Here is a 72089-nt window from a genome sequence, read left to right as displayed (position 1 = left end):
ATCTTGGACAACTATTTTCAGAAAAATGATACTGCCACATTTAGAATATACCCTTGACACTGGAAGTTAATTTGTTAGAGGTAACTGTATTGTCATGCTCTGTTAGTTTCAGGGAAAGACTTTGGGCTGGAAAAAGTCTAGTCCTTGGTCTGCCTTTTTGGAGGGGAAGGGGGAGAATTCCACTGTGATTGTTGTCTCCTTGAACTTTAGCCCTTGCCTTTGTCTTCAATGCTGTTGTCTTAATACCAACCTTTATTATTGCTCATCTATTCTAATGCAATTTTAAGTGCTCTAGGCATTGCAATCCCTCTGTTGCTATCTGTAAATCAAAATCAGTATAATGTCAAACTATGCAACCCAAAGCTTATACATATGCTGATATTAAAAGAATTTTATATTCACTGCTTGCAAAATTCTGGATAAATCATACAGCTGATGCAGGCTCATTCACCCCTGTATTATTAGTGCCTTAAGCAGGAGCTTAACCCACCTACTGAGGAATTCATTATTTCTCCTGGCTGGCCTCTCTTCAGTTCATCCTCTTCCAGACAGATCTTGCAACACAGATGTGATCTTTTCACATGAAATCCTTCATTGGCTCCCATGACCTATTGGACAAAGTTTTTTCTCCTAGCTTGGCTTACAAGGTTTTTGGTTTAATGACCCCTGGAAACTCCCTGGTCTCATTCATTGCCACAGTACACAGGTGCTCCAGACATTATGGGTCATTTGTAGGTCCTTGAACACCTCTTGGGATCTCATGGATGACTTGTCCAAGGTCCCTCAAATATTAAGATATAGTGCAGGAATTGAAGTCAAACTACCTATCAGTGGAATACTGTGTGAGAATAAGGAGTGAACTTCATTAATCTCTGTTCCCAAGTATTTGCACTAGGTTTAGAAGGAGAAGTTGGTGTCTGTTGTATGAATAAAATGAATGAATCAGTTTACTTTATTATGATCTATTCCTGTTAGGAAAATTAGATTATGTACATTTTTATCTTTTCTATAATATTCTAATGATAACATTAGAATTAGAAAGGAGTCTAGCATAAATCAGAAGGTTGGAAGCACTAGAAGGCTTTCCATGTGGACAAGAAATTAGATTTGTTCAGTCCCACGTTAAGAGTTTGAATCAGAGCCAAGAGAAGAAAGCATGAGGAAAATAGTTTTTACTCACTGGGAATTAAAACATTTTCACTTCCAGAGTTGTGTAAAGATAGAATGGGTTGCCCAGGAAGGTGATGGAGTCCCCATTCTCCAGGGTACAAGCAGAGACTAAAGGACCATCTGTTGAGGTGTTGCAGAGGAATTTCAATGATCTCATGAGGCATTTTACTAGATGACCTTGAAGGTCTTTTCCATCCAGAAATCTTCTGAGTCTGTGAAATAGAAGAAGGGGAGATGATATATTTTCATTTTGCTGCTGATATAACTGAATGTCTAAATTTCTGGAAGAACAGTATTTATTGGAATTTCCCTATCAAATCAAAGAGAACAGGAAGATCAAAACAAGCTAATTGAAAGAATTTATTGTGGAGACTTTGCTCCAGTGGATCCATTCTGTTGTGCTCCTGCCATCACCCTTGAGTTTCCTCATTTCTGCTAAACCCACCTTGGTGGTGACTTTTCTATAAGCAATGATGTTTCATAAAATGTGAACACAGGGAGTTAGAGATGGGCATTGCTTCCAATGGGCCAGTTTTGAGGGTAGAAGAGGCAAGCCAAGGAAATCTTCTTAGCACTGGGAGAAATGAAGGAAAATCTCACACTAGGTGATGGAGCAAAACATTGTGATCAAATTTCTGTGAAGGCAGCAGAGTTAAGGATGATGGCTCCTACCCCTGAGGCAGGGATGTGCACCTCTATCTATTTCTATCACCTCAGGCTTTCCTGGGCCTGTGGGAGAAAAAAGGAGAAAAGAATAAGGAGAGACCAAAAATGGAGAAATAGCATCTGGTGAGACCAGTGCAGTGCTGCTTATTGCAGAAGCTAAGCCTGGAAGTTGAGACAAAGACTATGGGAAAGGAAGGCAATATCAGAGGATGCTGGAGTGCCCAGCAGCAGTGCCTAGGCCTCAGCATCAGGAAAGATGAGTCTGGTATAAACGGGTTCATCAAAGGGAGTTTGGGAGGCCTTCTAATACCAGAGAGCAGTAGGAGCTGGGGGATAGAAGCTGACATTGTAGTAATTTGACTGGTGTGGTTGAGCCAGGAATTCTTTCTTGTTACTGTCTCCTTCCTGGAACTATAATTTATTAACAATCCCTTTGGGTTTTACTTAAGCAACTTGAGAAAAATCCTACTTTGTTAGTCCCTGAGATACTAAGGACTAAATAAATCTATCTTAAATTACTGAATGAACGAGTGAATGAGTGAATGAAAAGCAATCCCTAATTTTGTATGAGGGACTCTATTAGACATTAGATGGAGTCAGAGATGGAATCTACAAATGAGGAAGACAGCATCCACATTCTGAAAAAGGTCTAGTGGGGATGTTGGATGTACACATGGTTAATGCAGTGGAGTAAAGGGTGATGTACAAGAAAGAAGTATTAAGTTTAGACTGAGTCTAGAAGATATTTGCCTCAAATTTGACATGAGCACACTGATATTTTGATACTAGGATGATCTTTCTTTCTTTCTTTCTTTCTTTCTTTCTTTCTTTCTTTCTTTCTTTCTTTCAACTTCTCTTGATTGTTGTTGTAATAGACCAGCACTTGGAATAATTTAGAAAACATTAAAATACAGGACAAACATAAGCTTACCACTCAGCAGCAATCTACAAGTACTATTTTGGCATATCACTTTTCACAGTTTATCTTAGCATTTTTTTCTTCAAAACTGAGGGCATATTGCACCTACGATGTTATGTTATTCTTTTCCTTCCCCCATTTACCCTGTTGTTAAAATATTCTTTTTAAGCAGGATGTTTGACTTCCTGGTAGTCTATTGTATGTCTGTACCACAGATTGTTTAATAATTCTCTTTCTATTGGACACATGAGTTCTTAAGATTTTTGATATTATAAAAATTAGACTTGACTTCTATAAACATAATTCCTAGTCACAGGGGGGGAATTATTTTTGACTCCTCTTTCCACACTGCCCTCATCATAGTCTACTTGGGCTGCGTAACACATTACCATAGACTGAGTAGCTTACAAATGACAGAAATTTATTTCTCACAGTTCTGGAAGCTGAGAAGTCCAAAATAAAAGTGCCAGCAGGTTTGGTTGTCTGGAGAGAGCCCGCTTTTTGTCTCGTTGGTGGCTGTCTTTCCTCACATAGCAGAATGAGGCAAGGGAACTCTTTGGGACCTCTTGTATAAGGTCACTAATACTATGCATGAGGGCTCTACCCTCATTCCCTAATTACCTTCAAAGTTCCCACTTCCAAATACTATCACATAGGAAATTAGGTTTCATATGAACTTGGGGGTAGGTAGTATGGGGGAGCAAGCATTCAGTGTATAGCAACCCTCAGACATGGTTGATCCAACTTAAACTCTGCTGGCTCTCTGTGAGTGTCTGCCTTACCATATAAAGGGACGTTTTAAAACTTTGACCTGGGAGGATAAATGGTGATGGGAGGAGACTCAACTTGGATGAACACACAATACAATATGTAGATAATATACTACAGAATTGTACACCTAAAACATATAACTTTATTAACCAATTCACCCTAATAAATTAAAAAATGCAAACAACAACAACAACAACAACAAATTTTTTGTTCTGGCATTGGGTTGATGTCACAGAGTCCTTCCCAGTTCTCTGGCCAAGAGAGAAATTAGATTAAAAAGCTATATTTAAATTTATACCACTTTCTAAATTTACCCAAATATTAATATAATGATTAATTGGCACTGACAGGAATTGAGATGATGACTCTTACACTATGGATGAGAAGATAAAATTCAATAATACTTTCAGAAAATAATTCAGGAATACGTTTTTAACAAACATCAATGAGCATGGAATTTCATACCTGTAAATACTTCCCAAAGAACCAATCCAAAGAAAAAAAAGCTATTTTCATTAAAGGGATTAAATGCAAAAAAAAAAATGTTAATTTCTTGGTAGATATTCAATATATAGGGGAATGTTTAAATAAACTATGGCATATCTTCTCAATGAACATGTGATACATGCATTTTAAAATATCATGAACTCTTTGTGGGAATATGAGAAAACAATACAATTTTATGTAGATTGAATTATAATTGTGTAAGTGTATCAATATATAGACAAAATAGAACATGGTCAAAAAATAGAAAAGTTGCCTTTGTTGATGACTATAGGTACTACATTTATAACATAATGTTTTTTAAATTGCATGTAACCTTTATTGAACACTTACCATATTTCAGGTATTCTCTCTGCCATATGCAAAACACCACACGTACACTATTTAGACTATTTCCCTTGACATCTCTATTATATGTTACTATCACTATGTATATTTACAAATGGATGCAATTGAGGCTCAGAAAGGTAAAGTGCTTTGTCTAAGGTCACCTAGCTAGTAAAAAGCAAAACATGAACTTAAATTCAATCCTCTCTAACATAAGTACTGATGCTCTTAACCACCATACTCTGATGCTTGAATTTCCTTTTTTAAAGCTGATAATTATTAGTTATTTATTTTTATTGCAGTAAGAACATTTGACATGAGATCTATCCCCTTAACAAATTTTAGATGTACAATGCAGTGTTATTAGTGAAATTTTTCTTAAGTTTGTTTATTTTTACTTGTTCTCTCTTTATATTCAGCTCTATAAGGCAGCCATTTGCCTTTTCTTCCTAAAACAAAAGGGTGTATAAATGGCCCCTTAACTAAAAGGGATGTAGTAGATGATTTCAGGGTGAGATCAAGGTCACAAGTAATATGAGATCTTTACATATGACCTCAACCTGGGAGAGCCAAGGAAATCATACAGCAGTTAGTTTTCCAAGTTTCAGGGGAAAAAAAACCCACCACTTTAATCAGTTGAAGGAGGATTCCTACAGGCCTGGAGAAACTTCACAAAGATTGGAAAGAATGTGTTTGGCAAGAGCATCCTGGCCTGAGCATTGATTTTTAGGGAGAGGGAAGAAAATCCCAGATGAAATTGCAAAAGCAGATGTCACTGAGGACAATAGGTCGGAAAAAAAGAAGCAAGATGGTGTGAAGTATCAGAGGCGCTCTCAGACAAAAAAATATGTTCAGAAATAAGGCTATAGCCACCTTGTGTACATGCCAACACATTTGGGGCAGAGATCAATAAAGAGAAGGAAGAAAGCACAAAATGGCAAAGTAAACTTTCATAGATATCTGTGCAACTTGACAGAGTAGGGATCAAGAATGAAAAATTGAAAGGTAAGTATATTTAAAAGAAATAGAGATATAGAAAAATATAACAGGAAATGAAGGAACAGATCACCGTATATCCAGTAAGTATTATGTTGTATAATAATTTTGAACCTGGTGTGGGATGAAATGAAACACAAAAGCAGAGGAGAACTAAAGCACCTACCACTTGATCAGAAGGAGGAAATTGATGGTGCTCTCCTGCAAAGGGTGGGAAGATGGCCTTGGATTTTGGAAAGTGAGGGATTCCACATTTCTTAAGTCTTCTGAGAGTCTCTATTTTAATAAAAGCAGAGCGTTATACTTATTTGTAACAACACCACCTCCAAAAGATCAAGGGAATAACAAAGAATATATGAATGTCAGACTTAATTTGAAGCAAGAAGGAAAACAGTATAAAAGTGGATTTGATAAAGAATTGGAAGAGGTGACTGTGTAATAGATATAGATATAGGACACTAGATGTAGTTCTATCTCCTAGGCTCAAAAATGGAAAAAGTGAAACTTGCCATCTGAGAAATGGAAGAGTCAAAAATGAAATTTGGTCCTACAGATTAAAATGGAAACTGGCTATCAGTCTTGTCCAAACCTGTCCCAAATTTCTACTAAAAATCCACGAAAATGTAGTAGATGAAAAACTCATAACAAACAAAATAAAAATGCCAATAAAATATATTTCTAGAATCTGGTAGAGACTTTATTCATAAAACAGATTTTGCATCTGGATTAGGAGAGGAAAACGGTGGGCTATCCATGTATAACCTCACAGAGAGGGAGAACAAAAGTAGGAAGACACATTTTATCTATTGCACAGCTTCCTTTTGGCCCAGAGATGTGGAAATTATGTAGAAGTTAAAGCTTGGACTCAGGGACAAATGAACATGACATTGAACCCCATGCTGTCATCCTACTATTTGGTCAAGTCATTAACTTCCCAAAGTCTTGTTTTCATCATCTGAAAAATGGGATTCATTTAATACTATCATTAAAGAGTAGCATTGAAATTAAATTAGAAGAATTAATTCATGCAAAGCACTAAGGACAGTACCCAAGACACAGTAAACATTCAATACATAGTTATTATTTGTACTCCATCCTTTTGGAAACTTGATCTCTCAGAGAACAGGAAGTTTCCCAAGGTGGTGAAAAGGAAGTAAAAGAAGGAAGGGCAATCTCAGATAATATCCTAGGATATGAATTTCCTTCCAACATTGTAAAGAGAGGAGGAAAGAGGAAAAGCAGGGCTTCCGGAGCATTGCAGCACTTGCAGAAAACCAATATGCAAAAGAGGAAAAGAGCTCTTCTCAGTAGATCTGTGCCAGATAAAAATTTGCTGCACAGAAAGAATTGGGCTGGGTTTGATGCTTGTCAGCCTAATCAAGTGTTTTCAGACAAGAAAAAATTAGAATATTAGATTTGCAATTACTTTACCATAAGTATATCCCATACAATATCTGGAACATTTATACACTAAAAAATTCATTGTTTATCTGAAATTCAGATTTAACTGGGCATCTTGTATTTTTCTTTGCTAAATCTGGCAGGCCTAATTTACCTTCTGGCTGCAAAGAAATGGAGAGTGAATGAAGCCACAAGAAATGCACTCATTTCAGCTTTCAGGACGCATACACATTGAAAGTGAAGAGACAGAGAAAGATATTCCATGCAAATGGAAACCAAAAGAAAGCAGAGGTAGCTATAGTTACATCAGACAAAATAGACTTTAAGCCAGAAATTGTAATAAGAGACAAAGAAGGTTATTACATAATAATAAAGAGGTCAATTCACAAAGAGGATAAAACAATTGTAAATATTTATACACCCAACATTGGAGCACATAAATATATAAAGCAAATATTAACAGAAATGAAGGGAGAATACACAATAATACAATCATAGTAGAGGACTTCAACACCACACTTTCATTCACGGACAGATCATCCAGACAGAAAATCAATAGGGAAACATTGGACTTAAACTACATGATAGACCAGATGGACCTAACAGAAAATTTCATCCAAAAGCAGCAAAATACGTATTCTTCTGAGGCACACATGGAACATTCTCCAGGATAGATCATATGTTAGACCACAAAACAAATCTTAATAAATTTAAACTGCTTGAAATCATATCAAACATCTTTCCAACCACAATAGTATGAACTAGAAATCAATTACAAAAGGATATTGGAAAATTTACAAATACGTAAAGATGAAACAGCATGTTTCTGCACAACCAATGTGCAAAAGAAAAAAATCAAAAATATCTTGAAACAAATTAAAATGAAACACAGCATATCAAAACTAATGAACTGCAGCAAAAGCAGTTCTAAGAAGGAAGTTGATAATGATAAACACCTACATTAAGAAAAAAGAAAGATCTCAATCACAACCTATATTTATACCTCCAGGAACTGGAGAAAGAACAAACTGATTGCCCAAAGTTAGTAAAAGGAAGAAAATAAAGATCAAAGTAGAAATAAAAGAAATAGAGACTAGAATGGCAATACAAAAGATCGATGAAACTAAGAGCTAGTCTCTTGAAAAGATAAACAAAATTGACAAACCTTTAGCTAAACAAAACTAAGAAAAAAGAGAGATGACTCAAAAAAGCACAGATGAAAGTATAGACATTATAGCTGAAAACACAGAAATACCAAGGATCATAAGGAACTACTACAAACAATTAACTGTATGACAACAAGTTAGATAACCTATGAGAAGTGGATAATTTCCTAGAAACATACAACTTACCAACACTGAATCAGGAAGATATAGAAAATTTGAACAGACCAATAATGAGTAAGAGATTGAATTAGTCAAAAAGAAAAAAGGGAGAGAGAGAGAGAAAAGCACAAAGAAGAAGATGGCTTCATTGGTGAACTCTATAAAGCATTAGAAAAATTAATACTAACCTTTCTCAAACTCTTTTAAAAAAAGAGAAGAGGAGAGAGCACTTCCAAACTTGTTTTATGAGGCCAGCCTCACCCTGATACCAAACCCAGACAAGGACACTACAAATAATTATAGGCCAATATCCCTGATTAACACGGATGCAAAATTCTTCAAATAAATATTAGCAAACCAAATTTAACAGTATATTAAAAGAATCATACATTATGATCAGGTGGAATTTATTTCTGGGATTCAAGAATGATTCAATATATGTAAACCAATCATTGTGATACACCACATTAATAAAACAATGGGTAAAAATCATAGGGTTATAACAATAGGACAGAAAAAGCTTTCAAAAATTAAACATCTTTTTATTATTAAAAACTCTAAACAAATTAGGAATAGATGAAAGGTATCTCAATATAGTAAATTCTATATATGACAACTCATAGCTATCATCCTACTCAATTGTGAAAAGTTGAAAGATTTTTCTCTAAGATCAGAAACAAGAAAACAATGCCCACAACTTTTATTCAGCATAGTACTAAAAATTCAAGCCAGAGCAATCAGACAAGAATAAGAAATAAAAGGCATCCAAATGAGAAAGAACAAAATAAAATTGTCTCTATTTGCAAATGACATATTATATATAACCCTAAAGACTCTAGCCCCCCAAAATGTTAGAATTAATAAATTCAGTGAAGTTTCAGGATATAAAAATCAACATACAAAAATCTGTTGCATTTCTGTGCAATTTCAACTGCATCAAAGGGAATACAATATTCAGAAAAAAAATTTAACCAGGGAGGTAAAAGATCTATATACTGAAAGCTACAAAAACTTGATGAAAGAAATTGAGGGACATTGCAAATAAATAGAAAGATACTCTGTGTTCAAGAATTGAAAAAATTAATATCGTTTAAATGTCTGTATTACTTAAAACAATCTATGGTTTCAATCCTTATCAAAATTCAGAAATAGAAATTAAAAAATTGTCAAATTTATCACAGCAACCAAAGACTCTAAATAGCCAAATCAATCTTTAGAAAGAAGAACAGGCTATAAACATCATACTTCCTGACCTCAATTGTATTATAAAACTTTGGGAATCAAACCAGTAAGCTATTGGCAATAAACACAGACACATAAATCAATGAAATAAAATGGAGAAACTAGAAATAAACCTATGCATATGAGGTCTGGCCAGAAGGTATCCGGCAATGTAATATGAAAAATAGAGACATTTATTGAAGAAGATACAAGATACAAGAAACATTGTACATAGGACAATGACCCCTCAATCCTTTTCAAAGTAGGCCTTGAGACCTCACACATTTCTCCCAATCGCCATCAGGTACCCTGTCATATTTTCCTGAATCTCATCACCAGTCTGAAATCTCTTCCCTTTCAAAAAGGTGATTTTAGTGCGGGGAAAAGCCAGAAGTCACAGGGTGCCAAATCTGGGGTGTACAGGGTCTGAGTCACCTGGGTGATTTCCTCCCCCCAAATTCTGCATGAGATGTGATGCATGAGTGAGCCTGTTGTTGTGATGAAACTGCTAATCACCAGTTGTCCATAGCTGTGGACTTCTGAATCATCTAAATAGTTTCTGTGGAGGAATGTTCAAGGTTAACACAAAGTTTGATGCAAATTAGTTGCCCTACTCAGTCATTTTGAATGTGATGGCCACATAGTACACATGCTCACTCAATGATGTCTACTGCCCCCACTGACTAGTACAGTGGAGTCATCGTTGTTCACACATGCACATTCCAGTCCACCCTCCTTGGCTGCCAGGTTACATCCATACCGGACAAAACATTCTCATTATATTAACAATGGCTGGACTTTTTCCAGACAGACTGGTATATGGTCAATTAATTCTGACAAGGAGCTAAGAATATACAATTAGGAAAGGACAGTTTCTTCAACAAATGGTTGGAAAAACTGGATATCCACATTCAAAAGTATAAAACTGGACCCTTTATACTATACCCAGTCAATTCAAAATTGTATAAAAATTTGAATATAAGACCTGAAACCTTAAAGCTCCTAGAAGAAAACAAAGGGAAAAGTCTCCTTGATATGATAGAACTTGGAAATGACTTTTTGGGTTTGACTTCAAAACCATAGGCAACAAAAACAGAAGTAAACAAGTGGGACTACATTAATTAAAAAGCTTCTTCACAGCTAAGGAAACCATCAACGCAGTAAAAAGGCTACCTATGGAATGAGAGTAAATACTTGCAACCCACGTATTTTATAAAGGGTTAATATCCAAAATATATTATTTTGCTTATATATATAAGCTTATAAACTATTTGCTTATAAACTATTTGCTTATTTTACATATATATATAAAATAAGCAAAATAAGTAAATAAATAAAAATAGCACAATCTTAAAAATGGGCAAAGGACCTATAGATTTTTCCCCCCAAAGAAGACATACAAATAACCAACAGGTACATGAAAAGGCATTCCACATCACTAATCATTAGAGAACTGCTAATGAAGACCAGCCTCAGATATCACCTCGTATATGTTAGAGTGGCTGTTACAAAAAAGACAAGAAATAACTCATGCCAGTGAGGATGAGGAGAAAAGGGAACACTTGTGCACTCTTGGTGGGAGTGTAAACTGGTACAGCCACTATGGAGCATGGTATGGAGTTTCCTCAAGAAATTTAGAAAAAAAGAACTATTATATGATTGAGCAGCCCCATTCCTAAGTATATATCTAAAGGAAATGAACTCACTATCCCAAAGAGATATCTACTCCCATGTTCCTTGTAGTAGTGTTCACAATAGAAATAACCTAAGTGTCTTGTCAATCGGTTAATGAATAAACAAATGTGACATATGTAAATATATATGTATATGTTGAAATATCATTCAGCCTTAACTAAACCTGTTACAGTGCCGTTAACCTAAAAATAAAAGGCCAGAGTGAGAGGCTACAAACATTTATCTGAGATCCACACGAATAGCTATTCAGGAAGCACCAATTGAGGCAGAAGCCCAAACAGTGTTTTGATTAGAGGCAAAGTAAAAAAGCATTTATGAGGAAGGGAAGGGGAACAATTACCTCCACAAAAGGAAGGCACTTCTCTTGGGCGGACAAGCTAATATTTTTGCTGTTTTGAAAGACTTTGATTTTATTTTGTTATGTGCCAAACTGCCTATTCTCAGTGCAGGTGACCCCCTTCTCCTAAGAAACAAGAATGGAAAAGCGGTTCCTTTTGTGACGTCTCAGCCTCCAGAAGGCCCCAGGGAAACCCCAAACAGTTCTGAGTTGGCAAAGACCAGGGTGGGTGGGAAGCAGTGACAAGAGGCCTGATGGTCATCAGTCAGGAAGCTAGTGGTTGGAGAACCCTGCCATGTGCGTTGTGGAGATGGGGGAGAGAGACTTCCCCTGACGTTGAAGGACCCTTTGGCTGGGCATGGCTTTGATTCCACTCAGGGTTCAGGTGAGATACAGGCATAAAGCTGTTGTGGGCTGGCTGCTTCATAAGGCGCTGCTGCTGGTGCCCTGGAGCCCGACACCATGGACGAATGCTCCAGCAGGCCCCCAATGGCACCAGAGGGACTGGAGACTGCCGCCCGAAGCCCCACTGTGCTGCTGTATGCGGCCAAGAAGGGTGAGCGCGCCTCCCGCAGCTGAGTCTCCCGTTCACTCAGGGCTGCAGGCCTGGCTTTGGGCACCTCCAGGGGGCTTCTACCTATCCTGGAAAAGATGTCAGAATGGTTCGAGGAGGAGGAGCTGGAAGACTTGGCTTCCTTGTTCCAGTGTAGCCACTGATGGGAAGGCAGGCGGTCCCTCCAAGGGCTGTGGCAGGTTCCAGAGCACACTCTGTGGAGAGGATGAGTGGCTTTTCCTCCAAGCTGCTTGAGTCTGTGCTCCTGCAGTGACCAGCTCCACAGCCTCATAGATGAAGCTCCCAGTGGCTCCTGGAGAGCTCTCCATGACCAGAGAGAAGTCGCTGCCCAGGCTGGTGGTGCTGCCACGGTCCTTTTGCCTCAGCATGCAGGTATCTTCCAGGGCCTGCATCCCGGACTGACAAACTCTTCTTCCTCTGTGTGGGAGATATCTGTGGCAACAACCTGCTTCCGAAAACTTCATTCAGTGCAAAATAAAAAGTAAAACTGGAGACTTTGGTATTTCATTGTAAAATGGGTAGACATGATTTGCAGAAATCATCTTTCTGAATTTGGCTAGATGCCCAAAGAACCTATGCATATTTTAGAGAAAAAAAATACTCATTTCAGTTGCAATTAGAATAAATAGTCAACTCTGGTTTAATAGACATGAAGATATGAAATAAACAACTTCCTAAATATATAAAAAAGGAGAGTAAGATATCTACTCCCATGTTCCTTGTAGCAGTGTTCACAATAGCCAAGGTATAGAAATAACCTGAGTGTCTTATCAATTGGTTAGTGAGTAAACAAATGTGACATATATAAATATATATGTATATGTTGAAATATCACTCAGCCTTAAAAAAATACTGCCATTTGTGACAACACGGATGGACCTGGAGGACAGCACACTAAGTGAAATAAGCCAGACAGAGAAAGAGAAAACTGCATGGTATCACTTACATGTAGAGTCTTAAAAAAAAAAAAAGGTCGAACTCAGAAACAGTAGAATGGTGGTTACCCAGGGCTTAAAGGATGGGGAAAGGGGGAGAGATTGATAAAAGTGTGCAAACTTTCACTTATAGGCTAAATAAGTTCTGAATATCTATTGTATAACATGGCAACTGTTACCAATAATATTGTATTGTGTAATTAAAATTTGCTAAGAGAATAGAATTTCTCTTGGCAAATGGTCTTGCCAAAAAAAAAGGTAAATATGTGTGGTGGTGAATGTGTTAATTTGATATGGGAATTCTTTCATACATACAAATCGTGATATTGTATACTTTAAATATAATGGACAATTTTATTTGTCCACTACACCTTAAAAAAAATCTCTAAACCCAGGCACATAGTAGAGATCAATAATGAAGGGGAAAAAAACAAACTAACATTTCCTGCCTGTGCCAAAATACTGGAAATTTCAAATGTTTTATATATAATATATAATCTCATTTAATTCTCACAGATTCCTTGTGAATTTATATAACCATGTTAAGCAAAACTTTTGGTATTATTAGTTATGGCAGCAGAATTAGTTAAATATTTATATTTTTGTTACAGTTTTCAGCTCAAAATTTTTTAAAAGCTAGTAAGTCAATAAGCTTTTTTAAATGACTAAGAAAACCTTCTGAAGCTAAAAAAGAAAAAGAAAAAAAGATAGTGGCCTTCTACATACTTTACCTGTGTTAACTTTTTTTACTTGAGAATAGTAAACAATAGAAACAATAGAAAATTGTCTCTAGAGGCTAAAAGTTCAAAGTCAAGGTGCCATTAGACCATCTTCTCTCTGAAGCCTCTAGCACAGGATCCTCTGTTGTTTTTCCCTAGCGTCTGGGACATGCCAGCAATCCTGTCTCCACCCTTGATCACCACCCTCCTGGCTTGTACATGTGTCACTCCAGTCTCTGCCTCTGTCTTCACAAGGCCTCGTTCCCTGTTTGTGTGTCTGTGTCTCTCCTCCTCTTTTTTTAAGGACATCATTGGGATTTAGGGCTTATGCTACCCTCACAACTACCCTATGTGGCAGATACTATGTCAGCCTCATTTTACAAACTGAAACAGAAGTTATTTGTCTTTGGCTTTCTTTTTAAAATTTTGTTCAAGGTCATAGTCCTGGTAAAAAAAAAAAAAAAAAAAAAAAAAAAAAAGCCAGGACTTGAACCCAGCTATCTCCTTTAAGTGAATGCTCTCAACGCTAAGGCTGTGGGCCATCTACAAAAAGCACCCCCTTAAAATTTGCATATGCAAATTTTATGACTTCACTTGATTTTATCAAGGCAAAAATCAATGAAAAGTTTTCCAAAGATTTTCCTGGAAATATTGGAATATTTGAATGTCAAATATTTGAATAGACAGAAAAGTATTTTATAAGCATCTAAGCTAAAAACAAAACAGAACAAAAGAAGTTACAGAGGAACAATGATTAGGCCAAACTGACACTTTTTCTCTGTAATGCTGAGTGCCAAAAGACAAGGAAATAATCTTACAGTTTTAAGAAACACTGATTATGGGCCAATAATTTTATAACTTAGCCAGGTTGTTGCTCATATGTGAAGTCAACAGTTTTAAGAATTTCATGATAGGAGCAGGTTTGGAAAATATGCCAACCACACACTCTTCTTGAAAGAATTAGTTGAAGATGCGTACCTGTTCTTAAAGACCAGAAGATTAAGCAAAGTTAAAAGCTTGAGTAGGAGATTTATGGGCAAAGGGATCTAACAATGAGTTGGAATCCAGCTGAACAATGAGTCATGGAGTCTAACCTAAAATGATTGTTGAAAATATATTGTTTCACCACTGAGTATATATGTCAATTAAAATTCTTGACATGGAAGATATATGATACACAAAAGACTAATTTAATAAACACAGTCTGGTGCACCACATCCAAAATTATATTTTAAGACAGAGAAGTGTTAAGCGGGAAGAAAACTCTCACTTGATTCCTCATCTAAACTGCTTGGCTGTGGAGGAATCAGAATGTCTAGTTTCATTTCCAGTTTTGAGATTTAAAGAGACAGGAGTTGACCAATGCTGATCAAACTCCTACAAACCTTGCCTGACACCATCTTGCTAGCTCTCTAGGCTTCAGCTGCAGCGTATTTTTCTTAAGTTGCAATTGATTTGTTTTTAGAATTCTTGAAGGCGTCTCTCCACTTCAGGTCCTTTTCAACGACTATTTCTGAGGGACAGAATGTCTCCACCCTCGATCACCACCCTCCCAGTTCATGAGTCACTCCGACTTATTCTTCACGTTTCATGTCATACTTAATTTCTTGAGGAATTTTATAGAACTGTCATGTCTCTTTGTCACATGCTTTCACAGAACTGCATTCCTTTATTTTGGAGGATTTATCAGTGTATAATGATGTACAGTGCAATCATCTGCAACAATTAATTAATGTAATAATTTTATCTATTGATATTTTCCCACTAGTGTGTTGCTTCACCCCAGCAAGGACTGGAACTGTTTTATTTCCCTTTATTTTATACCTAAAGCCTGGCAAAATGCCTGCCACCCAGGAGGCAGTTCATGTTTGTTCAGTAAATTAATAGAAAATACAAAACAAATAAAAAATAGTCCAGACAATATGAGACATAAAATAAACCTCAAAGAAGCACAAAAAAAAAGCATGAATGTAGATGGTCAGAGAACAAGTATATAGTTCAGTCATGACATGCTACGTGTGTGGGTGAAGCTCTCTCATTTAAAGTCACAGACACCTAAAGTAAAACTATATATTGAACGACATGCTGCTGCATTCAAGGGACAACTTAAAATGTATGGAAATAAGAATGAAATAATCGGGTGGTGAAGACATAGCAGGGAAATGGAAAGAAAACAAAATCACAGCCAGTGATAATTCCAGACAAAATAGAATTCAAATTTTTGTAGAGAATCTTATATACAAAAGAAGAGAAATGGAATTATTTGATCATTTTAGGATACTGTAACCCATCTTCCTCAGTCATAGATATATCCTGGAGGGGGGAAAAAAGAATGATCAGACTTATTAAAATTAATTATATGTATGTACCTATGTATATAGTCAACTGACATATTGTACATACGTCAATACAATTGGCATATGTAAAGACAATTATGCATGCATACATACATATATTGAGGTTGTGCTTAGCAAGAGAAAATATACTTTGCTTTGTTTGCCTAATGGAACAATTGGAAGCTTGATTATTAACTAGGCTATAAACACATGCATAAAAATAAATATGCCAATAGTCACATATTACAGAGGCCACATCTTCTGTCCATAATGCCAAATCACTAGAAATGTTTTTACAAGACGAATTTTAACTAATCCTCAAGATCAGATATTTTAACATTGTTCTAAATTACTACAGGACAAATATAAAGTTGACAAACTTTAAATGTAAACTATTTGAAAAGTATTTAAAATGAGAATATCCGCGAAAACGTTAAGACATGCAGTGGAAGCTGTTCTCAAAAGGAAATGTAAAGCACTAAATTTTTTTCCATAAATATTAAGCAACATTAAGGAGGACTGAAGGAAATAACAATCAAATAGAAAACATTAATTTTATAAAATATTTTAAATTATACATAAATCAAAGCCCTATTTTACAAAATTAAAATGGAGAACTCTTGAAAAATCTAAACAGAGAATAGTGAAAAGTAAATAATTAATATTAAAAATAAGAAGAGCCTATAAAAATCCCCCTGATAGAGATTGTGGTTTTATAAAGAAAGTATATGAATACATTCTACTCTCATAAAATTTTAGATCTCAGTGAAATGGAAGAATTTGGGGAAAAAGAAGAAAAGGGGTGAATTATAAATAGCCATGGTAGAGATTAAAAATTTTATTAAAACAGAATAGTTTGCACAACTAAAAGATTTTTATTAATTCTCTGATTCTTTCACAGATGATAACTCTCATTCAAGGCAATTTTTTCTAAAACAAAGAGTAAATTTAATAATAAAGAGAACAATTTGCCTTCTCCAAATACAGTTGATCTAAAATTTGGTTATTCTTTAACATAATAGCTATATTAAAATTGCATCTTTTATATGAAAAAGTGAAACAAACAAAATCTAGGCCCCAATCCATCCTCTCCTTAGGGGTCATAAACATGGATGGACATTAGCAATGAATGTAATGAGCAAAAGAGAAAAGGTGAAGAGCAGGATATGGAAGGGGCATTAACTGTTTAAGTTCTTCTCAGAGAACCTGGGAAGCTGGATGTACAAAAAAGAAGGTAACATTTCAGTGTCTACTCTGTGACAGGAATTAAGCCACAAGATTTATATAGATTGTCTTGGAAATCTTCCAAAACCACTACAAAGTAGATCCTTTCATCTTCCTTTGCCCAGACGAGAAATTAGACTTAGAGACTTTAGGTTACTTGCTCAAAGATCACAAAGGTAGTAAATAGTGGAGCTGATTTTTGAAGACAGGACCGCCTACCCCCAAAAGCTTTTCAAAAGGTCACCAAGACATCAAAGTTGGGCAAAGGACAGATTGAGAAGAGAGGTCACTAGTGCAGAAGCACTATTTTGTGAGGGAAAAGACAAAATGACATCTCTGGAGAGACATATTCATGGGAACATCAGTCTTTGCATGTGGGCATCTTTGAAGTTTCACACTCTCTCTTCCAAGGCTAAGTCTGCTTCCTGTTAAGGCTGTCAAGTTGTTTTGTTTAAATAGCTAATGCCTGGTACCCAACTGACTCCCTGTGATAGTGCTATGTCAATGCCAGCAGTAGAAGATAAAGGTTTAATTTTGGGTCCATACAAAAGCTGTGCAAAGCCTACATTCTCCATTTCCCCAGGCCAGGAATCAATTCCCACAGTATAGTCACTTGGAGTTTCACAGAGATGACAAGGTTCTTTAAATGGTACCTAAGTTTGAGAAAGCTAACAATCCTGTATTCCATCTTGTCTCCAGACACCACAGGGAAGGTTGCAGGTGAGATGAACTGACAAATGTCACTTTGGGGTAGATGCTTTATGAGATAAACTACACACTCTTTCTTTCTATATTGGCAGTATGGTAACATATGTCAAGATAGACCCTCCGCCAGACTGGATTCCCAAGTGACTATGATGTTCGGGGCTCCCATACTGATTTCCCATGGTCAGGTAGTAGGAGCAAAAAATAAACCTTACTTACTTAAAACCTGTGACAGATTGTTCTAAAGATGACAACATTGATATAGTCCATTGCACATTGTTTTACCTTGTGGCACTGACACTCTTCCATTAAGAGGTGGGGTCTCTGTTCCCTTTGAGTGTGAGTCAGCCCTGTGACTGTGGAAGAAGTGGCACTATATGACTTCTGAGTCTGAGATAAATTGCAATACAGCTTTCGTCTGTTTTTCTTGAGGTACTCACCTAGGCAATCCAGACTTCATGCTGCAAGGAAACCAAGCACTCAAGTGTTGTAGCCATTCCAACCACATTCCCAACTAAGGTTCCTACCAACTGCCAGCAAGAACCACCAAGCACAAGTCCTTGAGCCTTCATATGATCCAGTTCCCAGTCTCCCACCCTCCCCAGCTAACACTGACTGGAGCAGAGAAAAGGTGTTCCCACCAAATTCTGCCTAAGGTACAGATTTGTGGGCAACATAAGTAGTCATTTGGCCACTAAGTTTTGCTTCATCACAAAACAATAGGCAGCTAGAACAATTCCACTAACATTTTGGACTTGGTATAGCAGAATAAGTTACATATCCTGGTGGCTATAGTGAAAGTCTTATTGTTTTTGCCACTTTGCAAGTGGGAAACAAAAGTGCATTGAGGTAGAATAACTGACTCAAAGCTCATAACCTAGGACAGATTGGCAGGATAGGAGAGACAGGGAAAGGGAAGTAGCACCGGACACTTATCATATGGACAAAGAACACTATACTCCTTTCAATAGTATCCCATTAATTCTCAAAACAAACAACTATAAAGAGAGGGTGGTATTTCTGTCCATTTTACAGCTCCTTGAGGATTGAGACTATATTTTTTCATACTTTCTTTTTTCTCTCTAGTATTATGTACAATATTTCAGTGCACTCAAGAGCCTCAATTAATGTTTGATTTATTAAGCAACTGAGTAGAGTGAAGGCCAAGAGGGGCCTGGAGGAAGCCAGGGTTTGACGGCTGCTGAGTGTTCCACTCACAGTTAAACTTAGATCCTACTCACTGCAAAGCCTGTCTTTCCTTTTTATCACTGTGGTGTAATAAATGAATAGACATCTTCTGCCAGGGGTATTGTTAAGGTCCTAGAACTGTGCCCTGTGGGTGAGACAGACCCATTTTGAAGTCATGGCAGCACAGACAATGACCTTAGGGTAGAATAAGCAGAATTCTGGTTACCTCTCATCAGCTCTTGGTTCTTCATAGGCCCCTGGTTCAACATTCAGCCAATCTCAACAGAGCAGACTTTGAAGAATAAAGCTTCATTTCACTAAGAACCTATAAGATGACAGTCACAGGTTCTGGGGTTTAGGACTTCAACATATATTTTTGAGGGATGTAAATTAACCAAATAACACTAATTATATGGGATAATATCTGCTATAATAATTGATCTTTTGGGTATCTCTTTTTTGGAGGACCCATTTCAAACCCCGAGTTATTTTAAAAATTGGATTGTTTCTCTCTTTTCTTACTGATTTGTGAGATCTCTTTATATTTCTGGATACAAATCTATTGCTTATCGTGAAATTGTACTGAATTTTATAAAATGCTTTTTCTGAGTCTCTTGAGTTGATTTTTTCTTATTTTTTAAATTAATGTAGTGCATTACCTTAGACTATTAGTGGTAAACCAGTCTTGAATTCCTGATATAAATTCAGGTGGATTACAATGTATTACCCTTTTCATATATCATTGAAATCATTTTGCAAATATCTTTGTTAAGAAGTTTGTTATGCTCATAAAAGAAACTGACCAATAAATTTATTTTATAGTAATGTCCTTGTCAGGTTTTTGGTATCAAGAATATACCATATTTTGCCATCTATAATGCAGACCCATGTTTTTGGCCCAAACTTTCAGGAAAAAAATCTTTCATTTTAATGTTTTAATTCAATTTGTTATTTATTTATATTTAGAGACTTGTTTTTATGTTATAAAGAAATTTTAGCATTTATTTTGAACATATTGTGGTACAAGAAATTTTATGTAACAAATAATTTCAAAACACAAGAACAGAAACAAAGAATTTCAGGTACTGCCCATGTATAATGTGGGTCCTTACCTTTCCCTCAAAATTTGGGCAAAATGTAGTACCGAGATAATAAATGTTTGTCTTTTCTGTTCTCTGAAAGATTTTGTAATTTTGTATTATTTTTTGCTTTATGGATTAACAGAATTAATGAGTAAAGCTATATAGACCTAGAGGTTTTTTCCTTCTCTATTTTTCTATTTTTTCTGATTAGTTACTAAGAGGTATGTAGGTGATCACTTTATTTCTTTGACTTTATGTCTTTAGATGCATATAAGTTTGGGATTATTATATTTTTTCTTTGGATCAATTTTTAGTGAAATATTTTATATTATTTCTAGTAATATTTCTTGCTTCCAGAATTACTTTTTGCTGTTAGTAGAGGTATACTAATTTTCTGTGTCTTTATATTTAAGGCTGTGTTATAAAACTGTGAATATAGTTGATTTTATTTTCTCTAAGTATGACTAACTTAGATGTTTAATTCTAATATTTAGTAATTGCATTTAATAGAAACTCTTGATATATTTAAGTTTAAATATACTACTTGTATTTGTTTCTTTTTTAAATTTTCTTTAGTTATTTTTTTCAAGTACAGTTTTCTGTTTATTTCTCCCATCCCAGCCCACCCCACCCCATGCACCCCACCTCCCTCCCATTTCCACCCCCCCTTAGTTTTTGTCCATGTGTCCTTTATACTTGTTTCTCTAAATCCCTCCCATTTTCCCCTTAAATTCCCTCCCCTCTCCCTTCTGCTCACTGTCCCCTTGTTCTCTATTTCAGTGTCTTTGTTTTTATTTTGCTTGCTTGTCTGTTTTGTTGTTTAGCTTCCTGTTAAAGGTGAGATCATATGGTATTTGTCTTTCACCGCCTGGCTTATTTCACTCAGCATAATGCTTTCCAGTTCCATCCATGTTGTTGCAAAGGGTAGGAGCTCCTTCTTTCTCTCTGCTGCATAGAATCCCATTGTGTATATGTACCACAATTTTTTGATCCATTCATTTACTGATGGGCACCTAGTATTTGTTTCTTTTGAAATGTGTTTCTTTAATTTTTTATCTTTCTTATGTACTAATTATTTTATTTTTTCTCTTTTTAAATTGTTTTTCATTGTTGTTCAAGTATAGTTGCCTTTATTTCCCCACCACCACCCCTCCTGATCTCAGCCAAACCCACCTCCCATCCTCAATCCTACCCTTCTTTGGCTTTGTCCATGGGTTCTTTATGCATGTTCCTTAATGGCCCTTCCCATTTTTACCCCCATTATTCTCTCCTACCTTCCCTCTGGTTACTGTCAGTTTGTTTTTAATTTCAATGTCTCTGGTTATATTTTGCTTGCTTGTTTGTTTTGTTGATTAGGTTCTACTTATATAATTATTTTTTAAATCATTGTATTTCCCTTCACTTTGAATACATATGTGTATGTGTGTACTTTCTTTTATTAATTTTACTGGTCATTTTTCAGATTTCAATATGTATCATTGACTTATTAGTGTCTCCTTTATATTGAACTTTTATCACATCCTTAAGAATACAAAGATTGTACAAAACTCTAGCTCTACTTTTTTCCCTTCTGATCCTGTGCTATTGCCATATATTTTACTCAATTTTTTTTCTTGAATTTTGCTTCTAACTGGTATAGGATGGTTGATGATAAAGTCTTCCAATTCTTTTTCAGAAAATGTGTTTATTTCACCTTAACTTTAAAGAAATTTTTTAATTTCACATATAATTTTAGGTTGGTAGTTATATTTCAATTCATTAAAGATTTTGTTCTAGAATAACAATAAAAAGTAAAGAAAAATATTTTGTTCTATTGTCTTCTGCCTTCCATAATTTCTATTGAAAAGTCATCTGTACATCTTATTATTGCTTCTTTGAAAATATGCCCCCCCAGTGCTGTTTATTTTTTATTTGTCTCTGATTTCTAGAACTTTTTGTATAATGTGACTAGGTATGTTTTCTTTGTGTTTATCATGCTTCAGGTTATAAAGCTTTTGAATCTGTGACTTGCTATCACTTACCATTTTTGGAAAATTCTCAGCTGCTATCCCTTCAAATGTTATTTCTGCTCCTTTTCTCTTTTCTTTCCTTTTTGGCCCCCCACTTGCATGCATTTTAAATCTTTTGAACATTCCCTGTATATCTCTTATGCTATTCCTGCATTTTCTGTTTACCTGTTCATCAATCTGTGTAGTTGTATATTTTATGCTTCAATCTGTATATTTTGTACTAGCCTATGCACAGGTTTAGTAATTTCTTTTTTGCTGTATCTTATGTTCTGTTAAAGAAATCTTATTTTATTTCCATCAGTGAATTTTCATTTGATAATCTTTGTAAATTATAGTCTTTTATTTATTTTCATGTATGATAAGCATACTTATTTTAAAATCCATGTTTAATTACTCTGATAGCTAGATAAACTTTAGGTTTCTTATTACTGTATATTTTTTCCTTCGGATCATTTGGTCCTGTTTCCTGGCACACCTCGAAGTTTTAGATTGAATACTGTTCAGTTTGTTGAAATACTGTAGAGGCATTGGATTACTTCATTTTCTTTCAGAAATTTCTTTCTTCTTTGACCATTGACAGATGACCTCAGTTCAATCAGGGAGTAAGATTACTTGAGCTTTGGGATGGCCTACCAGGATCCCTTGTCCTTGAAGTTAATTTTTATTTCAGCCCCTTGAAACTGATGAAATCTCTGTTTAGCTTTCTGGCTCCTTAGAAGATGTTTTTAATTTATATATGCTACTTTGACATTAGCAAATTCCCCTAAAAGAAATTGTGATCAGAATATTTGATTCAGTTTCCTCATTAATGCCATATTTACTCTTCTATTTTTCCCTTAGTATATAGAAACTGATTTATTTATTGTACTCTTTTTATTTTGATTGAGATATCATTGACATATAGCATTGTATTAGTTTAAGGTATACAACAATGATTTCATATATGGATATATTGTAAAATAATCAGCACAATAACTTAACACTTATCACTACACACATACATTTTTTTCTTCTAATGAGAACTTTTAAGATTTACTCTATTAGCAATTTTCAAATATACAATACATATTTTTCACTATAGTCACCATGCTCATATTCTTTTTTAGTACTAGTTTCTCACTGCAAGTTTGAAAATGAACTAAGAGGAAAGTAGTAACAAATTTGCATACAATGCACCTGAACTATTTTTCTTTCTCTCTGGCTTCTTGGTCTCTGCAGTCTGGAATGCTTTGGTTGCTCCCCTTTGAACAGCTGTATTTTGTATGTTATATTGCTTTTCTAGCTGTTTATTGTGGGAGCATTAGTCTGATACAAGTTTCTTCTTCATAGCCAGAAGTACAAGTCTTGCATTTAATTTAAAATATACACTTTCCACCAAATGATATATTGGGAGCATTTTTCTATGTTATTGAAAAAATTTTAAATGTAACCTTCAGGGGCTACATAATATGCCACTGTAATGAATGTATCACACTTGACTATACCAATTCCCTGATATTGAGAGCCTTCGGGCTACTTCCAATTTTTCACTTTTTCAGGTTATTACAGGGAGACTTTTGATGCTTCCCTAGACATGTTGTTTATATTTTATATGTACAGGATTGCTTTTTTTGTATGATATAATATGTGTATACTTGAGCAAGTACTAAAAATTGTGTGCCAATTAAATAAATGGGAAGGTTATGTGAGATAAGCAAATTCTACAGGATCTCATTTGAGATATTAATCTTTTATTCAGAAGAAATTTGGAATTCACTAGGGGTAAAACAGTTATGGTTTTAAATCTGATTTTTATCACTTTATTGGTTATATGTCCCTGATCAAATTATGAGCTTGCTGAGTCTGCTTTCTCATTTCTTGAAGACAGATAATAATATCTACCTGAAAGAGTTATTGTGATTTTTAAAAGAAATAATTAGCTATTTATGTGTCTGTACACACCAGGAACGCCCCAATAAAAAGCTACATTCATTTATTTATTCACTCTTCAAAATATTTATTGAGCATTTATGGCAAGGGGCAGTGGGGATACAGCTCTAAAGAAGTCAACTAAGTTCATACTGATATTAAGTTTACATTATGAAGTAGTTGAGATGGACAATAAGTAAATACATAAAAATTTTAGGTAGTTATTAGTGCTGTGAAGAAAAGTAAATAAGGATAAAAGTTAGAAAGCTGTGGTGGTGATGTTGCTAATTTTAAATGATTGTCAGGGAAATTCTCTGAGGAGATAACTTTGAACTAAAATGTGTAGACTGTGAAAGCCAGCCATACAGAAATGTGAGAAAGAGATTTCTAGGTAGAGGGAACAGTCAGTGCCGGTGTCTGGAGTAGAGGCACTCAGTGGGTTCATGAAACAGGTAGGAAGTTAGAGTGTCGGAAATGGAATGAATGAGGACACTACCAGGAGGTGAGGGCACAGAGGTAAGCAGGGGCCAGTTCAAGTAGGGGCACATTGGCCATTACTAATGGAACACCACTTAAGAGCTTGATTGGGAGACATGTGGTTGTATTTTCTCATTCAGACATTCACTTGGGCTGCTATATGGAGAATAGCCCATAGGGACCAACATGAAAATGGATGCTATTTCAGTCTTCTTTATCTTAAATTCTCTATATAGACCTACTTCATTTTATTGTGCTTCACTTCAATTTAAGATAAGATCCTCCACTACCAATAAGATTACACCCCACTAAAGGCTCAGATGACAATTAGCATGTTTTAGCAGTGAAGTATTTTTAATTAAAATGTGTATGTGGTTTTTTAAAGACATAATGCTATTGTACACTTAATAGACTACAGTATAGTGTAAATGCAACTTTTATATGCACTGGGAAAACAAAAAAATTAGTGTGGCTTGCTTTATTATGGTAGTTTGGAACTGATTCTGCAATATCTCAAAAGTATACCTATCCTCAACATGATTTTGGGTGCACAAATTGTGAAATATTAATTGTGATTTATATGTATACATATATAAGTGAATATATATATATATATATATATATATATATATATATATATGAAAGGAGCATTTGGGATAGGGAATTTACAATGGTCTCAAATGTCTGCTTTTGAGTTACAAGTTCACTGGTGAGCATAGTACAAGCAGACAGTGATTATAGCACAAACAGACAGTCAAATTACTTTGGCAGTTAATCGAGGTTCACTCAACAGCATTTTGAAGTCACAGGCAGACAGTGCAGTGTCAGGATTTCCAAATGATTTCAAAATGAACATCAATCAATATTCATTCATTATGGCCTTAAAATTGACTGCTTGGTGAACCAACTGCAATGCATAGCAACACATTCGACACCCTTGTGTTAAAGCAGGAAGACTAGGGTTGGTAGTAAAACCCTGATCCAGATTTCTAGCTATGAAAAGATGTTAGAACATTCTTATTTTGAATTTTCAGACTCTCATAATCTTTTTAAAAGTAGCTGTGTGAAGTAAAACAAAGAAGCTTTTTCATTTAATCCAGAAAACAGGAGAGATATCAAACTTGAGAGTCTCCTTTAAGTCGTGACATGTCTGGGACACTGAATATTGAATATTTTTGTTATCTAGAGGGATTAAGTCGCATACCATAGGTGGGTGTTCTTAAGCAGCTTCTGTGAAATGACAGAGGGTTGAGAAACAGGTATTCAGGTGTTTCAAGGAATAAATAACCTATACTCAGAGGTACTAGAAATAACTCCCCAATAGACTTGATCATTCTCATCAATGAAATGATTTTTGGCTTCTCTAGTATCTCCCAAAGCATTAGTGCATGATCAATAGTGGCTGAATAAAATCCTGACCAAGTAATAGAGCAGAAGTCACCAGGATCTACAGAACATTTATTTATTTGTTCACCAAAAAATGCTGTCAAATGTTATCAGCATATTTGTCACTATGATAGATAACAAGATGAGAAAAAGTAATGTAGTGAAACAACCAGCCACTTAAAAAATACTTGCGAAAACAATGGGCTAGGTGCTGGAATGAAAGATTTCATTATAATGGAGAAGGTGCTGATACAATTAAACGTAAGTTATGGAATTGGTCTTGGGTACTTATTAAGCTGGATCAGTAGCATTGAGCACTGAATGGGGGTGGAGGGGGGTACTGTTGTGTAAAGAGAGAGCCTTATCAGGTCCTACCCCCGTCTAAATTTACCCTGGCCCACAGATTGAACCCTCACCTTTCCTTACCTACCAGCTATTTATTCTCACACATATTCTTAAAGATAAACTTTTGAGTGATTTCACCAACTTCCAAAAGTAAATTCTATTGTAAATTTCTATTGACATATTTTTAGCCCTGTGCACTAATTGGATGAATTTGGTTTTAAAATACTTAGCTTCCTCATAGAGAAACACAATCTGCCTCCCCATTTATTCAAATCTTAATTTGTATTTCTCAGTAGAGTATTATAGGTTTTCTTAATTTGTATCTTAAACATTTCTCATTCAGATTATTCTCAGGATTTTATTTTATTTTTTGGCTTAGGATGAATTGAGTATTTTTTGTATTTATATTTCTAATTGATACTGTTTTGGTATATAAAGAAGCTATTGCATTTTTAAAACCTGTCATGCATTCAGCACATTTTGTTCAAGGAGGAGATACAATTTTGCCTTAATGTTCCTCAGAGCTGAACCCACAGCAAAGTACTAAGACCCTTTTCTTTTCTGTTATTGACCTTGACCTGCCTTACTGCTCTTTCACAATTGAGAATGACTGGACCATCAACTATGGAAGGTCTTCTGTATCCTGGGACAATGGCTGCCACACCGACCTTCAAGTTCTACTCAAGTGCTCTTCCCTGTACTCCCTTTCTCCTAAACTTCTAAGTCTAAAAGATGTTTTACCCAGCTCCTGTCACTGTAATAAGCTAACTCCTAAGGCTTGAGAGATGTTTGATCCTGCCTTAAAGATACTAACAGCTAACAACAGAAAATATTTCTTTTATGGGCTTTGTATGGCATGCCCATTCAATCCCCTGATGAACATCTTTTGGATTTCTCACAAAAATATCTAACTTAATATGCCTAAAACATATGTCTTTTTAAAATTTTTATTTATTTATTTTTAGAGAAAAGAGAAGGGAAGGAGAAAGAGAGGGCAGGGAAACATCAATGTGTGGATGCCTCTCGTGCACCCCCTACTGGGTACCTGGCCCACAACCCAGGAATGTGCCCTGACTGGGAATTGAACCAGCAATCCTTTGGTTCGCAGTCTGGCACTCAATCCACTGACCCACACCAGCCAAGGCTACATCTTGATGCTATCATCAAACCCACTATGTAGTTTAACCAATGCCACCACCTTTCACTATGCTGTTTAAGCAAGAAACCTGGAGATTGTTTTTTATTCCTTTTTTATCACATTTTCATCCCTTTCTTCTGCAAGTACTATTGACTTTATATCCAACATGCTTTTAAAATCTCTTACCTCTCTTTATATGGTTACCATGTTGGTTCCTGTCAGCATCCTCTCCTTCTTGGATTACTATAACAGCCCCCTAAAGGGTTATTTCACTTCCATACCTGCTCAGCCTGATTCCATCATCCAAAAAAAGCTAAAGAAATTTTCCTAAAACTTATATTGCAATATATCATTCCACTGCTTGAAACACTTACAAGGACATGGTGATTTCACTAGAATAAAATATAAACTCTTTACTATGGTCTCCAGGTTCTTTGTGACCTTGACCTGGCCTCTCTCTCTAAATGCACTTCACATCACTTTGTCCTCTCTATTGTTTCATTATTGTTAAAAAATTTTTATTTTATTTATTTCTAGAGAGAAGGAAAGGGAGGGAGGAAGAGAGAGAGAGATAGAAACATCAATGTGTGGTTGCCTCTCAGACACCCCCATCTGGGGACACCTGTCCCACAACCCAGGCATGTGCCCTGACCAGGAATTGAACGATGATCCTTTGATTCACAAGCCAGCATTCAATTTGCTGAGCCACACCAGCCAGGTCCTCTCTACTGTTTACATTCCAGCTACACCAGCTTTTCTTCTGTTCTCCCAAAAGGACTTTGCAGATACTATTCCATCTGCCTGGATTGTTTATTTCCCTACTTGTCACATGGCTAGTTGCTTCTCATTCCTTATTTCTGTGGCCTTCAAATGTTTTTGAGTATTGTGGGGGGAAAACATTGAAGCTAAATTTTCAATATAGATATATTTATTCAATTATAAACTATATGTAAGTACTACTTTGCCAATGTCTTATACACATGAAATAAATGCAGATATGAAGCTGTAAAGAAAATATTAAAGATAATGATGTTTTAAGAAATAATCATGTCACTTTACTAATAGTACCCTTTTTTCTTTTCCCCCCAGCTTCATTGAGATATAATTGACATATAATATTATGTAAGTTTAAGGTGTACGATGTGCTAATTTGATGCATTAATATATTACAAAATGATTACCACTGTAGCATTAGCTAACACCTCCATCGCATCACATAATTACCACCTCTTTATTGTGGTGAGAACATTTATTCTCTTAGCAACATTCAAGTATATAATACAGTATTATTAGCTATCATCACCAGGCTGAACAACAACAGATCCCCAGAAGTTGTTCATCTCGTCCCTGGAAGTTTGTGTGCTCTGACCTGTGTCCTCACTGTCTGCATCTCCCAAGCCCTGAATAGTACATTTGAAGTGATAGCTGATGTAAATCCATATTTTAAGTTATCTTAATCATTTCAATTTTGTGGAGAATTTTTGGTTATATCTGTTTTCCATTGTAAACATACTTAACTCCATGTGAAGCAAGCAAAGATTTGACACAAGGAATTGATGTATCCGTTGCTGTCTTCTTAATGTTGCTTGCATTTATCTTACTGCTATTATGTTCTATCCATGGTTTCTTTGGAGGAATCCTTGAAAGCCACTTGTCAGCTTTGTCAGTGTTCATTTATTTAAAACTAGGTAATATCATGAAAATCCACGTGACCAGGTACTCATGAACTCTACCGTGTTACTACACACAGGAAAGGCAAGAACAAGTGAGGGGCCACTGACTGCCCCTTGATGTCGTGGAATTTCATTTTCCCTCTCTGGAGATTGAGCCTACTCTGTGTGGCACATGGTCAGCTAACACATGGACAGAGAAGGAGAGGGGGAGAAAAAAGAGAGGGATCACTGACAGATACAACTAGCACAGAACTTTTTCATTTTAGATGCTAAAGTCATCAGTACAGGTTCATATTTTTGTTTATACCAGTAGACCTCTGGCCTGGCACTTCGTGGGGCTTTCCAGGCAGAGGACTCTGTGCATTTTTTTTTCCACCAGGACAGAAACCATTGTCCATCCTTTTTTGACATTTATCCCAGCTACCTAGACAGTCCTGGGCTCTTTATGAGAGTTCAGGAATTCTCAACTTCATTTTGATGATACACTGATGTGATGTGAAAAATTGTAAGGTGAGTGGCAAGTCCTTTGTTATTAATAAAATTAAAATAAATATCACTTGTATACAGCTTTCAATTTACATTAAGGGGAACAAAATGTTCCCAGTAATAATATTAGTTTGGGTGGCATTTCTTTATAATTCTTCTAGTAGAGAAAGATATGTGAAACTTCACTTGGTGTCAGGAGAATTGTGCATAATTCACCACCTATCTTGTGCATGTCACATCTCATCCTCACTCATCAACATGAACTTCATCTTTCCTGCACTGCAGGTTAAGAACTGGTTACCTGCTGAGGGAGAAGCATATAAAGATGTACAGCATGGCGCATATTTTGACAGAGGGATGGACCGAGAACTATGGGTGAGACAGAAGTGTGCCCTGCTTGCTATTTGGGTCAATAAGTCTCAGTGGAGGGAAACACCTCAGAAATAGACAGAACTTAATTCTAGTCTTACGTCTATAAAATTTACTAATGGTATGGTCGTGCACATAGCATTTACACTAGGAATCTTAATTCCCTCATCTTTAAAAATGATGATAATACCCCAGGTCCTACTGATTGCAGAGGATTGTTGAGAATTAAATCAGGCAACTGATGAAAAAGCTTTTGGTTAAACTTAAAATACTGTATAAAAATGTTTTAATCAAAACCACTCTCCTCTCACTTGCTCCACTGAGCAAAATTCAGTTCAATTTAATAAATGTTTTATGAGCACTTATTATAGTTCAGACAACATGCAACGAATCTGGGATACAGAGTGGAGGGCAGAGCCTGCCCTCAGGTTCCTCACCATCTGACAGGAAAGACAGACACAGGTGCAGGCCAGTATTTAGGATGTGGTCCCTGCAATGGTGGACATGTGTTCTTATAGGCCAGAGAACACAGCAGTGAGACTGTTGTGTTGAGGGAGGGTGATGTTTGTGAGGGAATGAAGCCTCAAGGGAAGCTCATACCGGATGAAGACCAGGCAGTGTTTTGAAGGCATTTGGGAACAGGAGAGGGTTTTCCCTGCATAGGAAATAGCATGTGTGAAGTAAGAGCCTCTGCAGCTCCAGAGTAGAATCTTCTCTCTCCCTCTGTGTATGCTTGTGTGTGTATCCCTGTGTATGTGGACAGGAGAATCATGGAGAAGGTGGCAGAAGACCTTAAGAAGTTCTTTGTGGTTCAAGAATAAGATAGGCACAAGAGAGGCAGTAGATGAGGCAGGAGGGGTAAGGGAGTTTGGGAAAAATATTACTAACGTATACATAATGAGTATTGAATGTGTAATAGGCTTTTCCATGCATGTATTGTCTCACAAAATTAGATCCCTTTTATTAGCAACTCCATTTTAAGATGAGGAAGCTGATTGAGGTTCAGTGACTAGCCCAAGATCCCATCATTAAGAAGCTGAGGAGTGTGGATTCAAAGCTGACTCCAGGATTGCAGATGCTGACTCTCCAGAGAGGACTGGGTTAAACCAGGACCCTGCTTTGTCTGTGGTGAAAGTCACATGACCCACCGAGATCTGTAAATAAAGCAGCAGAGTTCATTTTCGCCTCCACCATGCGAACTTCTGGAAGTATTTTTCTACCTGATCCCTGCTCATTGGCCTCTTACCCCTGCATTACAAGGTTGTGTTTCTTCATGTTCTTCCAAGTAGAGCTGGAGCCTTTCAGCCAAAGAGGAGACACCAGGTTTCTTTCATGCAACAACAAGCCCACAGGCCAACTTGCCAAGAGCTCCTTTCTCCTTCCCATTACAAAATTTCACTGGCCAGGGACATTCAGTGGAGACTGAGTTTATAAACCTCACTTCCTGTAACATTCCCCACCCCACCCCCATTCCCTTCAGGCATCAGCCTGGAGCTCGGAGCCCCCTCCCCTTGGAATCCAGGCAGTGGGAGCTACAGAGACCTACAGGGCTCCTTCTGAATCTGGTCTGTGCACAATAGCAACCTCATTGGTTTGCAGTCCTGCCTGCAAAGGTCACCATGAGATGAACCCATGATTAACCTCATTCTCCGATCAGAATTCTGATCTAATCTCTGGAACAGCATGGTTAACACACATGGTCTTTTTGTTTCTGTAGAACTGGAGACCTGAAATGTGACAGCCTCAGCTATGCCAAGCACCAGAGGAAACCACAGAGTTCATATTACATATGTTAGGCTTTTCTTTTCTTTTCTTTTTTCTGAGCTGCAATTCTCAACAGACTCAAGCAGACCTTGGGTGGTGGAACAGCTTCCTCCAAAGGACACTCTCCTTCTGTGGACTTGCCATGCAGAGGACACTGACACAGCAGTGTGTATTTTGCTTGGCTCTAACGTGGTGCAATCACATTTTGTAGGCAGGCTGGAAGTGGCCACCCCAGAGCTGAGAGCTGAGGAGAACATTCATTTTTGCCACCGCAGACAGCTCAGCCAAGACATGGATGATAAAAGGGAAATTGGCATTGACCTTGCTGCTTTGCAAGGAGCAGATGGGACTTGGAATCTGGGCTGCAAAGAAAAATGAACCAAGCCTCCTCCCCATCGGTCTCTTCCTCACTGTTTTTTGTGTGTTTGCTTGCATGCACAGGAGAGATGGAACCACCCTTGTTTGTGCTGAAGCTCCCTACTGCACATTTGACTGACATGTAAAATTCCTAGGGACCTCAATGGTACAGTGCCTCAGAATGCATGAGATTTCTGCTGTTGATAAGAAAAAGAGGAGAATGGTATGGAGGGTATTTCCTAATCCCCCCAGAAGTCCTATTTCAGAGGAAGAGGGTCTCTCTTAAGAGAGTGATGCAAGAAGTAAAGAACAAAACTGATTTTGCCAAGTATACAATACACAGCCATCCCAGATCATCCGAACGTGTTTTGGTTTGTTCCTGTTGGTTTCCCTGCTAGAAGTGTTTTTTACCTTTCCATTTCTCACCGTCTCATCTCCCAAACCCCAGCTGGACTTCCGCTTCCTTCACAAAGCCTTCTCTGACTTTTCCCTACTCAATACAAATCATTCCTTCCTTTTACCTGTACACTCTTTGAGGAAAGAGAGGCTATGCCCAACACTTACATACCAGCTGCTCAGTGGTGAGACACTCGTACCTGGAAGCAGTGGGGCCTGAGTTTAAACGAGGCTCCCCCACGCTGGAGCTGTGAGACTTTGGGAACAGCCTTCCAAGCCTCAGTCTCCTCATCCATAAATGTGGATGGTGATAACCCCTTCGTGGGTTTAGTGGACGTATTTAATAATATAATATACGCAAAGAGAGCACATAATAGGTAATTCAGAACATATGGTTTCCTTTGCTCATGTACTGAGTCTGATTCCTCTTTGTATTGTATTTTGTAAATTCTCTACACATTTTAGGTATGAAATGAATCTTGATTAATTAAATATTTTTCTACTTAAGCATTCCAAGCCATTGAAATTAAATAATAATATTAGTACCAAGGAAAATAGTAGCAAACACTAGTGCATAGAGATTTTATCTTTGCCTGTAGTATCTTATTTAATTTTTACGAAGAACTGTGGAGGTAGATATAATGATCACCGTTTGCAGGCGGGGAAATTGAGACCACGTAACTGGCAGTTATACAATTAGATTTAAAACATGACCTGAGTGCTTAAGTGTCACTTAGACTGTGACTCTCGGCCATGACTGCACAAGATTACCACCAGGGGAGCTTTAAACATTTCAATGCCTGAACCCCACCCTCAGATTTAGACTCAATTAGCCTGAAATGGGGCCCAGGGATTGTTTTTAAAAGTCCCAGGCGATTCCATGTGCAATCACGGGTGAGAACTCCTGACTTCAGGAAACACTACAGTGCAGGTGGAGGTTGGGATCTTAACGTGGTTGACGGAACGCCGGCTTTACCCTGCCCAGCGTAACTAAATAGCCACCTGACATCCAGTCTGGAGACAGAACTTCCCAACTTCACGAAACTGCTCTGATGAGAATTCTGTCAACACTCTGTAGCCAGTCTGGGTTCCTGAATTGGATATGTCTGATGTACCATTTACTTCCAAGGTGACTCCTCAGTGGCCCAGATGCTATGTAGAGAAGGGAAGACACAGGGACAGTGAACTGCACATGTGTGGGCCACAAAACTGTAGCCTTCCTGCAGCCCCAAGGGTCTAGGGCAGTAATACAGTCTTCTGGTGCTGAACCCCTGGATGATGTATGGACTCCTGGGGTGATGTATGGACCACTTACTTTTGACAGCTCTAAGCTTTCTCACACATTTTCTGGCCATTGGTGGCTTAAATGAGATAGAATGGTCTGTGTACTGCCTGGCTGCCTGAGTAGCTATGTTGGTCTAATTGGAAAAGTAACATTGTGTTATGATGTGAGTTTGGTGACTCTCCAGGTAATAACAGAGTGGCAATGGGCCACTAGGATTTAAACCACTGAACTTGCAGTTGAGTTCTAATTCTATTGCATTAGTTATGGGCCTGTGGGCAAGTCATGTAACTGCCCTAAGTCTCACTTGTCTTGACTATAAAATAGAGTAATAAATACCTTCAGTATAATTTACAAAGCCAGTGTGCTGGAAAGGGCTGTTTGAGAACTATACCAATGTGACGACTTCTAATGCAGACTCTCAAGACACTCAGTCTGGGTTAGAATCCTGACCTGGGTTGGGAAAGTTTCTTAATGCCACTATACTTCATTTCTTTAAATCTGTAAAATGAGGAAAATGATGCCCACTCACAGGTATAGAATTGAAACCTTTGGATTAGAATATGATTAGGAAAGTAGAATTTTTGAAATTTAAAAAGATAATAAAGTTATACATGTGTATGCTGTCTAGTACATAAAGCCCTCAGAAGGTTCTTGGACACTTGGACAACCCTCTATAATAAAAAAACATTAGGGTGTTGTTTTTTTTCAGTGAAGTTTGACTGTTCATCAGCGGAAAAAATAAAGACCATTGAAAGTTTCATGTTGGATCAGATAAGGTTTTGCTACCAAAGGAGTTTGGCATACCAAATATACCAAAATATTTGGTATATTCCAATTTTCAGAGCTTTTTGGACTCTAGAATTGTAGGTAAGGGATTTTGACTTGCAGCACCTACCATTTAGAGTAGTCATGAGGATGAAATAAATTAATATGTATAAAGGGCTTAGACCAATGTCCTATATATAGTAAGTACTACACAAATATTAGCTATTATTACATTTACTACTTTAAAGCAGCAATTTTCAACCTTTTTCATCTCTTGGCACACATAAGCTAGTTACCAAAATTCTGTGGCACACCAAAAAATATATTACAATTTTTGCCAATCTGACAAAAAATAGTTACAATTTTAATATATTCATACCAACCGCTATTGGTATGTTGGCTGTTGGCATGTCTATCGACAATTGATGGAAAAAAAGGTCAGTGCCCTCTAAATAGTCAGCAACTGCATGTTTTAAAAAGTCTTATGGCACCCAGGTTGAAAATTCCTGCTTTAAAGAGGAAAACCAAGAGAGAATGGGGCTTCACAGCCCCTCACCGACACTTCTCAGATTTTTATTAATTAATGAATTAATAGATTTGCCAGGAACTAATCTCCTACCCTTTCACCTGCTGAGAAAATATATTTCTTGGTCTGAGCTGTGCTCGGCACTTAAAGGGACAGTATTGTACTCTGAGGACACAGGAGTGCATGTACAAGCCAGAGGGAGAGAAAGACTTTAGGCCCAGCAAAATGCTACCAGGTTGCAAACATGAAGTATTTTCATTTTCTTTTTTACCACTTGCATGCATTTTCTAGATTCTATCTTTTGATCTTAAACTACTTTTAAAATGAGAAGAAAATGCGTTCCCTTTTAAGGCCTGTTCTGTCTCCTCCTCCTTAGGGAGCTGGTCCCCAGGCTCGGGCTCCCATCTACAGACCACCATCGGGCCACTGACTTTCTTCTGGTTTCCAACTGCACGGCAGACATGACAGGAAGTGCTGAGAAATAAAAGAAAAACCTATGCATGCTATTTGAAGTTTTTCCAGCAAAATCACTCTGCATAGCAATTTATAGTTCACACCATGCTCCACTGTAAATTCTTTTCATTGTTCCCTCTGTGTATAGGAGAGAAAGGATATATTTCAGTCAACGTTTTGTGAATGAAGAAACTTGCCTAAGGTCACTCAGCCGTTAGTGATGAGGTTGGGCCTAAAGGTCTCAATCAGGTGAATGGCATAAGAGGATGAAAGCAAGCTTTTGAAAAACTTGGAAATCAGTGACATGTCAAAAAGGCAATTTTTATGAAATGAGGTTGTAAATGATTGTGACCAACTTTACATCAACTGTCACAGCTTCACTTTGGCAACACATGGGAATGGAGGCTAAAGAGATTTGAAGGCACCCAATAATATCCTTAAAGAGTGTTCTCAGAATAGTCCAATTTTTGAAAGCTAGGCATTATCAAATCTAAGAAAAAAAGCTTCAACCCAAGACAGATGTTTGGAAGAGAGAACAGGAAAAGGAAAGAAGGAAAGAGGATATGGTCTCTATATATTCAACATAATTCTCTTCCCAGCGATTCAGGGTGTGGGCTGATCTGCTGCTAACAACAACCTGAACTGATTGAAAATGTTTGTCTGGAGGTTGTCCTTTTTTTTTTTCTTGGCTTTTGTGAGAAACGTGGTCCCTGAAGTGGCTGATTGATATTAACTCCATGACCCAAGACAAATCTGGGAACCCAGAAAGTAAACAACAGACCCTATTCAAACAAGGTCCTATTAGCTTAGACCCTGTCCAAACACCCTGCCCACCTTCTAGATGACATGGCGACTTCTCCGTGTTCTAACCACCCAGAATCCAAATCAATGGCTCCATCTGTTTCTTCTAATCACAGACAGCTTTTTCTGGGTAAAAGGGGCTGGGACTGCCTGCCCTTGTTAAAAGGAAGGGAATCATTCAACATTTTGTTCTGCATTCTTCTACCCTAGATAACCCTCTCTAATTTGAGGTTGGCTGGAAATCTGGAAATCCTTATTCTTATCAGGAGAATTTCCATTGCTGAAGGGGAGGGCGCACTAGGCCACATCCTGTGTTCTGGGAGAGGCTCAAGAGTCAATTGCAATGCTCTGGACTCAAACAAAGTCAGGGACTTTCTTAAGTGCATTCAAAAAACAAGCCGGGACAACAGGCTCACTGTAATTTTTCTTGTTCCTTCCTCCTTCGCTTGCAGAAGTCCCATTGCCCCAGGCAGCACAGTAGACACATTTTCCACTTGTAGAGTTCTTCCTGTGGACTAGCAAAACTCATTGCCTGGCTCCTGACTTGAAAGTCTTTGGAGCCTCAGGTGATCAAACTAACACTTGATAGGCCTGGAGTCCTCGGTGTCTACAGAGAGCAGCCATGGGGGCCTAGGACATGCTTGCATGTGTTTTGGAATGTGTAGAGGTAGGCTGTACTCAGGGGATTTGTTCATTTTAGCAAACTTGGCAGAACTTCTGTGCGTGACCTAAATAGAATATCTTCCTCTACGTAAAGCATGCATCAGGGTATTTCCTGATTTATTCATGAAAGGTTTGCTTTACAAAGGCCTCAGGAACTGTGCAGTCTCAAAATGCATGATACACAGGTGGATACTAGAGCGGCATTTGCACAAATTGCTGTGATAGATGGGCTATGCAGTATGGTAGCAGAGTTGACTCAATTTAAATACTCACTGTAGGGGGTGGCTGTTTCAGAGGAGACAGTGAGACCCACCCTGCAGATTGTTAGCAATAGCAGGGAAAAGTGTTCCCTCTCTGCAATGAGTAATTGACCAAGGAATAGGAAAAGAAGTGAGTAAAATTCATGGGCACTAACGGAGGATATAGAACTTTTATCTGCTAATCATTCGTTGGTTCATTCATTCATTCCTAACTAGAAAATCAACCTGTCAGCCACTGATAGACTGAGTTCCATTGAGGGTGCATAGTAATAGATATATATGAGCTCATAAGGACAATAGAATGCAGTATTTGAAGCCTGATCGGTCTTGGGAATTTGGTTTCTATTGTTACCATGGTGGTGGATGGTAATCAATCTCTCACCTATGAGAGAAAGAAAGAGCGCTTTCTCCCAGTCAAAGGCAGACATTTTCAGGTGAGTCCACCGTAATATCTCTGATCATGGATTTATCTAATGCTTCAGTATTTTCATGCTGGGGTATTTTTAACAGTGCAGCAGATGGGCCTTGGTTCTTTGCAAAGAAGTTTTATTTTGGAGCTCGTGAAGAGATTGGGGTTAATGCACAATAAAGTGAAAGTGATGTTTATAAAGATGGTGCGAGCAGAATGCCAGGACCCATTACCTTGATAACCCCACAAACAGGCTGGCTGCCTCCGCTGGTGAGCTGCTGCTCAAATCCCATCAACGTTACTTGCAGGACACTTCGCCACTTTGTGGCAAATTTCCAGGGATTTTCACATGCCAACCAACTTGTCCTAACTGGAACAAGGAGGCATTGTTCAACAAACTTTGCTTTGGGGCCTAGAACTTTGGGGCGAGCCAGACCTGGTTCCTTTCCCTGGTTTTGTAACAATGGACTTCCACTGGCAGTGCAGAGAAGGACAATCCCAGTGCAGGCCCAGAGCTGTGTCAGAAAGAGGTGGTCTGAGTGTATAAAGAGTGCAGTGTGTGTCAGCTGAGCTGTTCGTGGCTGATGCTTTTCTTCAGAGGGTGACAGGCATTACCCATGGCAGTTTAGATCCCTGATGAGAAAGTAAAGAGACTTTCTGGGGAGGATCTTCCTAGATGGAAAACCAACTGGAGCCAATATTTGAATGAATTAACCTTCAGTGATTTCCCATGACCCACAGGATCAAGTCCAAATCCTTACGACAGCCTCCAGATCTTTCATCATCGGGTCCCTGACTAATCTTCAGTCTTTCCATTGTCCCCAAGCAACATGTGTTCTGACCATTCCGAACTGCCCTTTGTTCCCCGATGCTAATGCTAGCCAACATTTATCCGGGCCCTTAAAATGCCAGGAACTGGGCTAAAGACTTTATACATTTCGTTATCTACTCTTCAGAGCATTCTCTGAGGTGGACATTGGTATGGTCCCCAGGGTGCAGATGAGGAAACAAACACAGAGGTTATAAAACTAGTCAGAAGCTACTCAGAAGGTTGGGATTAGAAGGCAGTATGACTCCATGGCCAACCTTTAACCGCTTCACTGCCCCTTCCTTCTTTTCTGTATGGAAAATACCTCTGACCTTGCACATACTGCTTTCTCTGCAAGGGTTTGGCCTTTCTCATTTGGCTGATTTTTAAAAACATCTCTTCGTTCATCCAAACTGTCGGGATCAAATATTGCCTTCTCTGGATGCTATTCCTGGCACTCTCAGGCAGAGTTGGAGGCTTTCTCCTTGGAGCTCCCACATTCCTTGTACAAACTCAATAGCACACACTATACTGCACTACGATGTCTTCCTCCCCTGTGTTCATTTTGTGTCTGGTCCGTGAGGACTCCTTAGAGCTTTTCCCAGATAAATCGAACCTCCAAGAGAATGAGCAGCAAGGAAGAAGCAACCATTCCCTGAACCCAGAAGTAGCTCAGGCTCCAGGTGATGATTGCACCCAAATGTCATGTGGTATTTCTCGAGCCGCTTTGCAGACACATCCAGACGAGTGCCCGCCTGCCACATTCCTGCCTTTATCATTAACCGCAGCCCATGGTGACTTTCTTCAACATGTGAGGCAGCGCCTGCCTGTCTGATAACCCAGCTCCTTCTGGAAAGGATTTCCTTTGGCCTGGGTGCATACCTGGCCCTGCAAGAGTTAACCACAAGGCGGCCCCGACCAGGAGAACATGAGGTTTCCATTAACTGGTGGTATGTGGACAAGTGGCACGAGCATGGATTATGCGGTAATAAAAACACACTGCGCAGTATTTGTCAGAGGCCTCCCTCCTCTCCTTCCCTGCCTCCCGCCCCGGCACAGAGAGACCAGACTCTCCTGCTGCTTGCTTGTAGCAAAAGTTGGTATCAGACATTTTCTCCAACTTGCTTTAATCCTGCTGTGTGTGCTCATCGTATCCCCAAAAGAGAGATGGGAAGAAAGAGGGCCAGAAGGATTCATTCCCTCCCCTGGGATGAATCCTGAGTGAACCAACTGGAATGCAGAAAAAAGGGAAATGGCCAGAGGGGAGAGAGGAGGGAGGACAAGAGGGAGGGAAGATGGGAAGGATGGTGAGAAAGGTGGCAGAGACTGAGCTCACTTAGGAGGGAACAGTCGGATGGAACATCAGGGGAGTCTCAAACGGTATCTTCTGGAAGGAAGAAAATTCACATGTATGGAGAATTGACTATATGGCATGAATGGTAGTTAATTTTATGTGTCAATAAGTATGGGCCATCAGCTGCCTAGACATTTGATCAGACATTATTCTGAGTGTGTCTGGGAGGGTGTTTGTGTATGAGATTAACATCTGAGTCAATAGACTGAGTAATGCAGATTGCTCTCCCTTCATGCGGCCCGGCCTCATACAATCAACTGAAGACCAGAATAGAACAAAAATGCTGAGTAAGAGGGACCTTGTGCCCATCTATTTGAGCAAACATTACTGTTTTCCTGTCTTTGGAATCAAACTGAAACATTGGCTTCTTGGATCCGGAGCCTGATTATACCGGGACTTACACCACTGGCTCTCCTGGGCGTCCAGCTTGCCAACTGCAGATCTTGGAACTTCTCAGCCTCTATGACCACATGAGTCAATTCCTTATATATATGATCTCTCTGAAACATATATGTGTACAATTGGTTCTGGTTCTGTATCTTTGGAAAACCCTGCCCGATACATCAGGCAGCGTGGTGAACTCTTTGTATATTATTTCATAGAAGCTTTCAGTAACTTATTACATAGGTCCTGCAGTTAATGAGGGGAATAAGTATCCAATCAAGGTCCCTCTGGGTTTAAATAATCTTGTCTCCCTTTCTTTTTAGTTATAGGGTTACCTGTCCACATAAAGATGAGATTTGTCTCCCACTTTTAGCTGTGGGTGAGTAGAAGTTGTTTAATCATTTCCCTTCCTTGGAGACAGATGATGTTAAGGAGCAATTGCTAGAACACAGCACCCTGGGGATCTCTCAGAAGCTTTGCCCCATGACTTGATACCCCATGATCATGGAGGTTTTCTGAAAAGCAGTCATTCTGGGCTTCAGAAAGACTTATTCTGACCACAGTTATCTACTAAGTGCCTGTTTCAGTGATAAAGAAACACATAAATAGAACAGAATCTTCCTTATCAAATCCACAATTGCCTTACAGTCCCAGAAAGTCATGTAAGCAAAGGAATACACATACTATGATGTACTGTGTGCAGAGTACAAAGCAAAAAGAGTGCTTCCTCTTGGTGGTTTGGAGGGGGAGCCAGGTGGAGAACTGGACAAGGCAAAGTAAGGAATCGCAGCCCAAAGCCTCAGAGAGGGCAAAGCAGATTTGGGTAACAGTTTCTACTTTGCTGTGAGTAAATAGTGGTTCTCCACTCCTGTTGCTCATTAGAGCCATGTGGTGAGATTTGAAACATTCAGGTACCTGGGGCCCACCCTCTAAATCTCTGGAGGTACAGTGTGAACCTTAGTATTTTTTTAGGAAGAAATAAAAAGCTCTATAGGTGAACCAAGTACATTGTCGGGATTCAGAACAGCGAGTGTGCTGCCCAGTGTGGATCTGGGCTAGAGTGAGAGATGAGTCTGGAGAATAAGGAAGGATACAAAGATGAAAGGCCTCAGGTGCCACTCTAAGCAGTCTGAACTTCCCCTGTGGGCGTGCAAGGTTTTTAAACAGAGAAGTGACCTTACTTATAGGAAATGAGTCAGCATAATGGTGCAGCCCTGGTAGGCTGAGTTCCAGGGGAAATTCTGGCTTCATCTTCTCAGAGAGCCTGATCACCTGTGATTACTAAGACACAATTGATTTAACTCTCCCTTTGGTTCATGCAGCCAAAACCTTGTACACTGTGGAAAACAGTTGTCTAACAGTCAAGAGACCCTAGTTCCGAACTCACTGGAGGTCTAACATGCTGAGGGGCCTCAGCCAGCTCCTTGCCCCTCTCTGGTCCTCAGCTTCCCACACCAAACACATAGGAGATTAAACAAACCAGTGCTTCTTTATGAGGTTGGTGGTATCTGATTGCCTTAATTAGTTTTTAGCCAAAATGCTATATGTATTTTTCCATTTAACAGAGCTATAGAGCAGATAGCAAGGTTTCCGTTAATCAGACAAGAGAGGTTGGGAAAGGGTGAGCCAGGGAATTTCAAGCAGGCAGTGCTTTCTTGTTTCCTTTGATCTCTGAACAGATATCAGTTGTTTACCTGATATATTTAACCTGTAGGGATATTGCTTAGTTCAAGGTGGTCCCCAAATAATATGCTTGTCCCTCATCAGTAGCTCCATAAGTCAATGACCCAACCTGTTGAGATGGAGGAGAATCCAGATTTGGAGATGCCCTATTCATTTCTGCTGCCTGTGAGCCAAGAGTAGCACAAGTTGGAGAAGGTCCTCTAACCTGCCTCCTCACCTGAGGCATTTCCTGCCCCAATCCACTCACATCAAGCCCAAGAGAATTGAAAAGTTGCTATGCTGCACCTTGAATGGTTCCTCATCGTCAGGGACCAAGCCCAAATCCTCCGACCTGGCACCGTAGAGCTTTTGCAATCCTCCCTACACGCGATTCCTTAACCTCATATCCTAGCAGGTCTTTACAAGGCCCTGCATGCCGAGCATGTAGAACTGCTTACTCTTTGCAAGGACAGCCAATCTCATTCATGTTCACAGGTCTCAACCCATATAGTTCCCTGTGGTGGAATGCTTTCCCCTCGCCTTCTCCACCTGGGAAACCTACTCATCCTGTAAGCCCCACCAACATGTCACTTCATTCATTTGAGGAATTAACCTGTATTCCAGGAAAAATGTCAGATGCTTGGAGGATGAACAAAACAGACTCTCTGAGTAATGATCACTGTCTCAGTACTCCTACTCACTTTCCTCCTAACTTTGTCACTTTTTGGTGTCTATCTGTTTGCATTTCTGCATCTCTCCTAGATTACAAACTCTGAAAGAGTCAAAATGTCTTTTAGATACCTTTACATCCATGAGCAAAGGTCCTGACACAGCATAGGGGCTTAGTGTGTATTTGCTGAATGAGTGAATGATTTATTTGATAAATATTTGAGTGTGTGTGTGTGTGTGTGTGTGTGTGTGTGTGTTCAAAGCAGAGTAAGAGAGAATTGGTTTAATTCCCAGGACTGCCACAGATTGTAACAATGAAAACATCCATTATATCCCTTAGTTTTGATAAGAAGAGTCTAGAAGAGATCTTCAGGGATCATTGACGCATTACAGATGAGAAGCCAAGACCAGGCAAGGGAAGGGGCTCACCCAGATGACCATATGACCAGCAGCTGGTCCTTAGCTTTTCCCACACCAGCTGAACAGGCAGCCCCACCTGGCTGTGACTCCGTCATCCCAGCACTGTGAGACCCCTTAGCTCCCCGTAGCTCCAGTCTCTCAAACAGCATGCAGCCCAGGCGTCATCGCCTTGGAATCTGATCACCTGTTCGGTTGCTTTCTTCCTCTGTCTATTTGATATGGCCGGGCAGGAAGAGAGTGCTGATGAGGCAGTCTTCAGCCCTGCACTGACAGAAATCAGGTGTCCTTGCTTCATAAAAGAAACATTAACCGATCCGATGGGAACTAGAAGCAGAAGTGCTGACAAAGATGTAACTCCCAAGGATTCTATGGGGCAAGGAGAAAGCTTCAATTCTCTCCTGATTTAGAGACTTTCCAAGGTTTGCAGACAAGACAGAGACAAATGAGAAAAACCAGGGATGAAGGCCATTGGGAAGGAGGTGTCAGCCCCTCACCTGATAGGATCAAGAGAGAAGGGATGATACGGAAGGTCACTGTCCCCTCCTCTTGGTCCCACTGCATTATCCAAGTCCTTATCACCCTCCGTTGGACCCAAGCCTTTCCACCGGTTCCCTGATGTCTTCCCTCTTTAGCCTCAATCTGTCCTCCACCCAGTCTTCTCACAGCCAGGCCATCTGATGGTCTTTTGAAGCTACCTGACTATAATTCACATGCCCTTCATTAAAATCCTTCAGCTGCTCCCTGGGATTCATATGGCATTTAAGACCTCCCTCAATTTATTCCTGATGCCTAAAGGCAGGTATTTCTCCCCACAAGGGGGGATTCTGTTTTCATTTACTGTGTGGGCCAGAGAACCTTTGGCAAAGAAAAGATTCTGGAAACAGAGATGGGTGGTTTTTTCCAGAGATGGGCAGGAGCGAGCCCCATTTTCCTCCTGTGCCCACACATGGCACCCCCCCAATTCCTCCCCCAGGAAAGTCAATTCCAGGGAGCGCTCAGTAACGGAGGCACTCTGCTCTATACCCAGCCCCATCTGAGGCATCATGAATTTAGAGGTGATTGGACACAGTCCCTGCCCTCAAGGAACTCACAGTCTAATGGGGTCAGGGGGAAGAAGTAGAAACGACTTATGACAAAGAAGTAAATGCTGTCCTAGAAGTCTTCTCAGGGTGCGTGGGAGGGACTCCATTCCCTTGGAGGAGTCCAGTGGAGCCCCTGGAAGGGCTTCCTTTTCTCTTATGTGGGGGAACATCTTGCCTGGAAAGTAGAGAGAGAGAGGTGGCATGTACTGAGGCAGCTCCAGACTGACAGCATCCCAGCTGAAGGAACTCGGAGGGAAGAGCTTCTTCCTCACTGCCTCAGTGTTTGTCAGTCCTCAGGAAGGACTTGGATGGGCCAGTCTGAGTCAGGTGCCCACCTCCAGGAGGAACTCCTGGTCACCAGGATGAAGGGCAGATTTAAGCAGGTAGTGTGGGTAACATGATGAAGGCAGGGCTCTAGGATCCCTAGTCCCTTCAGAAGCACGTTGTCAGAGTAAGGAAGGAGCAGTTCCTCACAGGAAGATGGGTTGCCATAACCAGAAGGCAGGGGACAAAAGTCTAGCTGTGACTTCATTTGTGGATTCCCTTCTTACAAGGACCCCTTGGTGACTCTCTGGGAATACCTGGGATTTCCTGATCTTCTTCTTATCCAGAAGGACTTGTACATACCATGTTCTCAATGAATGTTTATTGATAATTATTTGGCACATCTAAAAAATAAAAAAATAAAGTTAATGATTAATAAAAGAAAAAATAATGTGGTGAGCTGGAAATTCAGACTCTGTGAAACAACTCATTTGGAAGAAGTGTCTTGCTGCCCTTGGGAGTCTGAAGAAAGAATAGGAAGACACTCAAAGAACGTGTGGAGTGTGTGCAGCTGCATCTGCACCAGAAGGGAGCTCAGCTGAAGAGCTGCAGTCAGCATCCGAGATAGGAGGGGCCTGTCCTGGCTTTGATGCTGTTGGGATAATGGAGCCACAGTGCAAGCACAGGGCCTTTTATTGGCAGGGTAAAAAGAAGCCAGCTGGGGTTTGTCTATAGCTGAGCTTCTGATTCTCTCCCATACTTCTGAAGAATACCCTCTTTGTTCCTTTGCTGCAGGTGGCACCTGTCACTACAGGACAGGAAAATAGGATAAACAGCCCTGAGCTACTTAGGAGATGCCCCTTCCTCAAATGAGTCTCAAACTGCTCTCCAAGTTCATCTCCCTCACTCTCTTTCTCACTTGGTCTTTCTCCCCCAGTCAGAGGATTCATCTGAACAAGGAGGTTGGTGGTCACAGAACTCTATGTTCCAATAAAATCTCACTCCTTTTTGTTACAAGATAAAAGCTTCAACTTTACTGGAGCTTCCTCTCCGATGACAAATCCCTAAAAAGTATAGAAAAAAGCTAAAAGAAAAAATAAATTTGAAGTGAGGTCCTAAACCAAGACATGGAGCTCTCAGTGAGCCTAGAAACAATAAAGAATTCTTCAAAAGCAAAAAGTAGGTGAGATTGGTGCCATCGAGTGCATCAGTCTGACTCCCATTCCCACCGCCAAGGGCAGCTGACCACTCCAGGGGTGCTCGCCTGCAGGAGAAAGTGATGTTGTGGGATCTGGGAAGGGAGAAAGAGGGCAGGAGCACAGGCAGCTGGTGATACCCAGGAGAAAGGAGCACATCCAGGCCAATCACCACAAACAGATATCCAGAGGCAGAGCCCGCCACTTCTCAAGACCCACTGAAAAAGGGAAAAATCAGTCCAGGAAGCGTGTCCCACTCCTTGTCCCAGACAGGCTCTGTGGGTATTACCAGCAGAACCACATGAAGAAACTCAGCTTCAAAGAGGGAGAGGCACAATCCACTCTCACCAATAATTGAGGACAGTCGACATATCATGAGAGAGAAACAGCAGACTGAAACCTGGAACCTATACCTAGCAACTCAGAGGGTTGGAAGTAAGTGAAATTGGACTTTAGAATCAGGAAATTTAGGGCCTGGTTAAAGAACAAGTATAAATGACCCATGGACATGGACAACAGGGTGAGGAATGACTATGAGACAAGGGATGGGGGGCGGGGCAAGGGAGAGCAACAGGGAAAATTGGGATAACTATAATAGCACAACAATAAGGAAGAAAAGAATAAGGAAAAATAAATTACCTAGAGGTAAAGGGACCTACAGATAAAACACCAACTAGTATGCCTATTGGAAGTTTAGTCAGTGGATGGAAAAAAAAAACCCAACAGAACAGTTGGAATGTAAAATGAACATAATTGAAAAGGGAATTAGTGAGCTGGAAGATTGAGCCCAGGATTCTCTGAGAATGCAGCAAAAAGAAATGCAGAGGTGAGATAACTCAGGCAGAGAAAGAAGAATACCGCATGACCCCCCTTACAAGTGGAATCTGTAAGAATTAGACTCGGAAACAGAGAACAACTGGATGGTTGCCAGGGCAGGGTTGGGAGGTGGAAGAAAAGCATGCAGGTGGTCAAAAGGTACGCACTTCCACTTGTAAGATAGATAAATGTTGGGGATGTGATGTACGGCATAATGACTATAGTTAACAATATTGTATTCGATATTCGAAAGTTGCTAAAAGAGTAGATCTTAAACATTCTCATCACAAGGAAAAAACTTTGTAACTTCGTGAGGTGATAAATGTTAACTAGACTTATTGTGGTGATATTTCACAGTCTGTATATACATTAAATCATTCTCTTGCATACCTTAAACTAATGGAATATGACATCAATTATATTTCAGTATAACTGGAAAAGGGCAAAAAAGAAAGAAATAAATAGATTAGGATAGTTAGAGAAAATTAAGAATATAAGGAAACATATAAAAACACTCTAACATCCATTTAACAGGTGTTCTGGAAGAAATGACTATTTAAAGAAACAATAAGAGACTGCAGACCTATAGAAATACAAGACTCTGCAGATGTAAAGTGCTCAGGAAAAATCAATTAACACCATACATACCAATTACAGATGGTCATAAAAGAAATAAAATCAGAAAAGCATCCAGAAAAAGAAAAGAAAATTCACCTACGCAGGAAAAAGAGTTCATCAGACATCGCTTCAGCTACAAGAAAAATTAGAAGTTCTAGTTGAAAATTACTTCAAGTCTAGAATCCCATGGCCAGTCAAAATTTTACTAGAAAATGAAGGAAGTGGTATTTTCAGAGATACATGGCTTTGGAAAAACTTGTAGTCCACATTCTCTAAAAAAATATTATCACTAGAGGATGTCTTATAAGAAGGACAAAAATTAGTACAGGAGGAAGAGATGAGACTCATGAAGCAATGACAATTAAAGGGAATACATCCATGAAATTTACTCTGAAACCTAATGTTTTGTCTTAATGTAAATTGTAGGTTGGCCCATGGGTTAAGAGAGCAGGGAGATAACTACTAGAAGACAAGTAAATGAACAACTTCAAACAAATCGACCATATTTTTAAAAAATGGGAGTAAAGAATAGTTGATAGAGACAAGAAAAGACAAGAATTGGAGAGAGGGAAAAGCAATTAGAAATCACATTGACTTGAAACAGAAACAAATCCAAACTTAATAAGCACCATCAATATTAACGCATTAGACTCACCTGCGAAAGACAAACTCTTCGATTGTACTTGAAAAATCTACTTGAAGTTTTCAAGAAACAGACAAAAACAAAATTTTCTCTGAAAACAAAGCAGTGGAATATACTTGTTTAGAAATGGTTAACAAACGTAAAGCAGATATAATTGTGTTAAATAAAATAAAATTTAAGGTGAAAACCATTGAAAGAAACAAACATGTATATTTCATAGTGATAAATGCAGCCAAGAAAAAAAGAACTCTTGTGCACCTAAAACATAGCTACAGAGTAGTTGAAGCAAATATTGACAGAATCACAAGAAGAAACCAAAAGATACAAAATTGCTGTTGAAAACTTTGTGGTCCCTGATGAAAAAAGATACCTACCAAGAGGTGCTCCCACTGGCTAACTGGGCCAAATTTAAAAAGCAGATCCAAGCAGCCACTTCTCCACAGGGGTGTCTCACACAGACTGCACTTCAGGGAGAAGTTCTGCACTGAACTACCTGCCTCTGCACTGAACTGCCTGCTTGCACTATGTTCCTGCCATCTGAGCCAGCCTTTCTAAAAGAGTTCCTGGAGTCCTATTTCAAAAAAGGACTGAGGCTTTCCCCATCCAATTGGAACTGAGCAGCTATATCCCTATCAGCTTCTTCACTGACCAATCAGAGTGGTTCCATTCTGACCAATCAGGACAATGCCTTTTAGACCAATCAAAAGGTGAGGATTTGGAGTCCTCATTTGCATGAAGAGGGACCAATTATGGACCATAGGTCTATATAAGTCCCCTCCCCTCTGGCTCTGGGAGCACACTTTCCTTTTCCAATGAAGACCTGAAGACTGCATTCCCCCAGGTGGAGCGGGAGCTGATACACAGATGTCTTGCTGGAGCAGAGCAGAGCTATCTAACTGGAGAAGGGCCCAGCCCCAGGGCATCCTAACTACCTTGCTGTTCTCACAACTGTGTGTATCACAATTGAGCTGTTTATACTGAATAGTTTCCTTCTTCACTGCATTGAAGTAGGGGATTCTTGTTGGCGTTGAATTGATGCCAAGAGCTTTGGTTGACAACTTGAAGAGACCACTCCAGAAAACAAAATCAAGCAGATGAAATTCAATAAGGATATGAAGAACTTTAGTAACAATACATCAAGTTGGTTTACTATATAATTTAGAGAACTTTCTACCCTCTAAAAACAGAGACTCTATATTATTTTGTATCATTTTGTAATGCGTGTACAATGGTCATAAAATCCATCCAAAAACAAGGTCACAAATGAAATATCGCCAAATTCCAAAAAGCTAACTTTATAAGCAAAATTCACTAGCTACTTTGCAATTAAATTAGAAGTTAACAAATAAGAGGTAGATGTTCAAGAACAAAGAAACAAACAAAAACAGAACAGGTATTCAATATAAGCATATACACACATTTCTATATGATTATTTGCCTAAAGAGAAAGAGGAAATTTAATTAAAGAAGTGTGAAAAGAACAATAAAACCATTTCAAAAATATTTTCTTCAAATGTGTAGTGAAAGAATTAAAAAACAGAAAAGCAGAAATTAATGAAATGGAAAAACTGACCAGTAAGTATCACTAGTGGAGGGGCTGGCTGGTTTTCCAAGGTGGAGTCTGGAACTGCAATGAATCTGGGTAGCTGCTTTGTGCTTTGGTGTTGGAAAACATGGCATCTTTAAATGAACATCTCCCTTGATGAGCTGAACCAGAGACTTCAGATTTCTAAGGACATCTCAATCAGGTCAGACTTTTGCCATAATCCCTAAAATACAGGAAGTATAGTTTCTCATTTTTGGCAATTCTGCAGATTGTCTTCTGACCTTGTGTTGACCTTCTCCTTAAAATAGACATCAGAATATCTCTCATTCTGAATGTGCTATCTGGCTTTTCTTTCTTATAAATTGCCTTTGTGGAATGAGATTTTTCATGACTTTCTCCACCACTACTGGTAGATTAAAATGATTTGAAAGTGTTAGAAATGGAATATGTGCAAAAGGGTGCCCCTCCTTTTTAAAGCAGTCTGAGAGTTTAAATGGGGTTTTAGAGCAAAGAGTTGTATGCAGTATATTAGCATGCAATTACATTCTGTTCACATTATTTATTCTTAGGAGGATAATCTACTTCTTCCTGGATGCATTTGTCATAACTGTTGGGAGTATGTAAAGTTGTATGACAAATACTGAGTGATTGCTATGTGCCTGGGATTGTGCTCGGTGCATAAAACATGTAGCCTCTAATCTAGAAATCTTAGCTCCAATTCCTGGAGCATGCCTACTGTGGAAAGGTATCATTTCATTGTGTATCGAAGAGCTTAGAGATTCCACTAGGACTAAAGTATAACCTTGAAGTCTGAAGGCAGTGAGAGGGCAGAGCATGAGAGGAAGCCAAAGCAATGATCGTGAGGCATGATGGACAGCCAAGCCCAGAGGAGCGTCATTCTCACAAATTCACCGTGGTCTAGAGGCTGGGGCTCACCGTCTGAGAAGCCCAGAAAATGATCTTATCAGTACGCCTGGAGAGGAGAGATTCTCAGTGACATGCTGATACTAATTTCACACAAGATTGATTTTAAAATGCCAATTCACCACTTTCCTATGGCCAGAGTCATCCTGTTCTCAATCCACCACGCCGCTCAGTACTGAGGTACCTGCAAAGTTGAATTAGTCCTGAGAAGATTGCTTGGAGGACATAGAAACGTAGTGAGGGAGACGCTACTTTGACATTTTCATCTGCAGAGAAATTGCCACTCAACCATGAATGCTCTTAGGCAGAATAAAACTTAGTTTGTATCTGGTATGGGCCATTTCATTGTTTTCCTGGATCATCAGTGTACAAATATGTCTTATTTTTACTACTACTTCATCTTCTATTACTAGTACTGCTAGAACTACCATAGCTAGCAATATATAGGAGTTACTATTTGCACACTATACTAGTAATTTTCCATATACTCACTTAACACTCAAAAACTCCTCATGAGGTATATACTTTCACCACCTCCTTTAGTTCTTGGTTAAGGAAAATGAAGCAGGAAAAGTTTAAGTAAGCCACTCAGAGTTACCCAACTATTAAGTGGCAGAACCAGAATTAGAATTCAGGTTGCCTGGCTCCAGACTTGATGCCTCTGTTTGGGGTCCTGGTCTCCCTCAGAATCACCTTGCAGGACAAATTCAAGCAAGAATTGTATATATGAGTTGCTAGACTTATTACATCAGAGATAGCTCAGAACAGTACGATGGAAAGAGCCCATCTGGCTTCAAGCACCAGTCCTTTCCTCTTTAATCTTAGAACCTCAAGTGCGGAATGAAAACATTTAAAAAAGAAATGTCATCTTTCCCAATGTAAAAGTGGAACTGAAATACTTTCTGAAGTTCAATGTCTAACACAAAAGTTGATTCATGGTATTCACAGGTCTTATTTCAACAGAGTTTAAGGCTCATAACACATCTGAAGAAATTTCCAGAAGCTTGGCCACTTGTGGATTAGAGAAGTCAGGAACCTGAGCATTATGGGAAGGCACTGCAGATACAAAGCCCCTGCAAAACTCATGGCAGCAGGCATTGGGATGGAGGAATTAGGAGAACAGGTAAACCAAGAAACATGATAAAATATTACAACAGAGTACCTGGTACACCACTGAGGTGCTATCTGGGCTTATTGAAAGAAAAAAAAAAATGACACTAACTCTTCAAGTCCCCGGAGTATTCTTGCATTTGGTGACCTTCTCTAGGTGATTATTCAAAGGGTGTCTGCTTCAGACAACTATGTTGGCTGACTTAGGAAGCCAGAAAAAGTGATGAAAATTTGGAGAAGATAAATTCGTGCCAGTGGTACTCAGGGTGTTTGCACTCTATAACAAGTCAGACTGTGACTCACCATCATGCATTTACTATATTCAAAATTAACTGTTGAGTCTCGAAAGCCTTTTGGATTCAAAGTGCTAAACAAATATACAGAGATGAGGGAGTCTGAATACCTGAGAGAGGAGGAGAGTGGATAACAATGATAGAGGAGATGAGAATGAAGTGCAGAGCCACCTATGAAAGGGAAAGGGCTGTGGGAGGCTCGTGTGTAGCGCCTTTTGATGCAGTTGGAGGCGAAAGAGTCAAAAGGTAGCTCTACTCATTGAGTTCCTGCTAAGTGGCAGGTCAATGGTAGGTGCTGAGGATACAAATGTAACTCATACTTCACTGACCTCTCATCGCCAAAGATTCTGCCATAAGTTCTTCTGGAAACCCCAGGTGGGGTCACACAGGGGACAGTGAATGTTTCTTATTCAGGCCCAGTTCAGTGACATGTCTTGACAAGGCCTGCTCCATCTGCTAACGTTGTGAGAAGTATCTTTTTTTTTTTCCCAGATCCTACTCTACAGTCATCTTTTGCCACACGTTGCAATCTGGGACCCAAAGAAATCTCATGAATTTCTAACTGAAAATAGCTCCTTCACCTTCTGCTAGTGGTGGGCTCTGGCAATCGTCCACTGAGCGGTGTTGGAGGATTAACTTCTGGGACAAACTTGATGCTCTCCTAATTGCCCTTCTCACCCATACATGTTCTTCTCCGTCCTTCCTTCCAAATGCTTGTGCAAATTGTCTCCCGCCCATCACAGATGCCTTGACTGCCCCCCCCCAATACCTCTGGCAGAGACCACTGGGTTTCACTAGAATTCTTCAATGAAAAGATACATAGGACCTGTTCTCATCTCTCAAGGCATCTGATGGATCCTAGGTGAATTTCTTATCTCAACTGGGGGCTGCTGATCAAAAAGAGGCAGCACTCAGAGCAGTGGAGACCTGTGTCCCCAGGCATCCAGGGCTCTGTCACGTCTTGGCAGCCAAGTGGACTCTAGGAAGTCACTTTAGCTTTTCACATTTAGTTTTTAAGAGAGGAACAAAGGAAACCTCTTCTGTACCATGTGGGAAGATTACGATGATCAAGAGAGATGATGCCTGTGAAAAGGTTTGTAAACAGCAAGCTCCCTCCGCCCTCATTGGGCAGTGAGTGATCCTCACTCCCAAAGCATGTACAGCTTCCCTGCATCATAGCGTTCATCCCCCTGGAGGGTGTTTGCTCATGTGACTGATTCCCACAGCAGACCGTCAGCCCCTGGGAGACAACAGTCTCCTTCTATTCACTATTATTATCATTATTGTTATTATCATTATTATTATCTAGCTCTTAGTGAGGTGCCAATCATATAACAATCACTTTTTAAAAAGCATGCTGACTACATGAGTGAATGAAGCGGATGCAAACATTTAAATTACACTCTGGTATGCTGAACAATTTTGGATAAATCACATCACCTTCAGAAAAATCTGGTTTTCTGAATTGCAGACAGGAAAAATGCATTAGACAGGTAAACATATACTGAGCTGGAGGAAGATATGTGAGTTTACACATTGTATAATTTCAATCCAGGCAGTCCAAGTTCTTCTGTCATACAGATGAGGACATTGAGGCCACAGAAATTGTATGACATGTCTAAGGGCATGTGGTGGCCGGTGGACGAGGACACGATCTCTTGACTACCAGCTCAGTGATCTTTACGCTACATTTTGAGATCCTGAAATGAATCTGACACAGTTAACACAGGATGATTTTATAATCTAGAGCACCGTGTTGTGTTCCAGATAATAGATCTGTTCCTGGCAGAAAATAGACACTCCGGTCAATGGGGAGATCATCCTTGGTGAGAAGGAGCTGTGAATTGAGAACAAAACTGCTCGGTACTGTTCGAGGGGGATATTAGTTACTCTGAACACATTACGCTTGAAGAACAGCCAATGGATTCCCACCCTCCACAGCCCCACACTTAAATTCAGTGGCTTTGTCCAGTAACACAAATACTTAGGAAATTTAGCAAAGCCGGGTAGCTTGTAAAACACTTCATTACCAAGAGAAGAGGCTGGGTACGTTAAATACAGCCCACATTAACAACCAACAATCTAGGAGATGATGAATTAGTGCAGGATTTTAAGAAAGTTGCCATAGAATCAGAAATGTGTTTCAGACTGATCTTTCCAGCACCAGTGTGGACCATGCACGGGGCATGGGCTGGAGGCACGAGTCGGTGGGGAGAGTGCGGGAGCAGTCCAGGTGTGAGGGAGTGACACCTGGACCAGGCCAGGGCCGGTCTGGTGGAGAATAGGTCCCTTAAGTAACTGGCTTTTAAAGTTGCTTATTTATAAACATTATTCAATAATATGATTATTTATTGTCAGTTTTCTATTGCTGCTGCAACAAAACCACAAATATAGTGGCTTAAAACACTACAAATTTATTCGGAAATCCAACAGGAGCGCCCATGTCGGCAAGACTGTGTTCCCTTCTGCAGGCTCCGGAGGAGGATTATGTACAACCTCCCTGTTTCCTCATCCCATCTGCCAAATCCCTTTTGTGTATATGACAACTGCTCACAGATTCCAGTGATTAGAATGTACACGCCTTGGGTTTGGAGGGCGGAGTGGAGGTGGGGATGCATCTGAGGCCTCAAGCATGTAAACAGCAGAAGTGGGATGAGGATCCAGGTCTCTTGTGTTTCAGTGCTGGCCGGATTCCAGCTCTCGGTGTATTCGGCCTTAAATGGCCGACTGGTCACTTATCACCATAGACTGTAGAGAGTGTGGATGAGTGGGTGGCAATTGCTTAGACCTAAGGGACATGCTGATTCTCTCTCTCTCTTTTTTTTTTTTGGCCAGGGTGGCTATACTGTGGCCCATAGAAGAGAAGCAGGCACTGGTTCTGTGTGGGCTGGTCTTAGCTTGCCCTGACCAGATCTGCCAAACCCCATCCTGGGGTAGTTTACCTCTGTTGTATGTACATCACATTTCAGTAATCAGAACCCATCCAGGGTGAGGCTGTTCGGTACATGGCGTGGTGCAAAGGAAGACTCCCAGAGTTGAAGTGGGGAGCCCAGGGTGCTGGCTCCCTTCCATTGTCCTTTCAGGTGACTTGAAATAGGTCATTGCCCCTCATTTGAGACTCATTACCCTCCCCTGTGAAAAGAGGTGGTTGGGTTAGAGATAGAGGTCCATCTAGCATGGCGTCAGTATGGGATGGCATACTGCACTGCCTGGCAAATCAAGTAGAATGGTTGCGTGGCAATCCTCACAGAAGATCCTTTCCTTCTTTGATTTTTGGCCTCTTGATGCAGCCTTGGAGCATGACTTCCAACAATGCCAGTGCACTGGACTGTAGCAGCCAGAAATACCAGATTTCCATAGCGACCAATGGCTGTGCAGGCTCTCAGGGAGCACTGCAACCACAGGCTGCGGTGGGTTCCACACACCACGCATGCTGACCACAGAATTCCTGGCTAGGCTATGAGCTTTCTGAAATCTTGACATGACCAGAACAGATTCACACATGTCTCTGTGTCTCTATATGAATGGCAAACATAAACAGAATTTCAAAAATCTAAAAATAGTTGGCTTCTAAACAGTAGCCCATCAATCTCAAGAACTAATAAGCAAAGGGAAATGGAAGGAGCAGGACAGAACTGGAACAGACCCTCGGGGCTTACTTTGGTCTTATACTGGCAGAAATGACATTTAAGAAGTTGAAAATGTAGAGATTAAGGAAGGAAAAGGATAAGGGATTAAGGAGAAAGAGAGCACCTAAAAGCCTATAAAAAAAACAGGTTAGGACGTCAACACAGAATTTGCCAGGGGACACAATTCAGCCCACAGCACTGGGTGGTTGTGAACATTCTGCCACACTTCATGGGTCTGTCTGCACTCTGACGGGACGTGGGTGGGTAGATTATACCACCTCTACACTTCCTCCCACTTCCAGATTTCCCAAATTCATCATTTTCAGCTTGCTTGTGAGCAGCCTCTTGTCAAATCTCTTCATTTTTCCATTGATTAACATGTAAGGTAGTTTAGGTTAATAGGTAAGTGAATAGCTACGTTTTCCTGCTTCAAACATAGAAGTAGCTCATAGGTGGGAACCTACTTTCTCTGGAAGTACTGGGACTATGAGTTGCTAATTTGACTGAAATTCCTCACGGAGAGAGAAGGAAATGATTGAAGTTGGAGAGAAAAGAAAACAGCACAAAGCGGGGATTTGTTAGAAAGAGGGTCGAAGTTAGGGAGGGAGGTATGTATAGAAACACCTCAAGGGCAAGAAGAAGAAGAAGAAGGAGAAGGAGGAGAAGAAGAAGAAGCAGCACCTACTCCAGGGTGCCCACAACACTGTCAAGTGAATGATGGAAGGCATCTCCCATTTTCCACACTTTTTTGCATGTGTGCAAGATATGTTCTTGGTGTTCAGGGACCATCCTGATTTCATGTAACCTGATTCTCTTCAATAAAGAAGGTGATTCATTAAATGGGTAACTAAATGTGATTCCATTTTTATAACCTTGCTAGGCTTCTCATATAAAAATAGTCATAGTCCAGGAAAAAAAATCTTTTGTCAGCTGGAGTCTATAAATTCTTGGTACATAAACTGTAATCAGCTAAAGAAAGGCTTATGGAGAGGCACCTGAAGGCAGCAGAAAGGGTGGGGAATTTGCTCTTGGGAGTCTAAGTTTATGTCTCTTTCGGATATTTCCTGGTAAGGAGTTGAACCTCTATAAGCATCATCTGAAATGCACTTAAAGGGACCCCAGCGTGACCTCGGACATACCTCCTTGTGAGACTGCTACTAGAAGGCAAGTTCAAATCCCAAATATAGCTCATTCTTCCAAAGATAGAATCAGGGTAGTAGGTGAAGGTGAACAATGTCCAGAGTACAGAGCCACAGAGACTAATATGTGGTGTGTAAGTCACCAGTGCCCTCCCCTCCCAGCCTGGACTCAGTGAGACATCGTTCCTCCAGCGCGGCAGGCTCCGCCTCTGGGTGGGTTTGTGCCTCCCAGTCTCTCTCGCCATTGCGCTCCATGTAGCCACCATCAACTGGCTGGAGAGAACATGCGAGGTGGAAACAGTTTGCTCTTTCTGGCCTAGAGCTTAGCCTGAGTGATGGAACCAGATGCACTGATGTTATTGAAATACATGTCAGAGAAACTAACAGGATGGGCTCAGGCAAGATAGCTGGGTGCTGAAAAGCCAGAAAAAGATCAGGCTGGATATAAAAGGTGGCTGGCACCATAGCCCCACGGTGGGAGAAAACAACTGATGAAGTAGGGTAAGGTAAAGCTGCAGGTACCCAGGGGCCTCAGAAAGAGCGTAGACCAAGGGGCAGGGGTGGGGAGCTTGCAATTATGACCTAGTCCCAGGGATTTCAGTCTGGCTGTTGCTGCCCAAAAGAGGAAGTGCTTGGACCTGCCAGGTGGGTACATGCATGGTCCATGAGACCCAGGTGTGACTGGCGCTGTTCAGAAAGCTGCCTTGCTGAACTGCCTGTGGTATATGGATGACCAGCTGGGAACTGGCAAAACCACAGGTTGCTGGTCTGATGAGCTCACACAGCTCTGCAGCCACAAGTGAGTCTAATGGGATTCCAAGTGTGTACTAGTTTTATGACCTTGGGCAAGTTATTTAACTCTGAGACTCAGTTTTCTTAGTAGATCATTGAGATCATAATGTTACCTCTTTCACAAAGTAGTGGTAAGAATCTGATCCATAGTTAATCAATAGTAGGCATCCCTGTTGATATTTTTCTCACCTTACCTCCGCCTCTGCAAGAGACAGAGCTGCAGGTCCAGAGACAGCAGAGATAAGAGTCTAAACTAATATTCGTTAGGCTACAGGGAATGTAGGTTATCACAATCAGACATTAAGCTGTTTTGAGGCTAGTTTCAGTCTTAGAGAAAGCTGATTTATTTCTGGTTTATCCTTATACTTTCAGCCGTTCAGTGATCCCCAAATAAAAAGCCACAGTGTTTACAAGGCCCCAAACTTTGACTCTGTATCCCCTCAGACCTGTGAAACTGCTGAAAGTTCTGATCAGCTTCTTACTCCCAACCTGCAATCTATGAATCGGTAAGACCCTCAAAGGGAAAATTGTCACAGAATGTCTCTGCACCCTTCTTTTCTTTATGGTCCTGGACCTTCAAGTCCTGATTTTTAAATGTTTTTTTTTTGTCTAGGCCACTAGTTATGCTCAGAAGAAGAATTCATTCTTAAAAGCTACTTTGTCATAGTTAAAAGTAGAGACCAGTCCTTTAGTTAATGTGTATTTAAAAAAAATAAGTAGCACATAAAAATTATGACGACAATTCCCTTTATTAAGGAAGGAAGGTATTTAAAGAAAAAAGTATCAAGTAGAAAAGTTATAGATGATATGAGAATAACTGATGTTTCAGATTCTTGGTTTAGTACATAGTAGATTTTCAATGTGTGTGTTCAGGTTTTTATCACTTTTACCTTGATTACCAGAAATTTCCTTACTGGTCTCCCTGCTTCTATCTCTCACACCCCAACACAAAACATACTTCATACCTTAAACTGAATCTCTCTAAGAACACAGAACTACTGTAGTCTTATCCAACTCTGATTGAAACCCTTTACTGATATAATGGGTCTTATATCAGTAAAGCTTCTTTCAGAGCAAAAGTGGCTTAAGGAATAAATACATCTGTTTTTTCACAAACAATAGATCCAAACAAAGTTTACCAGTTTGAAATTTGGTTACTTATCAGTTTAGTGATGTTCAATACTTGGGTCGCTTCTCTGAAATTCTTTTGGTTTCCTATGACTGGAAACAAGATGACCACCATGACCCCTAAAATTGCCTTTTCACATACTGACAAGAGCAGAGAGACATTGAGGAGGTGTCATTGCCAACTTTTTATCATGAAGGAAACTCTCAGATGTCCTCCTGAGACTTTCCCTTAGGTCTCATTGGCCAGACCCGAATCACATGACCCTTCCGTTGCAGCAGCGGAGTCTGGGACAGTGAGCATCTGGAAAGCCCGGCCCCCACAATGGAAGATGGCTGTGTGAGCAAAGAAGGGGGCTGCAGAACTGCAGCAAAGAAGGGCTGCTTTCAGGTGGTCATTAGTATCTGCCCCAGCTGCCCATTTTTTTTTTTCACATGATAAAGTCAAACCCTCTTATCATGATGGGTTGGTAATTCTTTCATGTTGTAAGAACTCAGGCCACATTCAAGTGCAATTCCCACTTATTGAAGAACTATATTGGGAAATAAGAAACATAGAAAACCAATTCAGTAGGTCTTAAGGATGATGAGACATCATTAGCCTGTGTACCGTAGCAACTCTGGGTTTGTCTAGCTCAGACAAGTGGAAGTGAGAGTCCAATGACCTTGCCCAGGTGCTTGGTCACTGTGTTGAGTTGGTTCATTTCTGACACTCCTCAATGTCTCCCAACCATATTTTTCCCTCCTACTGCTTCCAACCATTAGCCCTGTGGATTTTACACTCACACTTCCAGTGACAAGATTGGGCAGATCAGTTTCATTCCCAAAGAGGCCAAGACTTGGCTCAAGCAATATGGGCGGTGTATGTTAACTCTTTAGAGGGCCTTGCCTGCTTGGACCCTTTGCTTACTGTACCAGACTCCACATCTCTCTATTAAAATTGTCTCTCCTTGAAAAGCTCATTAAGAGACAGATTATCAGGACCTGCCCCCAGAGATTTTGACTCAATGAGGAATGCGCCTAGGAATGTGCATTTTAACCTACATGATTCTGTGTGAGGAAATATGAACTGACATTTTGAAATGCTGTGAATGAGGCTCTTTACATACCAAGTTTTATGAATTCACCCAAAGAGAAATAATGAAGCGAGATTCCAATTCAGTTCTACTCATTCTGAAGCAGCTACTCATGTCTCAGATCTGGCTGCCTCACTATTGTTAGCTCTGTGGCTCCCCCAAGACTCCTGCTTTCTCATCAGCAAAGCTGGGCCACGCTTGGGTCTCACAGTAGCTACTGGGGAGAGAAGCAGATGGCCCCTCTGTGACAGGGCATTGGTGGCCCTCCTCTGACAAGCACAGGTTTTTGCTAGGCAAGTGGTGGGGCCCAGTCCATCAAGATTTAAGTGATTAGTCTGAGAAGAGGAAATTATACAGTATGATGCCAATTTCCCTCTAGCAGGTGCCCGTTCCACAGCCACAGAAGTCCTCTGAAGAGCTGTCAGTACCGGACACAGAATCTGCGCTTTTCTGTGACTCACTCACACGGCGTGGTAGGAAAGTGGGACCTGAATCGCTTCGCTCTGGGGGTCAGAAGGAGGCACGGAGAGGCAGGAGAAGGAGAAATGAGGAAATGCCTGGAGTTCAGGCTTCCAGCTGCACTTAAATGGGAGCCTCATGGTGGGATCTGGACGGTCTAAGGTCAAATCCAGACCCTGCCTGCCCCTCACAGAGTGTAGCTGGGACAATTTTTCACTTCTCTAGGCTCCAGTTTGCTTTTCTGAAAAATGGATGTGTGCTCCCATCCTCAATTTACATTGTTGGGACTGAGACTCTTTTTTTATTTCATTTTATTTTTTATTTTGCAATTACAGTTGTCATTCAATATTATTTTATATCAGTTTCAGGTGTACAGTATAATGTTAGACATTTATATAATTTACAAAGTGACCCCTCGGTAAGTTTAGTACACACCCTGCACCAGGTGTATATTTATTACAATGCTATTAACTATATGCTTTTTGCTGCACTTTATACGCCATGACTTTTAACCCCCAATTTGTGCTTTTTAGTCCCGTCACCTTTTTCACTCAGTCCCCATACCTGCTTCCCATCTGCCAACCATCAGGCTGTTCTCTGTATCTGTACGTTGTTTTTTCTATTTTGTTTTTTCATTTATTTTGTTCTTCAGATTCCACATAGAAGGTAAATCATATGATATTTGTCTTTCTCTGCATGACTTATTTCACTCAGCACAATACCCTTTAAGGTCCATCCATGTTATCACAAATGGTAAGATTTAATTTTTATGGCTAAGTAATATTCCATTGTTTATATACCACATCTTCTATATCTATTCATCTATTGATAGACACAGGTTGCTTTCATATCTTGGCTGTTGCAAATAATGTTGCAATGAACATAGGGATGCATGTACTTTTCAAATTAGTGTTTTAGATGTCTTCAGATATATACCCAAAAGTGGAATAATTGATATTCTTGATGTGACTGTGATGCTTTTTTTTTTAGTGCTACCAAGAGAAACCTCTGCCTCAGGGATGGAAACAACTCACTGGTATCCAGGAGGCCCTAGACCAACCACACACTCACACACATCCCCACACCCCGCAGCTCATGCTGCTCCTGGCCGAGAACCAGGAACCGATATAAAAACTTGGGCGATTCTGCACTGGCATTGAGAACTCAGGAAAGTTATTGGCCACATTCCTTGAACTTGGATGGCTTCTTCATAGGAAGAGTAAGACTAGACCAGAGCAAGGGTAGTGATCAAGCACCATGGGAAAGACTGGCAGATGTTCACTTCGTTAGAAGGAGCACTGAAGGTAAAGGCAGGTGATGGTAACAGAGAAGAAATGCTACAGTAGAAACCATCTGTAGGTTTTTTAGATAGACAGTCCAGTAAGTATAGTTTTTCAAGGTCTGAGCCATTCTTACTAAATGCTATTCTTGCTAAATGTTAAAATGTAGCACAGTATTTTGCAGATCACCTGTAAACAATAAAAACTTGATCAGAACTCAATTGGAAAACTGTAGCCAATTGCAAAGAAGAAATCAACAAAATAATGTGTATAAGCCGTTGGCTAAACCTTTCTTTCTTTGGGGAAGCAGAGCTTTGGCTTTAAATCCGCCATCTCCTTTACTTGCTGCAAATAAATAAAACTACCTTGTCACAACCACCTCTCATTTTTGAACAGAGAACGCCAAGCAGCAAACCCCTTGAGTCTGAGAACAGCTTGAGAGCATCCCAATGTGTGTTTGCAGAGGTGCTACCAAAGAGAACAGTCAGACGATAATGAAGCTTCTCCATGGATCATGGGCAATGGTACAAGGCACGAGGCAAGGTGGGCATATGTAGTGGCCAGGAGAGGGAAAGCCAGAGACAAACATTTAGTTCTGAGCACAGCGGGGAGCACCCAACACAGAGACAAAGTTCCCTAAAGGATGTCTCATGCTAAGGTCCCCACCTTCCCTCCTCTGGGAGCCACAGGAGAGAGAGAACTGGCAAGACAGCTAGCCTTCTGGCCTAGGATCTGAGATGGGACCATCTGAGATGGCTCTAAGAGCCAAGCAATGAAGGGAAAAACAGATGAGGGAAAATCAAGAAGGATCCACCCATCCTGTTGACGAGAGATCAGTCTCATGTACAATGTGTCCTCTTTCTACTTGATGAACAGATAGAACAAAAATGGAAACACTGAAAAGCTGCAAAATAAAGAAGAAAACATATCACTCAAGTTTCAAAAGAACTTATTTTTGGAAAAACTTTGCTAAAGCAAACAGAGAAAAAACAAGGAGAAACTGCTTGGAATTTAAAATGTTGACTAAAAGCTTTTGCAAACATACTCATAAAGACAATTACAAAAAAAATGTTCCGACCAGCCTTAAAAGCTGAAACTAAGAAGTAATGTATCAAAATAGAAACTGTAAGATACAAAGAGATGGACTCAGGCAAACATCCAGGTTCAAGTGCATGGCACAGATCAGAATTGCTTCTTTGTGTCTTCTTCATAGTCTAGTTTGGAACAGAGATTCAAGATAGCCAGTAAACAGGAAATGTCCAGGGGTTCTCTCTGTTCTGTGTTGTATTTCGAATGAGGCAACATTATCTTCCTTCCTCCACGTTCATTCATTTACCATCGCTGTCCATTGAGGGAAGACAGGCACTGCATGTTGGGAAATGGGGTCCCTACAAGTGAAGCAGTAAAGTCAAGATGACATCTGGAAAAGTCCAACACTGCAGGTGGGGTCCACAGTCTAGTTGTGAGGTGAGCAGAGAGGGAGCTCATTGGGCTGCTCAGGAAAACAGACTCAGGAGCCAGCCTGCCCGTGTTCAAACCCATAATCTCCCACTGATTGGGTGACCTTGAGGGTCTCTCTGTGCCTGAGTTTTCCTATCAATCATGATCATCTACCTAGCAGAGTTATTGTGAGGATTAAAGGAGTTCATATATGTCAAATGTTTAGGATCTGTCATATAGTTTTAATAATAATAATTATTCTATCCCATCGCAGCCCAGTCTTGCAAATAAATCACGGAAAACCTCATTGAAATGGAGTTAGGAAGGCCTGAAGGGTGAGCTCTCGCAACTTACTTTACACCCCCACTCAACATACCCCAGTAGAAGAAGGAAGGTTTTTCTCTTAGCCCAGCAACAATCCAGCCAATGAGAAGCTGCTGCCATTCAACCTAGGAGATACTGTCACAATCTGGAACTCTTGTTCTCCTCCAATGAATTTTCATTCAAAACAGTCCCTTTCAAATTTCTCCTTTCCACTATAAAAGAATGATCCTCTCTTCTGTTCTCCAGACTTGCCTATGGTTTATCATCGTTCGTGTGTCTCAAATTGCAATGCCTCTGCTATTCCCAAGTAAACTCAATTTTCCTGGCTAACCCACTTACCTTTTTCTTTTAGAGGTGCACACTATCTTTACAAAAAGAAAGGTACAACACTGCTAGAACAGAGTGTACTGTGTCTGGACTCCGGATTTCATGCATGAATAGTGTTTCGGGTAAAAATTTGAGCATCAATGTTGGTTTTCAGTTTAGTTTATTTTACAAGTGAAAACATTTTTTTTAAAAAAAGAACAAATGAGTTTAATTAGTAAAACACCCAAAAAATAATCCCTAACAAATAACTGTCCCTTAAATTAAATAAGCTTATTCTCAATACATTGCCTGCATTTTTCTCCATTCACAGTGACCCCTTTGTCTCCAATGTGTATCGATGTAGAGGCCAGGAACTGCAATTTGGGTACTGTTGCAATAGATAAAAAATTGCTAATACTGAGAAATACACTGGAGATTGTGCCACTCAGCTTGCCCACCAGTTACAGATGCAAAGAAGGACTATCCCCACCACACAAATGCAGGAAGGGAGCCAGAGGCAAGCCACTGTTTCTGATCTTCACGTGGCCTATTCATGCCCAAATCCCCTAAGAGCTGAGAGAAGTAAATGCACACCTCATGGAAGAGAAGGACACAGACCAAAGTTAGCTGCTGCATCTGAAATTATCTATAAACTAAAGAAAACAAACATAAAAAAACACTGAAGGATAAAAACCTAAGATTCAGAGGACTGTACTTTTGAAAATAACCCTCAAAATAGCAAAGTTATTTTAATACAACACAAAAATAGCCTACAAATACACACACACACAGAGTCAGCCCTGATTATATGCAAATCCTGTATTTGCAAATTTGCCAACATGCTAAAAATTATTTGTAAACCCCCAATCAGTCGGTACTCATGGTACTTTCACAGTTATTCCCAGATAACGGGCAGAATATATGTTGCCAAATTTGCATGTTTCCAACTTAGGTCAAATAAAATAATGTACATTTGGACATTTCCAGTTTGAGCTATTAGAAATAAAATTACGATGAATGTGTTTTACAAAGATAAAAAATATAAAAAGCAAGGGAATGTTCTGCCTTCTTGTTTCAGTACTAATACTGTAAATGTGTCCTTTTTGCAGTATATTTAGTGCCACATATTTTGTGCATTTTGGGGTGTAGTTTTACTGTTTTGAATGCCCCCCAAATGTTGTGCTCAAGTGTTGTCTGGTATTCTTCAGTATCACATGAGTTCAGTGTTAATGAGTCATACATATAACACATAAAACAAGTTGATGTGCTGACCAGTCATAAAAGTATTGTGACCAGAGGTTTGCAGGAACCCAGTCCTGTGTTTTACCTACGAACAATGATTCAGTATTTGCTATATCAATCTTTGCACTTACTTTATAGAACGTAATTCCATGAACAATGATAATCAACTATTGGTGAGTATACACATGTGCACACACATGCACACACATTTGAGATATATATATCTGTATATATATTTACAGATATATATATATCTATAACTGGTGGATATATAGATATATATCTATATCTAGAACCAGTTATAGATTCTTTGTGTGTGTGTGTGTGTGTGTGTGTATCAACTTGCCCACCAGTTTTAGATGCAAAGTATCTATGTATATAAAACTATCTATATATATAAATGTTTACATATGTAAAATCTCGCAGTGTTACTGAAACAGTTTTGAAGGACAAATCAAGGAAATTAAATAGGAAATCCGGAAACAGATCTTGGCACAGTCCAGTGTAGTGTAGCGTTATGAGCATACTATCATTTAGTTTACTACTATTCTACTTTTATTATTATTTACTATTAGTTTACTTTATTGTAATGTATTGCAATATAATAGTTAGGCACAGGAAAGCACATATAAGGATATTATATGGGATAAAGATTATAACTCAAATTAATTGTTGTTATACGAATTAATTAAACATTTGGAAAAATATATAAATTTGATTCCTATCTAGCATCAGTATGACAGAAATCATTACCTTTATTCATATTTTAAATGATATAAGGTTGAGGGTGTATATTTTTATTTTCTAGTTTTTGCCATAAATACAGCATGTTTGCATAGCAAATAATAAATAAAAGCATTAAATGATTTTGAAAAATCAAAGCTAAATTGGAATAATAATGATCTGGGTCCGACATTAGAGTTTATACCAACTAAATAAAAAAATAGTGGAAAGGAGGGAAAGGCAATTAAAGTATGTGAATTTTCTTATTTGATTAAGTGGAAATTCAAGAAATTCTATTTTATTTTTTACTTTGAAAATTAGAAAACATAGTTTTAGGTATGCAAAGCATTTTTTAAAAAGGGGCACAAATGTCCTCATGTGTTTTCACATAAGTACCCCTAATATGAGAAAAAAGTGAACATAATCCCCAGGAATCTGTGAACATAACCCAGAATGGCTCATCTCAAAAAGGAATTTCAGGAATGTTATGTGATGTTGCACCTTATTGCATTATATATCATGTCAATTTTAATATTATTTTTATTATTTTCTTCTCATTTAATGAAATCAATGCTTTAACAGCATGTATTAGCCTGGCTGGTGTGGCTCAGTGGATGAGCACCAGACTGTGAACCAAAGGTTCACCGGTTCAATTCCCAGCCAGGGCACATGCCTGGGTTGCTGGCCAGGTCCCCAGTAGGGTATACACAAGAGGCAACTAGACATTGATGTTTCTCTCCCACTCTTTCTCCCTTCTGCTCTCTCTAAAAATAAATAAATGAAATCCTTAAAAAAAAAGAATGTGGCATAAAGCATTCATAGCACATTGCTATGTGTATGCCAGGGGTGCATGAACTGGCGGAATAAAGGATATGATCTAAAACATCTAAATTATTAGAGAAAAAATCAAACAAAAAGTATTTTACATATATGCATAATATAGAAAGACAAATTATGAAAAAATAAAAGTATTTATGAGGTTACAATTTAAAAGATAATGAAATATTAGACAAATGTAAATGAAAAAATTCCTAGGGAAAGAATGCTAAAATAAAATAGAAATCAAAGCCAAAATTTTTTTTAAAATGGAAAAGTTATTTTATACTGATAAAGTACATAAGCCAAGACAAAGGTATAGGAAATATGAATCTTTGAGTTTGACAATAAAGTACTAAAAATATGAAGTAATAATAGTATGAAATTTAAGAATAAATTAATAGAAATTATAAAGTGAAATATAGATTGTTGAATTTATGGAATTGTTTTCTTGATAGCCACATAAGGAAGTCTAAGTCTACAAACAGAAGCTGCAACTATTTCCACAGGTTTATGAAACATTTACAAATGTTAATTATAATTCTCCAAGAAGAACATAATAAATTGTAGAGATGTTACAAGTCTGTTTTATCTTGAGTGCAATAAAACTGGAAAGCAGTAACAAGGAAATATAATTAAAGCCCAGTCACTGAGAAAAGTAAAAAATACTGTTATAAAATTTTTTAATACAAAGAGAAAAAATTAAACATTATTTGAAGTATTTTAAAAATATCCCAAATAAAGTATAACATATAAAAATTTATAGGATCCCAAGTTGTACCAAGAAGTTATGACTTTTCATATTTTTATTGTTGTACAAGAAAAATTGAAATAAATAAACTGATTATTTCACTGTAGAAGGTAGAAAAAGGCCCTATAAGTCAATAGAGAAATCACAATGAAAATTAGAAAATATATTGAATAATATGACAATAAAAACATCACATAGCAGAATATATGAAATACAATTTAAGCTGTTCTTGGAAGGAAATTTATTGCCTAAAGTGCATATAATATAAAAGAACAAAGGCTGAAAACAATCATTTAAGTATCCATCTCAAGAAGTTACAGGAAAGAAAGAGAAAACTAAAATCAAAAGAAAACTAAAATCAAAACTAAAATAAATTATTTTAAAGAACAGAACTTTTTAACAGAAAATAAATAAGCAATAAAAAATCAAAAAGAGCCCTGACTGATGTGGCTCAGTGGATTGAGCACCAGCCTGCAAGCCAAAAGGTCACAGGTTTGATTCCCAGTCACGGCACAAGCCTAGGTTGCAGGCCAGATCCACAGTAGGGGGTGCACAAGAGGCAACCACACATTGATGTTTCCTTCTCTTTCTTTCTCCCTTCCCCTCTGACTTAAAATAAATACACACAATTTTTTTAAAAAATAAAAAAGAAATGTTTGTTTATTTGGGAAAAATGGCCAATAGTTTAAAAGTTCTGACAAGATTAATAAAGTAAAAGAAGAGGAATAGAAAATATCATCAAAATTAGACATTAAAAAAGGGTATGATAATAGACTCTATGAAACTTAAAAGAATAATAAGAGGTTATTATGAAACATTTGGTCAATAGTTTTGAAATTGAGATAAAATTGGCAAATATCTAGAATAACACGATTTAGCAAGACTGACTTAAGAATCTGAAAAAAACTGAATAGCCTAAGGAAATTCAATGTGTAAATAATGGCCTTCCAACAGGAAATTCTGCAGACTCAAGTGACTTCACCTGTGTGTCATACAATCTTGTTGTATAAAAATGCCAGGACTAGAAAAAGAGGAACTACTTCCAAGTCATTATGAATCCAGCATAATCCTGATACATAATCTCACAAGAACGTTATAAGAAAGTAAAATCATTGGCCAATTTCTCTTATGAAGGTACATGCAAAAATACTACACAAAATATTAGCAAATTTACATTTAAAAAATAGTGCATCATGATCAAATGGAGTTTGTTTCAGGAAGAGAAAGTCAGTATACCTTTCAAACATTGATCTGTGCAGTTCACCATTAGGAGGGAGAATGACATGTCATGGTCTTAAGACAATGCAGAAGAAACATTTACTACATTTCAAAACTTGCTCATGAGTTTTAAAACAAAAACAAACTAGTTTTAAGCAAAATCCCATCGGGTCTTCTTGAGGAAACTGACAAAATCAATGTAAAATTTCTTTAGAAATGTAAATGGCTTAGAATAGCAAAAGTCATCTGAAAAAATAGAATCATTAAAGGATTTATTCTGCTAGATATCAAGGCTTGAATAAAACAATATGCTATTGATATTAAGGACAGAAAAATAGATGAATAGAATAGAGTTCAAAGTCTAGAAGCTACACCACACATACACAATCTCCTGATTTGTGATACAGCTTCCACAGCTGAGGGAAAGAATGGCCTTCTCAACAAATGGTGCTGGATCCACTGGGTATTCATATGGATAAACGAACTTGACCTCTACATTGTACAATATATAAGAATTAACTCTAGATGGAACAGAGTCTTAATATGAAAGTTAGATAAGTAAAACCTTTAGGTACTAATGTAGCATATTCTCATGGGATAGGTAAAGACTATTTAAACTGAAATAAGTAGCATCAATCATAAAAGACTGATAAATTGGTATATAGTAATATTGATAACTTCTACTCATAAAAAGACAATTTTCAGAATTAGGTATTTGCAATAACTTTTTATAAGATAAAAAGATACATGCAATATATGATATGTAATCATGTATCATATACCTATGGTGAAGGACCCACATACAGAATACATAAGGAATTTTTACTAAACAATAAGAAAAGGAAGGAACCAATTAAAACTAAGCAAAAGATGATCAGGGAATTAAAAAAAAACATTTAAATGGTGAATAAACATGTGAAAATTTCACCATGGTAAATCATAAGGAAAATGAAAACTAAAAGCCCAATTGTAGGTCACTAAACACAACTCCCACCAGCCTGGTGAATTCAAGGTAACTGGTATTACCAAGTATTGGTGAGGATGTGCTGTAACTTGAGCTTTCACAGTCAGTGAAGAGCGCACAGTGGGGCAACCACTGTGGAAGCATCTTCAACAAGCACCTCCTAACCCTGAACATGTATCCTGTGTGTGACCACCTATTCCACTTCCAGAGGAGTACCTAACACAAGAAGAAAAGCTTTGGTGGACTTACCCTGACCAGATACGGAATTGTCAGTGTGGGGTGTACACATGAGCACAAAAGACAAGAAAAAATTGTTCATAGCAACATTGCAATAAATGTCCCAAATGCCCATCAGGAATACGATCAATAAATGATTTGTGGCATATTCATACAATAGAATAGTAGGAAAATGAAAAAGCAATAATTTCACATAACTGCATGGATCAGTTTCACAGAGTGCAAGGAAAATATGCCAAAAATGGAAGAGTATATAATGAGACTCTATTTACAAATATGTCAAAACTAGAAATTAATACCTTTGGTAGAAGAGGTATGAGAGATGCTTCTAGGGAACTAGGAATTTAGGTACCAGGATCTGGGGGTGTGTATTCAAGGTCATGTTGACCTCCCACAATTGCATCACTTGGGCACTTTTGTTGGTAGATGTTATTCTTTGATAAAACATAGAATTTTGCACTTTTTATGCAAACATGTTTACAGAATGTATAACTGAGTTACATTATCATAAGGGACATTTTTTTACATTATACTTTCATATACTTTTCAAATGTGTGATATTTAAGCTTTGGAAGTGATTTGCATTTTCTAGTCACTTTGATGAAACCTTCTCCTTCCTCTTCATCCCATGGTCATTTCCCTAGATTATGACTTAAAACTGTCTTATCTCAACTATCGACTATTTCAGTGGTCCCTTCATCACTCTTCTTGCCTTTAGTTTTGTGAATTGGAGGCAAGATTATCTGCCAGATGTTGGTTAGTTTTGTGGACTCCCCAGAGAATCCCTTAACTTTGGAGCGGTAGTTCTTAATAGCTTTTTAGACCACTGGTTTTTTTTTCTTTTTTTTTTAATTACAATACATATGAGTAATGATATTCCTCTGAGTCACAAACTTTCATGAAAATGAAAATGTTTCACTAAGTGAAAGAAACCAGACACAAGAGGTTGATTTCATGTTTATGAAGTATCCAGAATAAGTAAATTCTTACCTAACTAAATTTTAAAAATAGTAATAATGATCTGATCCCCAGATTCCCTACCATATACCAGTCAGCCAGGCAATCTTTCTTCTCACATGAAATCAAGACTCAAGTTTTAGCCCTGGCTGGTGTGGCTTAGTGGATTGAGTGCCAAACTTCAAACAAAAGGGTCGCTGGTTCAATTCCCAGTCAGGGCACATATCTGGGTTGCAGGCCAGGTCCCCAGTAGGGGGTGCATGACAGGCAATCACACATTGATGTTACTCTCCCTGTCTTTCTCCCTCCTTTGCTCTTTGTCTAAAAATAAATGAATAAGGTCTTTTAAAAAAAGATAGTTTTTAAAAAGACTAGAGATTTATTCTCCAGAGAAGATAAAATGGAAGCTCTGAAAAAAAGTCAGAAATTGTGTAAGCCAGTTGTCAAATGGAGCCATTATTAAAAGTTAAATTATACGATACTATAATAAAGTAAATTACATTAAGAACAAATATAGTAAGTACTTAAAATTCCTCATATCCTAATTGTGTTACTATTTTTACTATTATCGATGCTCCTGACATTATTTGTATCTTATGTATCAATGGTGGAAATGTTATAAATAATGTTCTACTATACATCTCTTCAAATTCACATTCAGAGAGATCATGTTGGTAGCTTGAAATTTTCTGCAGTGGGATTTATTATACCATGGAAGTCATCAAAAACTACAAATCCGAACCTGCCTTTTCTTGCTTTTTTCCCACCCTCTTTCCCTCCCTCCCTTTTTTCATCCTTCCTCCTTCCCTTGTGTTCTCCCTTCCTTCCTCTCTCCCTTCATCCTTTCTTTCTTTTCTTCCTTACTTTGAAGGCTGGTTGTTAAACTTCTACAAGCACACCACTGCCAACAAATGTCAATGATCATAGAGATAAGTTTCAGTCCTGGACAAACAGCACCTAGAGCAGAATCTGACTTTGGAAACATTCTGCCAAGCTTCCTCATTATATCCTGGCTTCCTCCTTGTTCATCATGACACTGTCGTCCCGGGAAGCCGCCTGACATCAGCCAGAAAGAGCCAGGGCCTGGGAGAGGAGACAGTGCCGTTCCTTCAACTGAGCTCCTGGAAGAAGCCACATCCACAACTGTGGGGCTGACGGTGGAGGGGCCTCCTGGCAGCGAGAAGCAAGCCCAGCTACTGCTCGCCATGCTGGCGGCATCCTCCTGACTGCCACTCACTGGCCCAGCTCTCAGCTTCCTGTGTCTCAGGGAAGGAGCAGCAGGCACCAAGCCACTGTAAATGTTTGCTGGAGATGGAGCAACCTGGCCTGGTGGCAGCTGCAGCCGAGCTCACTGCCAGAGCCTCTCAGAGGCTCCAAGTCAGTGGGTTCATTGGTGGCACAGGGAAAGCAGCCCATGCCACGGCCTCCCAAGGTGAGCCTGGCTCTGCCAGCTGAGCAAGGAATATCTGTGCTCCTTACCTGGGAAAGAGAACACAGAGGACAAAGGTCAGGCTTAATCAAAGCCACATCGTCCTTCTCTGCTGGGAGCCACCAAACCTGCCTCAATTCCTGGGATAAAATGCCTACTTTTGTTCCGAACAGAGATTGGCAAGCCAAAGCCACTGCAGCCTCTTTATCACAGACATTGTCACTGCCAACGGCGGATGCCAACAAGTGCCAAGTGCTTAATACATCACATTTAATCTCACCCACCCTCACAGGAAAATGCCATTATCCTTGTTTTACAGATAAGGTGACTAAGGCTGAGGAAATTACTTGGATAAATTTGCAAAGAAAGTTCATGACAGAAGATGGGTTCAAATTCAGTGTTTTGGGGGCTCTGAATACAGCGTTCTTCTTGCTATACCACACAGTCCTCCTGTTGATGCCCTCCCACCCAGACTAGTGCAGAACCTCTGACCTTGACTCTCTGATGCTTACTCATGCCCTTCCCCACATGTCTCGCCTCCTCTACCTCAATCCACCTGACACACCACTGTCAAGGTTAATCTCTCCACAGCTATTGGTCTGGACATAGGTGCAGAGAGAGAATTTGGAGATGGGGATGCAGACATAGCTATAGGTGTGGTTGTGGGCACAGGCACAGGCATAGATGTATTTTAACGGGAGATTCAAGAAGTCAGGAACCATGTCTGATGGTTTTGTGTCCCTACGTCCTACCGCAGTACCTGGTTCAGAGCAAGGTCTCAGAAAATACTGGTGGAATTAAATGGAATGGCCTTTCATTTCCCCGAAT

At 39.1% G+C, this 72089-nt stretch overlaps 1 pseudogene; it reads right to left on the bottom strand.

The window, feature by feature from the left end:
* Positions 1 to 11755: 11755 nt before the first annotated feature.
* On the bottom strand, positions 11756 to 71039 carry LOC128626017 (myotubularin-related protein 14-like; annotated as a pseudogene).
* Between the last annotated feature and the right edge of the window lie 1050 nt (positions 71040 to 72089).

This window comes from Artibeus jamaicensis, unplaced genomic scaffold (genome assembly GCF_021234435.1).
Source record: "Artibeus jamaicensis isolate MK-2021 breed Jamaican fruit bat unplaced genomic scaffold, CSHL_Jam_final scaffold_1964, whole genome shotgun sequence".
Lineage (NCBI taxonomy): Eukaryota > Metazoa > Chordata > Mammalia > Chiroptera > Phyllostomidae > Artibeus > Artibeus jamaicensis.
Note: the sequence above shows the minus strand (reverse complement) of the source record. Positions and strands in the feature narration are given on the sequence as shown.